At 41.3% G+C, this 61,779-nt stretch overlaps 4 protein-coding genes, 1 long non-coding RNA gene and 1 pseudogene across 10 annotated transcripts in view; 4 read left to right on the top strand and 2 right to left on the bottom strand.

Annotated features, from left to right (window-relative positions):
* Positions 1-2,721: 2,721 nt before the first annotated feature.
* On the bottom strand, positions 2,722-5,799 carry LOC145431505 (collagen alpha-1(VIII) chain-like). Its single transcript, XM_080307390.1, has 4 exons — positions 5,521-5,799; positions 5,282-5,365; positions 4,435-4,566; positions 2,722-4,346 (listed from the first exon to the last, which is right to left on the bottom strand). The coding sequence occupies exons 1-4, from the start codon at positions 5,723-5,725 to the stop codon at positions 4,063-4,065; spliced, it is 705 nt and encodes a 234-aa protein (XP_080163516.1). The 5' UTR covers positions 5,726-5,799; the 3' UTR covers positions 2,722-4,062.
* Positions 5,800-7,441: 1,642 nt separating this feature from the next.
* On the top strand, positions 7,442-10,531 carry LOC145431506 (uncharacterized). The gene is made up of 5 exons (XM_080307391.1): positions 7,442-7,774; positions 7,968-8,039; positions 8,172-8,243; positions 8,650-8,781; positions 9,056-10,531. The coding sequence occupies exons 1-5, from the start codon at positions 7,597-7,599 to the stop codon at positions 9,088-9,090; spliced, it is 489 nt and encodes a 162-aa protein (XP_080163517.1). The 5' UTR covers positions 7,442-7,596; the 3' UTR covers positions 9,091-10,531.
* An 11,398-nt stretch (positions 10,532-21,929) lies between these two features.
* Positions 21,930-22,950, top strand: ins (preproinsulin). Its single transcript, XM_026181322.2, has 3 exons — positions 21,930-22,028; positions 22,102-22,296; positions 22,602-22,950. Exons 2-3 carry the CDS (start codon positions 22,113-22,115, stop codon positions 22,757-22,759), a joined length of 342 nt encoding a protein of 113 aa, XP_026037107.1. The 5' UTR covers positions 21,930-22,028; positions 22,102-22,112; the 3' UTR covers positions 22,760-22,950.
* Positions 22,951-23,455: 505 nt separating this feature from the next.
* Positions 23,456-39,893, top strand: nipal4 (NIPA like domain containing 4). 5 transcript variants are annotated; one of them, XM_026181286.2, is made up of 11 exons: positions 23,456-23,889; positions 27,929-28,027; positions 30,290-30,427; positions 32,650-32,706; positions 33,582-33,672; positions 33,793-33,953; positions 34,540-34,707; positions 35,078-35,157; positions 35,783-35,995; positions 36,913-37,126; positions 37,617-39,893. In XM_026181286.2, exons 1-10 carry the CDS (start codon positions 23,850-23,852, stop codon positions 37,102-37,104), a joined length of 1,239 nt encoding a protein of 412 aa, XP_026037071.1. In that variant the 5' UTR covers positions 23,456-23,849; the 3' UTR covers positions 37,105-37,126; positions 37,617-39,893. The 5 variants fall into 5 exon arrangements, with proteins under 5 accessions (XP_026037071.1, XP_026037070.1, XP_026037072.1 ...); XM_026181285.2 differs by having other exon boundaries at positions 36,913-39,893; XM_026181287.2 differs by lacking the exon at positions 27,929-28,027 and having other exon boundaries at positions 36,913-39,893.
* A 2,892-nt stretch (positions 39,894-42,785) lies between these two features.
* The window catches only part of LOC145431510 (uncharacterized), a 171,318-nt gene continuing 152,324 nt past the window's right edge, over positions 42,786-61,779 (top strand). Inside the window, exon 1 of the long non-coding RNA XR_013911829.1 lies at positions 42,786-43,166. This is a non-coding gene — a long non-coding RNA (uncharacterized LOC145431510). The remainder of the gene's footprint in view (positions 43,167-61,779) is intronic.
* LOC113030115 (glutamate receptor 1-like) overlaps positions 57,833-61,779 on the bottom strand; it is a 109,155-nt pseudogene continuing 105,208 nt past the window's right edge. The window contains exon 18 of the transcript XR_013911826.1: positions 57,833-61,349. The product of XR_013911826.1 is annotated as a glutamate receptor 1-like (transcript). The remainder of the gene's footprint in view (positions 61,350-61,779) is intronic.

Genomic DNA, 61,779 nt, shown 5'->3' with positions numbered 1-61,779 from the left:
GATTTTGTTTTATTTCATTATATATTTTTTGTTTATCTGAACACATACGTGTGTGTGTGTATATCTACATATATATTCGTATCTGTAAATGAAAATATATGTAGTGTGTATATATTGTTTTTTGTTTTATATGTCTGAAACAAATAAAGATACAATACAATACAATACAATCCAAATACCTATATTCTTCATCTCTTTGTTAGCGTTTAAATCAATTACAGGTTCTTTTGAGTTTTGTCACGGTTTGCAAGCCGTGTGGAATTATTTAGGACCAGGACGCGGCAGCTCTGGTGCAGGTGAGTATTTATTAATGAAGGAAATACAAACAACAAAGGCACTGGGAACATGAAACTGGAACCTAAACTGGGTAAAACTAACAAAACAAACCAGAAACGAAGATGCAGGGAGGTCCGGGGAAATACACATGGAGAGCTGCAGGGAGACCGAGGGAAAACAACACAGACGAACCAGCAACGACTATGACAGAAGACACAACTTAAATACACTCAGAGAACACAGGGAGATTACACACAGGTGGGGGACACAGCTGGGAGTGATTAACGTGACGAGACTAGGGAGGCAACTGAAAACACTCACATAAGACGCAGACCTTCACAATAAAACAGGAACTTACACATGAAAGGACACAAACTAAGAAACGCGGACTAGATACAGGAACACATGGGCAGAACAGAGTAAACACTAACCAGAGGAAGAACAGAACCACAATCACAAGAAGAGAAAACACAAAACGCTGGGTCAAAAGGACCCAGGATCATGACAAGTTTTGTCCAAACCACACTCCTTCAGTCTTTTCCTGGTTTAACTTGGCACCGGAGGCTTGTTCATATTTTGTTAACAACTCCTTGAGTATTAATAGCTCCTTTTGGTCTTTAATAATTACTGAGACATCATCCGCATAAGCAAGGGCTGTCACCTTGCATAAGTCGTTTAGGACGTATCCAGTAAAACGGCTATCACAATTGATTATCTTGAGTAACGGATTTATTGCTAAAACATATAGAGCTGCACTTTTCACAATGATAAAGTCTCCCACGGCAAACCGTTACATAATATCATATTTCTAGTTTTCCTCCTCAGGTCCACTATAATGTGTTTACATACTACAGAGCCACTTATCTTTGTCTTATAACCTCTTTAGCCCTTCTTTTCCATATGTGTACATTTATAATGCACATCACCAACCAAGACTATCTTCTTTTATTTTCACTCATCTTTCTCTAAATATACCATATCTTACTGCTTTTATGCTGTTTTTTTTTTTATATCAAAACCTAATTTTTCCACATTCTGTCGTATTTCCACCGTTCTATAACAGTGTATTAGCAGGTGATCCAAGGTTTCACCATCCTCACACATATCCATAGGGCATTTCTTAGTCGTCACAAAACAACTCCACCTTATAACACCTCTTACAGGGAGACGCCGACCGAAATTAACTCCACTCTCTACATTTATTTGTTCAGTCAACCTTCCATTAACTTTGATCTGAACACATGATTTTTTGTATAATACTTTAATCCTGATCCTGCCGATACTACTCTACGGATCCGAAACGTGGACGGTGCTCAAAGCGGACCTCAACAAACTCAGTTTTCCAGATGTGCTGCCTTCGGCAGATAGTATCACTTCGAGACTGCCTTCGAAAAGAGGGCATCCGATGGAGATCCGACAACCAACCGCCAATCGAGGGGAAAATTCATAAATGCCGATTGCGATGGTTTGGCCATGTGTGTAGAATGGATGTGAGCAGACTACCACATCAACTCCTCTGGCGTAAACGACCCACCCAGTGGAGAATCCACCGAATGACACCGAAGAAAACATGGGTAAAACAGGTCAAAGATGACAGGGATCGCAGAATAAATCTCGACGAGGCCAGGACAATCGCCAACGATCGCTATGCATGGCAACGAGTTGTGAAGGAAATTTGACAACCATTGGCACCCACAGCAGCGTATGGGCTTAGGAGTCGATCCAGACCCAACGCCGGGTAGGGATCAAAGAAGAAGAAGAAAGAAGGAGCATTTGCTTTCATTTTGACATTCTTTTGCTTCTGGACCCAATCCTCCGCACTTCCAACACTTAAAGGTGGGGCAATCTCTCACTTGATGGTCTTGCGCTTGACAAATGAAACACCTATTTACTTGTCTGGGATATATAATTCGTCCATGGTAGGGTCCTAGTGAAATTGACCTAGGTATGACAACCATGTTGCCAGCTTCATCTCTCCTCATCTGCACCTTAAATTTCCTCACTCCATACCAAAGGCCAAACTTATCGACTGGTTTAACAGGTGGTTGTAGGATTTCACAATATCTTTGCAGATATAGTTCAATATCTTGGTCTGAGACTCTTCCTGTACCATCCTGTACCCCAATTTCTATGTATTTATGCCAAGTCGTCGTGTTTCAGGTTTCTCATGACAGGTTTCCATCTCCCTGTTCGTGTTCATGTTTTTTATGTTTTGCTTTAGTTCTCCCAGTTTAGGTTATTGCTTAGTTTCACACTTGCCCTTTTGATACTGTTTAAACCAGCCTTAATAAACGGCTCACATTCTGTTAAAATGAAGTTTTGTTTTCGTGTGTCTGCACTTGGGTCCACCTCATCACTCCACACAGTCTGCTTCTGCAGATTGTGACTGTTCAGTCATTAAAGAAGTTAAAGAACTATTTGTTGCAAAGCAGAAAAGATGAGAAACATGCCCAGCATTATTCCTCTTAATCACACAGAGGCAGTCCACTAAAGTAGTATTATTCAGTACAGACACTGTAAAATCATGTTGCCACGCCACTGACCTGTATATGAAGTAATAGTTTTTTTTATATTAAAGTTCCTGAATTCATACAAACACTTCCTTTATTATGCCGACTCAGCAAAGAGCATCATGTACCCCAATTTCACGAGTGGAGAATAGATTTGTAGTCAATCACATCAATATGGTGACATCCATCCTGTTGGAGGCATGTTTAGAGTGAATCCTGTAAAATGCTGCCATTCATGTCAATATGCTCTGTTTACAATGTCCACTGGCATATCTTTAAATGTGCTACTAGAAAATACACAAAGCATAAAATACATGAAAAACTACTTTATTTTCTGCTCCCTTCTTCTTCCTATTCTCTGTCTTCATCCTGCTCTCTCCCTTATTCTCTCTCAGTCTTTGTGCCGTCACCCCAAAAAAGAGAAATGTTACAGTGTATAGAAGACATAAACTGATCCAGTTAGCAACAATATTTAAACTGAATACTGGCTACTGCTGGACACTGACAGGTAACATCAGTTTGACTTCCTATCACCTGGATCTGGAGCTGTATTGTAAACAAACACTGAAGCCCAATTTGACCAGAATAGGAACAGAATTTTTTAACAAACTAAAATGATAAAGTATATCAGCTTCTTAACTGGCAACTCACAATATCCCAGCAAACTAGTGGATTAGAAGGTTCAAATTAGCCAATAATCTCTAGTGATTTCAGCTACATTAGTTAATATTTTTGATGCTATTTAGTGAACAAATACTAATTAGCAGACTCTTTATAAGTCACAGTAATGTTCCAGCATTCCATTTTGTCATTAATAAAAAAGTTGGGAAAATAATACATTTGAAGATAATTCCAGAAAATAATACAAAAATACACTCACTACTATTACTATTGTTATTTTTAGGGGTGCTGTGATGAAATTTGGGGTGGTTGATTTCTAAAAGGGTCTAAACTCAACTATGGTTAATAATGGTTAATAATCTGTGTACTACCAATATAACTGAAATAACTTCACCATCTGCTAGGCTAGGTAAGTTCAGGTTAAAGAAATTGACCAACACACGAAAGCAGGATACATAAAAGGACATAAAAGGAAGTTAAACATTATCTGTGTCAGCAGAGGAGTGGTAGAAATCTAAACTAAACACAAAATAGATCAAATAGCTGATGACTCCTTCTTAGAAGTTATTCTAAGACGTATTTAAGCATTGCTACTTAAAGCTTCACCCATACAGGAAAGCTGAAACAGAAAGTTGTTCTGGAGTTCTTACACATCTCACACGGTGAAAAGCAAGTGACCACTGAAGTTGGTGTCATGATTAACACCATCAAAAATCCTGGCATGAGCCCAGAGACGCAAAGACACCTGATCTCCAGGTTCTAGAAGCAGTGAGGTACCACAAGAAGTGCTCACAGTACCAGATGCCTGCAGTTCAAATGCAAGAAAAATGTGTTCTCCATTCCTGAACAACACACCAGCTATAGGATGAGATTTGTATGCATGTCCATGTAGGTGCCACTCAAAGTGGTAGGCTCCTCTCACTGGAGCAATGAAGATACCTGTTCAATAGAAAATGAACTGTTAGAGCATCTACAACAGATCAGATTGACATCAACACTTCAGGAACAAGATACACATTATTATTACCTGTTTGTGGGTTGTAGGCGTTTCCAATGTTTGTGATGACACGTCTGAAGACTAAAGTAATCTGTACATTAAAGGGTCCAGTATATCCATAGCCACCCTCCAACAGAGATGCTGAGAAAGCCACTTGTTTGACTGAGAGAGAAGGAAGGTGGATTGTTTTAAACTTTTGTTTTTGATTTAAACATTTTTCCTTCAATTGAGGATTTCTTTTTCATAGTTTAATGTTTTCTTTGTTAACACAGTGCAATGGGACTATTGTTTTTTTTTCTGAGAATCAAAAACAATTTGCTGACATAAATGTTTTTGTTATGCAGTGATGTCGTCATGTCATGGTTGGTGCCTATTCACCAGCTAAATTTAATTAGATTAAGTGTTGGATACTAAATATGATGTTGTACTTTAAAAGAAACCTATAAGCTCCACAAAGTGATAAGACGTACAATAATCCAATGTGTGGTGACCTCCTTTATAATATCATAAATGCTAAATATTCTTCCAGTTACACCCCCCACGTTAGTGACCTGGATTCATGTTCTGCTTCTTTTAGGCTTTTATTTTTTCCTGTTTTAAGGTCTATCAGCTTATTTGTTTTAGCTTTATTATTTGAGAGTTGCTGAGGTTGTACAGTGGGGCAAAAAAGCATTTCAGATAATAAAACTATGGATTTGATCACCAACTATACGATTGTGTTTAAAAGCAGCAAACAGCAGACTAAGATAGTTACATTCGGGTCAAAGGATTACACTGAGATATTTAGGGGTTGTTCCTCTTTAACAACTGGAAAATATTTATGATGTGGGCATTCATAAGTTCACTGAAACAATCATAACTTAATTGATTACATTACCTTTTGATTGCTGCTTCAGATGTTCAATCTCAGCCTTCTGCCTCTCCAACTCAGTCATCTGCCTCTCTAGTTTTGTTACATGCTCTAAAAAACAACTTTATTTAGATCTTTGTTTGACGATTGCCTTGAAAAGCGCTATATAAATCCAATCCATCATTATGTCATTTTTGTCATTGTGAATATTTATGAAATGACACTGTGACACAAACGTTGGTCATAGGAAACACACACTACTGTACCTTGATTATCTTGTTTTAATGTCCTGATCTCAATCTTCTGCTCAGCCAGTGAGACTGCCATCTCTCTGAGCACAGCATGGATGTCCTGTTGACAGGGTTGTTGGTTTGAAATCTGCTGGTCAACAATTTCATTATCTGCCTCTGTCTGATTTGTGGAAACAGAGCAGACCAGAAACAACAGCGAGAAAAACACCATGATCTCCATTCTGTCAGTGAAAACTCAACCGTATCTGTGTCATCTGCAAACCTGACTGACTTTTATATTACACAGTACAAAGATGACGTAGCCACCTTTCCTAAGATAACTGAGGACATTACTATGCCTTATAAATCACTGGCTATTGTAATGTTTATGAGTACCATTTAAAAGGCTACAAGGAAAACAAGTTACTGTGAACGATTGTCAGTCGGCAGTAAAATGGGTCAGTGCATGTGCTGTCTTTGGAAGTTTAATGTAAACAAGAAGAATATAAATGATTTCCATGAAATGACTTTCTACCAGTTTAGCCTCTTATTTCTCTATAATTTGCTTCCAAGCCAGACTATCTTTAAATGTTAGAAAATCATTTTGAGAAACAGTTCTCCACGTTTTCTGGAGGACTTCTCACAAGCTGTTGTTTTCAGTTCAGTATCTGTATCTGACCATTTTGAAGGGGGGGGACCTCTGCCCCCCAGAATTCCCAGTCAAAGTCTGCTTCTTTAATAATTCACCGCCACGTTCTCTGGGAACTCCCAGGCCCTCCAAAGTGTGGAGGCCTATCTCCCCTCACCACACTCCCTGCCGGTGACTGATGCCCTCAGGGGTCGGTGCATTGGTGGTTCTTGGTGTCTGGGGCTGGGCACTCAGGTATGTACCAGCTCACTCCCGGTGGCTACCTGGCGGGGCCTGGCGCCTGTTGCTCGGTCAGGCCTCTTCCGGGGTGCGGGGGGCCCTCGGGCCTCCGGCCTCTGGGCCTGCGGCTCGGTTCACTCTGGCACAGCTGGCTGCTGGCAGAGCCGGCGAGCACGCCGGTGCAGCCCCCTCTAGCTTCTGCTCGGTGGCCACTGGGTGACGCCTCGTCTGGGGATACTCAGCCCTTCCCATGAGGGTGGCACGGATGCCCCTCCGGTGGTCCTCCTTGGGCTCTCGTGCTCTGGGAGCCTCTGGATGTCTGGGGCCTGGATCTCCTCCATGCCTGCTTCATACCCTGGGGGCGGGGCTATGGCTCGCTACATCCTCTTGCAGACCATTACATGTGGAAACCATTTGAATACAAGCGCGCTGATCCACACAGGTGTGCACACGGGTGTTCACTGCTCGTAGACTTAAATTACACCTTTCTTGGCTGCTACTTCAAAGCACATTGTGCGCTGTCTGTCCTGCGTGCTGCACAACAACATTGAATATTTAGTATTTACTGCTGTCTACACTTAGCTAGATTAATGCGATGGTGTTGTGTTTAGTATGTTGCTTTGGTTTTTTTTGCTTGTTTTCTATTCTTCTTCTCTCAACAGGTGATCCAGGAGATTTTTTTTTCCTTTCTCACTGTCCCTCTCCCCTTCTGTTTTTCTTTTCCTTCCTCTTTCTCTCTCCCTTTCCTATCCCTCACTCATGTCTGTCCTGTCTGTAACATCTGAAAATAAAATAAAATAAATAATAAAAACGAAGGTCGATCAAATGGACCGATACGGCAATGCCACGATGATCCATTTGGCAAAGTAAATCCATTGGGTCTCCTTCTTGGTCTTCAGACAACAATTCTGACAGCTAAAGAACCAAATGGGACAGGCAGAAAAAAATAATAATAATAATAATAATTCACCGCCTGTAGGAGGTGTGGTCCTGTGGCTCTGCAGTGTGTGAGGTGGAGGCTGAGGGGACGTGGAGGAGACCACCGCTCAGTGTAGCATGAACAGAATGAGACTCACAGTTACTTACATACCTGTGCTGTACTGACACAAGCAGCTTTTACACATGATGTGTTGGGGGCAGTGTGGGTGTGTGTTTGAGAGGTGGTGCAGTAACCTCCTCATTTATGTTATAAAAAGCTTCACTTTGGAGACAGCACAGTTGCACAGCAGTTATCCAGCGACAGAATGGAGATCATCATGTTTTTCCTGCCGTTGCTTCTGGTCTGCTCTATTTCAGCAGATCAGCCTGAGACTCCACTCCAGCCACCCTGTCCACAGGACATCCATGCTGTGCTGAGAGAGATGACCGCCTCACTGACCGAACAGAAAGTGGAGATCAGAACCTTAAAAGAACATAACAAAGGTAAAATATTACCTTTGGGAATTACAGAAGTACCAGTATCACAGCATGTAGCTCCACGGATGGTCTTCCTGACACAACATCCAAAATATTTGCATCTCCTCCTGGGACACAGAATCTTTGTGTTTCTAAGGTGAATCACTACATCACGGGCCACTAAACTTAAATGTAAAGTTGTTTATAATTTGTTTTTCAGAACTTGTTGCAAAACTGAAAGAAGCAGAGAGTCAAAAGACTGAGATTGATAAGCTGAAGCAGCAGCTGCAAGGTAATCATCCCACACAGGCAAACACACCAGCTCCAAGCAACACCAACGACTCTCAGCTGGTTAATATTACACAAATATTAATGTTGTGTTTAGAGAAAATGATAAACTTTTTCCTTTACTCATTTTATTCAGATCATGCAGCAAAGCTGGAAGAGCTGGAGACTCACAAGTCTGAGGTTGTCGAGTTAAAGCAGGAGCTGAAAGGTACTGAAATCACCATGACTCTGACTGTTAATGTAAACATTTACAAGACACACTGACTGTGAAGTCTTCAATTGATTTATTTAGCAGATTGTTTCATGTTTTAAGTGCCTTCATATCTGCTAAATAAACCACAAACTGGCTTCGTGTCGACATGAAGATCTTCCTTTAATGCCTCTTAATGGCTCACAATGAGACAAGTGGTGGGTGGTCATGTACGTGTGACACATTTGGTTACAGCTCAAATGAATGCAAAGGTCTTTTCAGATATTTGGTCAGCACAACAATCATTTCCCATAAACACAGAAAACAGCTAATGTTTTTCTTTTTTGAGTCTATGACAATAAAAACTGTAAATTGTTATTTTACTGCAAGTTGTGAATATTAATGACATTTCTCTCTCTCTCAGTCACACAGGTGGCTTTCTCAGCCTCTCTGCTGGATCAAGGTGAAGGATATACTGGACCCTTTAACACTCAGAGTACTCTGGTCTTCAAACATGTTGTCACAAACATTGGAAATGCCTACAACAAACACACAGGTAATAACACTGAATGTCACTTTTCAGCTATGTTGATGTCAGGCTGATGTTCCAGATGTTCTAACAGCTGATTTTCCCTTTAACAAAAACAAATGTCCCACAGGTATTTTACCTGTGGGACTACCACTTTGAGTGGCACATAGGTGCACATGGAGATGCTTCACATGCTGTATATGCTCTGTTGTTTAAAAATGGAGAGCGTATATTCACAGCATATGAAGTCCAGCCGTCCCATTATGTAACCACCTCTAATGGAGCCTCTCTGCTGCTGCAGGTTGGAGATCAGGTGCTTTTGCATCTCGCTACTAACGCGAAAATCTACGACAATCAAAATCATCTTTCCACCTTCAGCGGTCATCTGATTTTCACCATGTGAGACCGAAGCACTTCCTCATGTTGTTTTTGCTCAGCTGTTTGAGAATTATGTGTTAAGTGCATTCATGTCATTGATGGTAAATGTAAACCACCTGTCTTCTGTTTTTAAACCATTCACATTTTTAGATAAAGGCGATGATACAGTGTAACAGTTTGCAGTCATATTTCTACCAAAATAATCTTTTTTTTTTCTTTTTTTGTTTGTGTCATGGTTCTGGGTCATTCGAACGCCATTCTGAGTTTATGATGTTTTGTTCTGGTTTCTTTGTAATCTTTTTCTTGTCTATCATTTAGTTTATAGTCATGTTTTTTCCTGCTAAGTTGATTATACTCCCGGCCCGTGTGTTCTTGTCCCTGTGTCGTGTAGTTGTGTCTCTATCCTGTTTACATGTTCCCATGCTTGTGCTTCATTCTGTGGCTCCTCCGTCTGTGTTGTGCTTTCATGTGTGTTCTCCCAAGCCCGTCATGTGCCCCTCTCCCTCTCTCTCTGTATCATCTCCGTTAACTGTTTCCACATTCCCCTCTCCTGGAAAACTACTCCCATTGTCTCCCAAGCCCAGCTCCTATGTCAAGTTGTGTGAATTAGTCTGGATCTAAGTGTTTCCTGTTTTACTTTGAAAGTGTCACGTCCTGTGTGCATTGTGTTTAGTTTTGCTTCCTGTGTGGTTAGGTATATTCGTCTCAGGTGTGTTCCCAGGTGTTCATTGTCAGGTCGTCTGATTGTCTCCCCGTGTTCCTGGTCTGAAGTTTTTTCCACGTTCTTTGTGTTTTGATCTTTGTTTATTTTCATCTGTCTCCTCTTTTGCCCTTTTTTTGAATGTTTTTTCCTGGCCTCAATAAACTGCTTGTTTTTCTGTTAAACCCGTTACCAGCCTCGAGCGGCTGTGTTTGGGTCCGCTTAATTAATGAGTTCTGCCCTTTGACACTCTGTTTGTATTTATTAAAGAATAATTGAAAGACATCTGTGGAGTTTTCCTGTTTGTATTTGTTTCAGATATGGACATCACCACAAAACGGTGATGTAACACATCCTACGTACAGATATTATACTCAGATCAAAGTAATGTAAACAGAGATCTTTGTTTCTGGGTGCAGATGTTTCCTCAGGACATGGACTATTTAAAACCTTTTTTTGTTTGTTAAACAATCCTTGGTCAGTCCTCTGTAGTCCCTGTAATCCCGTCAGTGATAAGGCCAACGATTGCTGAGTCAACAGAGAACTTTTGCATTAAGCAGTGTACTGTACTGCAGCGCAGCGTTGTAGAAGTCTGTGGTGTGTATGGTAAATATAAATGGAGCCAGGACTTTTCCCCATTGGGCGCCTGTACTGCAGACGACCCTGTCAGACACACAGTTCTGGATCCTTCCATGATCCACTCACACCTGTATACTCCAGGTTATCTCTCAGCATTGTGTGCGTGATAGCACTGAAAGCACTTTCAAGATGAGCGAGGGATCGATGTAGGAGGTGGATCACAGCGTCATTAAAGCAGACAGCCATGTAGCTCGTTTCACAAAGGGACCACAGAACTCTGATATAATGTTTAATTTAGACCGTTTCAGGGTCTGTATTATTTTGCTGACAGTGTCTTAATGTAGTGTGTGACAAGAACAAGTGAAGCCAGATCTGAACATGCTAGTATTTGTCTTGTTATGGTAACAAGCACTTACAGCAGGTGAGGTGAGGACAAAGATGTCTTTCCAAATTCTCCTCAAAGTAAAAAGTGTTATCAGGTTGTACTTTGGTTAATTGCACAAGTGGGAAAACCCCAAACATTTGCTCTGTGAAGAGAGCAGTGAATCAGTCAGTCTGACAAAGCTCAAGAAGTATGAGGAAACAGTTCTTGTCACCCCGTCACAAACAAATATCATGCACGTGTTTTCTGGACACAAAACTGGACTTTGGATCTAAACGGCACAATTAGCCATGGGCAAAAATCCAACACCCTCAGAGCTGCACAACATGCTGATCAGCACATCAAGATAAAAACGTCAATATCTTTATTTCAAACATGTTCCAACAGTTTAAAACGTGCACAGAAAGCAGTGAGATAACCATGTTGGTAAAATGGTCCATTAAACAGCCATCCTCTCCGTCTGGATCCATTAAACCTTCAACCTGGAAGGTTCAGTCACAAGGACTTTGTTTTCATTCCATTCATACACGCGCATAGGGCAGACTTTTACTATAACTAGTACTAATATAATTTGGTTGAGCCTGTTTACATTTGATTAAGGTGTATTATTTATTGTGGGTTTCTGTGAGCAGGGGTGAGTGTGAGGTGTATCATCTGTTTCAGAGTCTGGTTGTTAGAAAGAAAATTTGAGGAGTTGCTTTTCAGCCTTCCAGTTAATATTTTTAAGTCTGATTTTTCACCAGGAGAGCCAGTATCCTCAACATTCATGAGGGAAGGTCTGGATCGTTTCAGAGATTCAGATCTTTTGGCTGGGCTCCTTTACAAGAGTCAGCTGTTACGGCCTCCAAATGATTCTTCATTTGGATCCTTCTATTTGATCCTAATTTAGGAATTATGAATGGTTTGTGTGTTAGGAAGCATTTTTTTCAGTGTGCTGATAAAAACGTTTATTTTTATGCATTTATTTGTCCTCCACATTGGTATCATTTCAACCAGCTCTTCTTTTTACAAAATTCTGTGCTTAGCTTTGCTTTGTCTCCAAAATCATTGAAATCCAGACGCTGCTCATTTCCCATTTTTGCTCGTTTCCTCAGTTTTGCATTTAACCCTTTAAAACTGCTCCCACTCAATCTCATCTCAAATGTCCGATTAAATACAGTGGGGCAAAAAAGTATTTAGTCAGCCACCGATTGTGCAAGTTCTTGCACAATCGGTGGCTGACTAAATACTTTTTTGCCCCACTGTAAAATAAAATATTTTTTGTGTTTACACTCAGTCTTTCAAATAGATGCAAGTAAAACACAGCAGAAAATAGATAAAATCAAAGACTTGGCAGTCCTGTTTATTTTCACCTGTATAGCAGGAGTGGGGCAGGCGGAGGTTTGCCCTGGTGCAGGTGTGTCGCAGTGGTCATGGGGAGGTCTGGGAGTTTCTCTGTGAATGTCACATTCCCGTGGCCGCGTACACTCGGTGCTTGCTCGGAAGTTTAGGTTTTTTTTCGCTGTAAAAAGAAGTTTTCTTCCCACGCACGATGGACGCAAATGTTTTTGTCACTTTTTATGGACTCAAACTCAAAGTAAGGTCAGTACTTCCACGCTTTAAACGCTGCACGCTCATACTCTCTCCTGCACTCGACATATGATGGTAAATGGCCTGCATTTGTATAGCGCTTTTCTAGTCCATAGGACCCCAAAGCGCTTTACACTACATTCAGTCATCCACCCATTCACACACACATTCACACAATGGCGATAGCAAGCTACATTGTAGCCACAGCTGCCCTGGGGCGCACTGACAGAGGCGAGGCTGCCGGACACAGGCGCCACCGGGCCCTCTGACCACCACCAGATCCATTGTTGATCTGCACACAGCTGTTGTCACAAATGTTGCACTCGCTTACGTCACTGTCGTGAGACATTCTCGCAAAAAAATCACAATTTTAATAACGCAGTAACGCAGCGTGCTTACGGGAAAGTAACAGTAATCTATTTACCTTTTTTGTAATAGTAATCCCTTACTTTACTCATTACTTGAAAATCCGATTACTTGAAAAGGGTAATCAGATTACACTAACGCGTTACTTGTAACGCATTACTGCCCATCTCTGGCTGTCAAACACTTCTTTCATTGGAGATAATGATGACTCTTTTGGGAAGAGTCTAACTGGAAAACAGTTTCAAATAATGACATTTCTCTCTCTCTCAGTCAAACACGTGGCTTTCTCAGCGTCTCTGCTGGATCAAGGTGAAGGATATACTGGACCCTTTAACAGAAAGAACAGATCATGATCCAGAGTACTCTGATCTTCAAACATGTTGTCACAAACATTGGAAATGCCTACAACAAACACACAGGTAATAACACTGAATGTTGCTTCTCAGCTATGTTGATGTCAGGCTGATGTTCCAGATGTTCTAACAGCTGATTTTCCATTTAACAAAAAAATGTTCCACAGGTATTTTCACTGCACCAGTGAGAGGAGCCTACCACTTTGAGTGGAAAATATATGGATATGGAGGCATTGAGAATGGTGCTGTGTTGTTCAGCACATTTTTATTGCATATGAAGTTCAGCCATCTGATGCTGCAAGTTCCTCTAATTTTGTCTCACTGCTTTTGGAGGTTGGGGATCAGGTCTTTTTACGTCTCTGGACTAATTCAAAGATTTATGATAACCAAGTTCACCATAATACCTAAAGTGGTCATCTGCTTTTCACCATGTGAGAAGCGTGACAGCTTCAGAACCTCCTGTTTGTTTCCAGTTGGTGACCCTTAAGACTTTATGTAATTAAAACAAAAATTGAACATGTTTTATTTTTTTCATCTGTCTGTGAATCCAGATCCAGATGCACATTATGATGTCAAAATTGTAAACTAAAATATTAATAATGATAAACAAAGAAATTGTCTTTTTATTGAACAATAAACAATCACTGAAATAACAATGTTAGTTTTTTATCCATTTCAAATATATAAATATTTTCATACTGGGAGCTGCCATCATGGTGGCAGCTTTGTGAGGCTGTACTATGATCTAAATGCTTAAACTGGCAGGGTGGCAGTCTTTTAAAGATATGGCTGTTATGGATTCTTATATCGTGCTTTCCTCCTCTCCTGGAGCATTCAAAGTGCTTTATACAACATGCCACATTCACCCAAGCAGTGTTTTCTATGCTTTTTAAGTCTTTTCTACAACTACATTCACACTCCGATGGATGCATCGGAGAGCAACTTGGGGTTATTAACTTGCCCAAGGATATTTGGCATGCAGCCGGGGGGAGCCAGGGATCAAACCACCAACCTTCCAACCAGCAGATGAGCTGCTCTACCTCCTGAGCTACAGCCATAGGGATCCCATAGCATAGGGTTGAGTCTGATCCTATGCTATGGGATCCGACTTGCATTAATAAGAACTTCAAACTAAGCAGGAAAGCCAATCCTACAGCAGGTTTCAGCATCACAGCAACAACACCTCTGAGTCTTCTCTCCTGAACTTTTATTGCAATATCAGCAAAACAACAATTCCAGACAACAAATTACATCTAACTCATTGTCATCCAGCTTTTACATAAAGAACAATTTGAGGCATCCTATAACAGTCCAAGATCATCAGGTTTACCTCAACACTTATTAAATCCACTTGTTCAATACAAAAACACACAACACACGCAAACAGGCTACAACAGTAGCTGTACACCGACTGTTATGAAAACCATATTTATAAAGTCTAATAATGATAAGTGCATCTACTACTGACACATTAAGCATTTACAGTCAAAGCAAAGATTTCACACCATTATCAGCTGTACTTTGCATCATTAAAATCAGAGACACGTATTTCCTCCATGCCTCTTTTTACTGTGCAATATAAAGCTCAGGTGGTGTGAGGGTGCACGTGGATAATCTTCACATGGTACGAGTGTTGTGGTGTTCAGGAAAGTAGAGCAAACTTTGTCTGCACTGGTACCAAAACAAATGTAGTGACTGAAAGTGTGAACTGTTTTCTCTCATTCTTTTCAATTTGGTTAAAGAAAATTTATAATCATGTTTCAAAGTATGTTTTTACAGTATGAAGTAACTCAGCAGGAGACCTGAAACGGATTCAAATGTGGCTCCAAAACATTTTTACAAAACTCAGTTCTTAACAGCGCCCCTCAGTGAAAAACAGCTCCAGAGAAATGATTCCACTGTTGCTTAAACTCCTGTTTTTGTTGGTATTGGGAATCTCTATTTGAAAACTGTGAAAACTCAGAATTGCATCATTCAGCTGCAAACAAACAATACACCAGCAAAGCATCAAAAATATACTAAATTATTAATGTGGATCTCTGATTAATAATTAAATTAATAACTGCAAAATGTACAGAGTCAGCAACATTGAAGGATGTGAAAGTTCTAAACAAAGGTCGGCAGGATTCACACATGGAAAAGGTAATTACTCCATTACATCTGTGTTTCCAGACTAATTACCTTTTTGAATTAGTAGAAAACTTCATGAGAGTCATTTAAACTGCTCTTATTTGCTATGAACTAAACCAGCACATGTCCCGACACAATTTACTGTCAGCAGACAATCACTGATAGTCACGCGTTTGTGTCCTTCTGACTGAAAGTCATAATGATTAATGATTCATTCACTAAGATTACTTATGCCTTCAGTTATCAAAGAATCTCTGAAACCAATGAAATCATTACTACATAACCATAACTGTGTAATATAAAAGTCAGTCAGGTTTGCAGATGACACAGATACCGTTGAGTTTTCACTGACAGAATGGAGATCATGGTGTTTTTCTCGCTGCTGCTTCTGGTCTGCTCCGTTTCCACAAATCCGACTGAGGCAGATAATGAAATTGTTGACCAGCAGATTTCAAACCAACAACCCTGTCAACAGGACATCCATGCTGTGCTCAGAGAGATGGCAGTCTCACTGGCTGTGCAGAAAGCACAGATCATGATCCTACAGAAAGAAAATCAAGGTACAGTATCATGTCAGGTAGTGAGAGAAGTAACAGGAAACCTTCCATATGCTTTCATTTTTCTATATTCACTGTTGTCTTATAAAAGTGCCAATGTCACTACGAAAATGTCCAGTTAGAAAGAAAAAACCCTGAAATAATCAGCATACTTTCTTTTATGTTATGGACAATGCTCTAAAATTAGCTGTGCAGTGAAGTGAAACTCGTAAAATTATTTTTTACACTTTTAGATCATTCAACAAAGCTGGACAGGCAGACAACTGAGATTGACCAGTTGAAGCAACAGTTACAAGGTAATGTGTACAAGTCATGAGTCTGATCGTTTCTATGAAAAGGTAACTGTGGATGTTTGTGACACGTTTAATTACAAAGCATAAAGTTAAAAAACAAACAAAAAAAAGACATTTCTCTCTCTCTCAGATAAACAGGTGGCTTTCTCGACTTCTTTGTTGGATAGAGGCACTCTAGACATTGGACCCTTTAACACAGATACTACTCTGATATTTAAACAGGTTTTCACGAACATTGGAAATGCCTACAACCCACACACAGGTAATAACACTGAATGTCACTTCTCGGCTATGTTGATGTCAGGCTGATGTTCCAGATGTTCTAACAGCTGATTTAACATGACAAAAACAAATGTCCCACAGGTATTTTCACTGCACCAGTGAGAGGAGTCTACCACTTTGAGTGCCATGCATATGGATATGCAGACATTATGACTCGGGTTGAGTTGTTCAAGAATGGAGAGAAAATTTTTATTATACTTGAACTTCAACCATCCCATTTTTGGACTTCCTCTAATGGAGCCTCACTGCTTCTAGAAGCTGGAGATCATGTTTTTTTACGTCTCTCTGCTAATGCAAGGGTACGTGATAGTCAAGGTCATCACACCACCTTCAGTGGTCACCTACTTTTCACCATGTGACCAGTGGGACAGCTCTATAACGTCCTGTTTGGAGCTCACACTTCAGAAGTAAAACAGATTGGATTGGTTCAAGGTTTTGTTTGTGTGTGTGTGTGTGTGTGTGTGTGTGTGTGTGTGTGTGTGTGTGTGTGTGTGTGTGTGTGTGTGTGTGTGTTTCTAAAACTGCTGACTTACAATGTTGAAATGTTTTTATATTTGCATCTATATCTGGATTACATACATGTGATAATAGACAGTAATAAAAATGGGTTTGAGTTAGTTTCTCTTTCCAAAGTTAATCTAATAAAAAATATTTTAGACATTTTCCTGCTCCAACTCACATGTTTAAATATTGACTGCAGGTTTCCCAAACATATGGTTTTATACAACCACAGCAAGGCCAGTACAGTGGGGGTGTTTTGCACCATCGCCCCACTACAAGAATGTCTTTAATACATCTACTTTTCTTGTTCGTCCTGATCAAGTAGAGAATGGTTTCTTTGAAAATATGTTTGAATGTCATGTATCATTAAACCCAGATCTGTATCACCACAATGATCGTGTTTGATTACTTTGCTGGCAAACAATCCATTCAGATCATATCACATGAACATTAATAACAACGACCAATGACTAATTTTAAAGATGAATAATAAAGTATCAGCTACCTCTTATATACAATGGAAAAATCACTTATATTCAGGTATAAAAATATAGTTTTCTTTAGTTATAAAAACATGAATCCATTCAAATGTTAATATTACATATGTCCATGTACATGGATCAACAAGAGAAAAAATATGAATCAAATCTGTGCAGGAAAAGTAAACAAACAATAGACAGCTTTTATCTCCTGCTGATAATTATCAGTTTTACAGTATAAGATCGAGTTAGTTCATCTTTTATGAATGATTAATAAAAACCTGTCACGTAGGAATTTTCTAGGCATTTAGAAATTGTTTGGTTCACTTAAAATAACTAAAACACTCCTTTTAAATCCAAATTCAAATAAAATCTTAAGACACAGTAGTGATCAGTAAATGGAAGAGCCTGAAAGTTATGTGTTATGTGTGGAATTAGTATTGCAGAGACTTGTAAGCAGAGCTCTCAGCTCTTTATTGATGTCAGTCTCCTGTTCTGGTTTTCTTTTACAATGTCATTCCTGACACTTTACTTACTTTCTCCATTCTCTTCAGCTTCTACTTTCCAGTAGATTCACATTAGGCACTTTAAAATATCTCTTTTCTCTCCATCTTTTTCCAGTTCACAGCCATACTCTGTACTTACAGTACGATGGGACAATGGCACCATCATGTGGTCAGTTATCAAGTAGGAAAAAAAGAAAGAATAAAAGAGCAAACCATTTGACTCCAAATTTAACATATTCTCATCATTTTTACTTGTGTAGCTGAAAGCTTGGTGTAAACAGCCCCTCTTTGGACACATAATCAACACACTGAAACCAGGTAATAATAACGCCAACATGTGGAGTGGAAAAGTTGTGTTATTTTTAGTGCACATATCATAAACATATTCAGATGTGCAACCATACTGGACCAGTGTCTATACTTATACATACTTATAGATATCTATGACTTACTTAGTAATAGTGATGGTAGATTAATTACATTTATTTCTTGCATATTTCCACAACCCTGTATCCATAATCACATTCTGCGTTTGCTGCCATTGTATGTAGTGTATTATCTTATTTGTTTTGTATTTTTTGTATTTTCCGTCTGCTATCTCTACCTGAGCTGAGGTAAATGGTAAATGGCCTGTATTTGTATAGCGCTGTACTTAGTCCCTAAGGACCCCAAAGCGCTTTACATATCCAGTCATCCACCCATTCACACACACATTCACACACTGGTGATGGCAGCTACATTGTAGCTACAGCCATCCTGGGGCGCACTGACAGAGGCGAGGCTGCCGGACACTGGCGCCACCGGGCCCTCTGACCACCACCAGTAGGCAACGGGTGAAGTGTCTTGTCCAAGGACACAACGAGCCAGACTGTAACACACACATTTCCCCACAGTGGGATCAATAAAGTCTTATCTTATCAAATCACTGACCACAGAAGTAATATTAAAATCATCTGTCAGACACACAACAATGGAGCTTTATCTGAAATTAGAATCTGAAATCTACAGTTTATAGCTGTAACAAAAAAACCAAAAAAAAAAAAAAACACCATGAAGATGCTTTAACACAATTATATTTCCAACAAAACTGAAACAAAGTGAAAAAAATATCTATGTCAAATCATTTACAGAGTACTGCAGAAAAAGACGACATGTAAAATACTGAAAAATGTTTCATTTAGAGCAGAATCAAGACGTTCCCTGCAGCGCATGTTGTTCCTAAACTTTCAGATACATTTGCCCCGCCCCCACAGCACTGAAGGGGGGAGGGAAGCCCTCCTCAGCTGATTATGACACCCCGCCATGTTAGCTATGAGATGTTCCAGTACTGTATAATACTTTTATTTAGTATTATAAATTTATCAGTCTTTTGTTGCCATTTTTATGAAGTTACCACAATCAAAATAAAATAGAATATGTTTCTAAAAACATTTAATATGTTGTCTTTGTTTCACTATATCAAAGACAACATATTAAACTCATATTCACTTTAAATATAATATTTAATTTAAAAAAATGCACTTCATGTGATATATTTGGTAATTTGTATGTTTTGCTGAATGCAAAACATGAGAAGTTTACATTAAAAAAGCACAACAGTGATTAAAAGAATCAATATTTTATTACAATTAAATATGCCTAATTTCTCCGAGATTCCTTACCTTTCACTATGACCAAAATAAACCACCTTGCATTTTCGATTTGTATTTCTCTTGAGTCTCACTTTTAGAAATGTTAAATTAATATAAGAAATCATTAATGGATATGTTTCTTGACTATAGGATACCAGGTTTCAGTTTATAAAGGGAAATTGTACGCTTAATTAAACTAAAAACTATCAGGGATGTGTGTGGATGAGAGGAAGAGATGAGCCAAACGCAGGACTCATGGTGAGAGTTGGAGTTTATTATAATGAGGGGACGAGCAGAACTTAAGCTGGCTGAACCGAGATCACACATGCAGAGTAGACAACATCAATGACAAGACGCTGGACCGAGCGAAACTGAGGGTTTAAGTACAGGCTGGGTGATGAGTAATTAGAAACCGGTGAGTGAACAGCTGAACTTAATCTGAGTAAAGACACATGGAAGTAACTGGAACAGCAAAACAGGAAATGAGAACGAGTGACAAAATAAACTGAACATGAAGAAAACTGAAAACACTGGGTGAACCACCCAGGAACCCTGACAAAAACACGAGTTTTGAAAGAAATGTTAAATATTTTTCCTGGTTTCAGTGATAAAAATGTATAAGAAACAGTCCAAAAATTCTTATTTGATTTACATTTTACACATGATGCCATTGTTATTTTTGTTTAATCTATCACAATCTACTACAGAAAACATTACAATAGAAAATAATGAAACAGGTCTACAATAATCATCTGACATATATCAGCTAAAACTGCACTTTATCATAAATATAATGCATCTTCTTGACACCTATTCCTAGTATCTCTAATGAATGCAAAATATGAATTAAAAGAAAATTAGAAAAAGAAAATCAAGAGCAGAAATGATAAAAGTTGAGCTGTAGTATTTAGTGTTTAATGGAGTGAATTTCCATCCATTGTGCAGAAAATGTTTTTATGGTTTGGTTGTGGGGTGACAGCGGCTCTGGTTTCTGGTTCATTTGTAGATGCAGATGAAAAACACTTTGAGAAGTTGTCCGAAACACGCGTCCTCCTTCGTCACGGACAGCTCGTCATGGTAACGCTCTTTCTCGGTCAGTTGAGCTTCTTCTTTAAGTGACTAACAAGCTGGAACAAGAGCTCTGTCAGCACACCTCTGACACCCATTAAGCACTCTTTGCATGGCAGATGGTTTGATGAGGCTCTGGCTCTTTCTCACTGCGTGACTGAAAACAGCTGAAGTCATCTCAGACCCATAACTACAATAAAATATTTGGAACATCAGGACAGTCAAGCTTTTGTCTTTGTGTTTCATGCTGTCTGCGTAGTTCAGGGTTGTCAAACATAAGGCACGGGGGCCAGAATTGGCCCACCAAAGTCTCTAAGCCACCTCACTGAATGACTTTGAACAATGTGATGGAGGGCACGAGTTTTCACTTCATATTCATGAGTTTTACAGTTTTTCCAGCTGATAAAGAACTCGGCCGCTATTAAGTAATAAAACAAACTGCTATAATATGCTATAGAAAGGTAGTTTTATACCATTTGTCCACATTAAAAATAAAGAAATCTCAAATTTTCTTTGTAATTAACAAAAATTTCAGTTTTATAACTACAGGACTTTTTAGCAAAGTTTTTTTATTTTTTGAACAAAAAACTGAGACTTACTATTGAAATTGCTTTTTCCCCGATATTAAGCTCTGTCACGGGTTAAATGTGTAATTAAACTTCTTCACAGTTATACGACTGAGTTTGAAATACTTTTAAATCTGCTGACATGTTTCACTTCACTCTGAGCTCTGCTGCACATCCTGATTTCTTTTTACAAACGTTCAGTCCTCACATTTGATCAGAAATATCAGCTCTTTGACATAAAGACAGCTTGGACTTATTTTCAGTTTTCATGCCTGTTAACGTCAGATGTGATGGAGGATAGGAGATGCTGCATGATGTGAACACATCTTGTAAAAAACCTAAATAGAAGTGATTTCTACGACTGTTATCTGCTTTAAACTAACAAGCTGAGCAGATGGAGCAGAAGGTTAATAGCTGATCAGATCATGTCGGCTCATTAGCTTTAGTTTGTTTTACTAAGTGCTGTAACCAGTCAATCAGAAACACACTGTCACTTAATATGTGCTGATGGCAGCACATCTGTTTGTACACACACACACACACACACACACACACACACACACACACACACACACACACATACACGCACACACACACACACACACACACACACACACGCACGCACGCACGCGCGCACGCACGCACACACACAGAGACGCACGCACACACACACACGCCATCTCTTCACAGGGCTGTTCATTTCCTGAAACTTCAACCAAATCTTTCACCTCAGGTTTAATAAATCATATTAATGGTTTGCAGAGTCCCCATAATCCGTAATCATACACAAGTCCCCACAATGTGGGTGAAATAGCAGGGGGTGTGTCCAGGTGGTGCTGGTGGAGTATAAATGGCGAGAAGGCTCTTGGTTCTGCCTCACACAGCTGCTCCTGCCCTACATCTCAGAGTTACCTCCTCCTCTCTGCCTGTGCAGGTGAGTGCTGGCTGTAGGTTTGGTTGTGAGGACAGTGACTGTGATGCTAACGTGAATGTGCTTTTGTGTTCAGCTCTCTCCAGCATGGCAGCGCTCTGGCTCCAGACCTTCTCCCTGCTCGTCTTAATGATGGTTTCGTGGCCGGGCTCCCAGGCCGTCGGTGGGCCACAGCACCTGTGCGGCTCTCACCTGGTGGACGCCCTGTATCTGGTCTGTGGGGACAGAGGCTTCTTCTACAACCCCAGGAGAGATGTGGACCCTCTGCTTGGTGAGACCGCCAACCATGAACAGAAACACTAGACAAGAATTTGAGGGCAGCTTTTCTTTCTCTCAGTTCACTTTAAATCAGCTTTCATGTTGGAAACTGTAATTTTCCATATCTTTATGGACCCTACATGATTAATTTACATCTATTGTCATTTGTCTCAACACCTGCATCATATAATGGCGCTGATTTTGTAACACTTTGTGTTAGAATTAGTAATTTATGTTCTAATATGTTTAAAATGTATTATTTAATATAAATTCCCATAATTTTAGACCTGAACATTCACCTGCTCTTCATCCCATCAGGTTTCCTCCCTCCAAAGGCAGGTGGCGCTGTGGTGCAAGGTGGCGAGAATGAAGTGACCTTCAAAGACCAGATGGAAATGATGGTGAAGCGAGGCATTGTGGAGGAATGCTGCCACAAACCCTGTACCATCTTTGACCTGCAGAACTACTGCAACTGAACACTGCTCTGCTGGACTTTGTTTAGTCGAGCCAGGCTCGGCTAATCAGGTCTGAGTCCCAACCCCACCTCCCCCCCCTGCTTCAGAGGAGAGCCACAGCTGTCCTCTCTCTGAAAACCAACTGCTGTCAAATGAAGTGCTGAGAAATGGATAAAATTAATTTTCCAAGAAAATAAAAATGCAAAATGTGACGACGTGAGGCAAAAAAGTGTGTTCTTTTGTTGTGATGAATTCAGTTAATTGATTACATTGAAAACTCAAGCATGTTAGGTACCTGCTGCTATCCAGCACAAACTGCTGAGCTTTCACTTTTCAAATATTTGTGTTTAGCTTATAGTGTCACTTCTCTGAACAGGATATAAACACATCATGCACTCGGACATGATGTCCTTTTTTCAACAATCCCTTGTCATCTTTATTTCAGCAGCTCAGTGTCAGTGTTTTTTATTCAGGTCCTCATGATTATACAGTGGGGATGCAAACTACAATGCTCTATTTAGAATTCCCATATACCAGTATTATTTCCTAAATGTTGCCAATAAAAAACTAAATCAGAAGAATTTTAAGCAGTTTTAATTTTAAGTTAACCTCATTTGAAGAAGAGGTCAGAGGTCCAAGTATGGGAATATTTAGAATTCCCATGTTGTCAATTCAAATAATGCCAATAATAGTTTGAAATATTTAGCATTATTGTCACTTGACTGTCAGCTCAATCTATTGACTTTGAAGGAATTAAATAAGTTTCAAAATACTACTTAATACTTAAATCAATTGAAAATCATAGAAACTGGGGCCCCACGGCGCATTTTTGCCCCGGGCCTCTGCTGAGTTTGCTCCGCCTGTGTAGGGCGGGACCGGCTCGTGCCGGCAGGGCGGGGTCAGGTGTTCACCTGCCCCGCTGCTTTCAGTCGTTGTTCCGCTGATTCCGTGACAGGGCTGTGGTGTGAGTGAGCCGGGCTCCGGGTTCCATGCTGGCTGCGACGCTGTTGCTCGCTTTCTGAACATCTCCGGACAATTAACTTGAGTTCTGTGGATGCGCAGAGTCCGCAGGCTACTTCCGGTTCTGTGAAAGCCTCAACAAAGCAGCACGATGCGAGATGTTCACCTGAGCAATGAGACGTGCACAAACGGTAAGAAGTCAGAAAGGTGTGTGTGTGTGTGTGTCCGGAAAACTGCTCCTTCTCCTCAGCCTGATGGACAGGGGCGTTTCCACGAGTGTTTGCTCTGTGTGTGAGAGAGACAGCGGGAGAGAGAGTGACAAATAGTGGATCAAAAATAAATCCAGCGTGTAAACTTGCTGTGGAGCTCAGTTGTAGTTTAGCTGTCATCATCTCTGGTGTTCTGTCACAATTCTGAGGAGCTTGAGAAGAACAGCCACAGATATATTGAAGTTTCTTGAAGATTGTTCTCCTCTCCTCTGAGGAGCTTCTTCACTTACACTGGGACAGCACTATCATCTGTTATGTAGCAGGTTAATCAGAGAAACTCAGTGTTCTCCAAACACGACATCCCAGTGTACCTCAGACCCAGCCACACCCTCAGACCAGAACTGGTGGTGTATCCTGTAGGGCTGCCACGATTTGTCGACTAGTCACGATTACATCGACTATCAAAATCGTCGACGACTGGTTTAATAGTCGACGCGTCGTTTGAAGCTTTGTAAGATCCCAAAAGACGCAGGAATAAGTAGCAGGATTTAAGAGTGTAATAACGGACTGAAACAGAAGATGGCAGCACTGCATGTACAAGGATGCCAGCTGCTGTTAAACCCCGAATAAGAAGAAGCTGTGTCCCAGAATTCATAGCGCGGCCCAGCTCAGTTTCCAACAATGGCGGCAGCTAGTTAGTTTGAATATTACTCTTATTATTCTTTCTGGGTCACAAAATAAACGTTTAACGTGTTTTCAGGCCAGAATGTAGCTGTGTAAACCTCAAATATCTGCTCAGTTTATCAGGACACCGCATATTTTCAAAAGCGCTCCGACGTTTTCGGAGACGTCTGTTACCCACTAGCTCGATAGCGAGCCGGGGGCGAGGCTCACTAGAGCCGTGAGAACACCGGACTCCCGGCAAATCGTTTTCAAACCCACCGCCGTCTTTCACTACTCAGGTTAAACATGATATATGAGTCACTTAGATAACTTAAAAATGTTATTGTTTGGCTTTTTTAGTATTTTATTTGTTCCTGAGTAAACCGGTTTGGCTGAGATTAAAGTTATAGTTTTTACACAGCTGAATAAACGTCAAGCAGACAGCTGATCATCAGAAGTGTGAGATGCTCGAGAATTTACTCCGGTGTCCTGTTATATTTTAGATAGCAAGGAGTTTATTAAACTTCACCGAAACAATCTGCAGATTTAATTAAAATTTAATAAACTATCATCTTGTCTTTATTTTTAGTTAGCACAGACCTGAAACACTTAAAGCTGTAAGCTAGTGATGGTTATATAAGAGCAGATACATGCTGGTGCAATAAGCTGTACGTTTTAAGTACAATGGATGATGATCTGATTAGTCGACTATCAAAATAATCGTTTGTGGCAGCAATAGTATCCTGTGCAGCGCAGCAAGGAGCGCTCAGACCTCTACAGAAACCCAGCACTTCATAAACACATGGGAGAACCTAGAAGAGCCACCTCGGCTGTACATCTAAAGGTCAAAGGTCACTCTACGAGGATGTTCACATTTTGGACAGAGAAGACAGGTGGTTTTGAGATGCCTCCCAGACGCCTTAACGCCCACTCACATCCTGGCTCAAGTGTTCTCAATAAGTCACATGACAGAGTGAGGCAAGGTCTCACAATAGTTTCACCTGAAACCTCTGCTGACAATGACCCACACCCATTTTCACACATTGAATCATTTGATGAATCACTCTTAAGGGTCAACTCCCACTCAGGCTTAAGTCCCTGGGACTCTGCTCCATTTGGTTTCAGAACTGAAGAAGCTTCTGGGATGAAGCATCTCCAACAAACTTAAAGAATCTGATCGCTTTTCTTTCCCGGCTCCTTGGATTAGTGACCTGTAGATACTCGGTCACAGATATATTTGAAGGCAATAACTGACATTAACAACACTGCAGGAACACACTTTGTGTGTTAGCTGAGTAATAATCAGCACAGAAACAAGCAGCAGTTGTACTTCTGTTTGTTTTCTATGCTTCAGCTCAGCTTAGTTCCCATCATCATGTTCAGCTTGAGTCATGGAGGCTGCTGTTAATGATTTCCAGCCCGTGCTGAGCTTTTATGATGCAAATCTCAGAAATATGATGGAAGACTGAGCGCACCTGCTCTGATGAACATGAAATTTATGTTCTCGTATTTCCTGATGAAACTCTTTGATTATATCTCACAGCAGCTCGGTTTGATCTCGCTGTTTTCACACATTTTTCTGGGCTCTATTCAGATGGATATTATCTTATGATAGATTTTAGATAGTAGATGTTTCCCACTGTGTGGTCTTTTAACATCAGCCCATAAACAGCTGTAGCTGAGGAGAGCAGCTGCTGGACTTTTATGAGTAAATGTTGTCCCGTTCCTGTGTGGTGGAGGAGTCTAGCAGTCCCGGCTCATCGTTGTTACATTTTGGGTTTCGTCATGCTCCAGATGTTGGCGAAAGCGCTGAGCCGTAGGCAGCCCGGTCCAACATCTGGACTCTTCTACTGTGAAGCCATGGGGCTGACAGAGAATCCACACAGCTTCGCAGTAGAAGAGTCCGGACCTTAAAATCCAAGCAGCCGGCTGCTGTTCAGGGATGCTGGCCTGCTCCTGTAATTCAGGCCAAATTAGATAAAAGTTGCTGTTTTGAGGAAGCGCCATAGAAACAGACAGCTTGGCATCATGTAAAAGCATCGTAAGATGGACAATTATTTTGTTTAATTCATGGCCAATAGGGAAATGTGAATGTTCGTGTGGCTTTTAGCTAAATTTCTGCCTTTTTTTTTTTTCTTTCTTTCCTGAAAATCAGTTCCGTTTTTCCATAATTTGGCCCGAGTGTGTTGTGAGGATTTGACCTTGACGTCCGTGTTTCTCCCTCTCAGTATTTTTGATTTTGTTGTATTTAATTGTCTCTTAATTACATCCTGAGTCTAAAATCCAAACACTGTTTTTCTGCACTTGCTGTTAATCTGTCATAAAGCTTGGACTTAAAACACACCCCACACTGCTGTGGGGTGTGTTTTATGGTGGCCCGCGTGTACGAGCGCTCACTGTTGACTGTGTAAATATTAAACTGCTCTGCCTGGTTTTACTCGTCCTCTCCGCTGCGTGTTGTTACTGCAGCAGCACAACGGTCGGGTCAGTGTTACACGCCTGCAGCTGCGTCTTCGAACCATACGCCCCGGAGACGCTTCCTGATGTGAATGCTGTTTAAAACAGAGCTCCTGTTGTCCTGTAAGGAGTGCCCGATTATTCACACTATCCATCTGTTTTCTTCTGCTGCTGAAAAATCCCCCTGTTTGGTTTTTGCCTTTAAAATGTAATTCATTTAATTTATTAAATTTATTTATGATGAAAACTAATCGATCCAGTGATAGAAACACCCAGGGTCATGTGCAGTCACAGTCTTTCTTTGGGGAGTCATACATTTCTCCACAGCTTCCTGAACACTTCAGCTCAGACACAGCAGCGTCCTCTCTCTGCTGTGTTTTGTCCACCGTCTTGTTTTGTTTGAAACATGCTTTGAGGAGTTCATGTGGAAAATTGAAGTTCAGAGCACACTGCTCTGTATTTATGAGACTCTGTATTTATCCAAGAATTTTACTTTGAAAGTTCAGTCACAGCCGACTAGCTGGTGCTGGAGCAGACTGTCTCATACTGTCCCACCGCTGACCGCTGACGTCTCCGCTGAGTCTTTCACGCAGACAGAGTCAAGCTCCGCCATCTTGGACTGGTGAAAGTCACGCCTGTGTTTTACCCCAGAGTCGTGCAGCTCCCAGAGCTTTGGGAAAGTTGTTTTCAATGTTTGTTAGCAGTGTTTAAATCTTCAAAATAAAACGCATTTGAGTGTCTTTTTAATGATGTCACTGTTGCTAAATTCAACAGGACGCTCCTGCTTCAACTACCTTTGGTTAACGAGAGTGCTTCCATGGACGCGGCTGTAATCAGTAAAAAATAAATAATTAGCTGAAACATAAAGGATGTAAAATGTGTCGCGTTTGTGTCTCTGCAGGGTCGGCGGTGAGGTTGTGGTGTGGCTCTCAGTTCACAGTGTGTTTGGTCACTGGAGAAACGCTGATTAACACACACCTGAGCAATGGCACACAGACAGGTATCCCCCCCCCCCCCACACACACACACACATTCCTGTGTAAGTGGGCACGAGGAGTTTGTTTAGGGTTAAATATCAGTGTGTTTAAAGATTCGTTGTTGTGTGTTGATGATTGTCAGGGCTCACGTCAGTCTCATCCATCGAGTCTTTCCTCAGAATAATAATCTGATATCTGACACTTTCACATAGTTCTTAGTTGCCCATGACTACAGTGTTGCTGAGTCAGCAGTGCTGTGCCGGAAACCTGAGACAACAGGTAAACAACAGCTGCAGGTTAAATTAGCCGAATGAGGCGCTGATGAGTGGATTTTCCACTCATCAGCCAGTGTTTAAGGGGGGGAGGGGGTCCACAAATAATCTGTTTTGTTAACACACTCTGTGTCGTCGGCCTTTTTCTTTGTGAGAAAAATAAAAATGCACTATTTTCTCATTGTAGCGTTTCCACCTCAGCACTCAGTCTTTTATACGACACGCCTCCTTCACCCAGTCACACTCTGACGAGCACATCGGAGAGAAACTCGGGGTTCACCAGCTTGCTCAAGGATACTTTAGCACGTACAGGACCGAACCACCAACCCAATGATTGGTAGAGCTGCGCCCACCACGGAAATATTATCATTGTCTAGAGTGAATCAGAATCTGTTTAAAAAGGGTAAAGCCTCCATGTTTAGTCATGTTATGTATTTAGCTGTAACGCTGTTAGTTTATGAGTATTAGCAAACATGATAAACTAACAAGCCCAAATAAGTTCAGGTATGAGAATCCTGATTACTGCTGACAGACTTCAGGTTACACACAGACTCGAAGGATGCAGTGGCCAATGCTTGTGCTAATGTTTATATGCACAAGTGTTTCCAAGATGAAAAACCTTTATTGGGAAAGAAAAAAATCATTCTTTATTTGTTGACATTGTGGATGATGTCATTAGAAGTTTCCCCTACAGGAAGCTAATGAGCTGCAACTTTAATGACTGTTTGATTGTGTTGTTGTCTCCATTGTTCTCCGTGTCTCTGGAGACGAGTTCCTGAAACTGTCTTTCCAGGAAGTGATCGGTTCCTCGCACTATCAGGGTTAACTGTGTAGCAGATCAGATGTAACACGAGGAACAAGGAAATGAACTCCACAGGACGTGTGTAACTGTATCTGTCACGTCAGTGTTGGCATCGTGGTAGCCTGACAGGCAGGATGTGTCCAAGCACACCGAAGCACAGTTGAAGATGATGAGCAGACCAAACATGGAGTAGATCAAATAGCAAGAGAGAAGCAGAGAGAGGAAGGTTACTCCACACTTCCTCAGTACAGACAATGGAGGAGGAAGTCAGACGCAGCACAGACTCGTTCAGGTGAACTAAAGCGTGACCATCACCGCTGTGAGCGAGATCAGGTGCACAAGCAGAGGCCACATATGCATATCGGTGGGTGGGGGGTGGGGTGTCTTTCTGTATGTGTGTGTGCGCGGTACAGGTTATTTTTCTAAATGAAACAATAGCATCAGTGTCAGCTCTTCATCTTTGAACATTCAGTCACCTCACAGCTGAAATAGCAACAGCTTTTAGTGACGGTGACCTCCAACAGAGCCAGGCTCAGTAAGCGGGGGGAATGAAGAGCACAGAGATGCAAAACTTACTGACAGAGCGAAGCGCCGTAAAAACACCTGGGGACAAAGAGACAGGAGCGTAGAAGAAATTCCCAGTGCATCATGGGAGGTCCCTTAGCACTCTAAGCCCGCTGCAGCATAACTGGTTTAGGGTTCACGGTCACCTGATTCAGCCCTGCCTATAAAACAATGAAGCCTCAGAGAGTGGAGGGGGTGTCGCCTGAATCCAGACTGGTTCCATGCGAGGGGCCTGACGGCTGAAGGCTCTGCCTCCGTTTCTATAGAAACTTCAGGAACTGTGAGTAAGCGCTGCTCTCTCAGACGGCGGGCTCTGCTCGGATAATATGACTCTGCCAGTCTTAGGAGCTCGTCACATGAGCTAAGGTGTCCTGTTGTGCTCACATGATGGAGTGGGGCAGTGTGTCACAGAGGTCTGATGGGTAAAGTGGGTTAATGACCCCAGGGCCACTTCTTATTGGACAGCCACCACTAGTTTATTAGCTGGAAATTCAAGAGGCTTCCCCACCAGCTGTGGTGCCAGTTTACCTCAGACCTGTATGTGTGGGGCAGCATTTGCGTGGTGTGGTAACGCTGATAAACACACAGTCTGAGGTTCACACACACCCTGATAAACACACACTCAGTGACGTCGTGTTTGTCTCCAGATGTACAGTCAAACAGCACCTACAACCTGTGGCTGGGCCTGACCCTCGCCCTGCTGTCGGCCTTCTTGATTGGTGGGAGTGTCATTCTCAAGAAGAAAGCCCTCCTCCGATTGGCCAACAACGGACACACCAGAGCAGGTGAGCAGAGTCAGGTGTTTCTGATGTTTGACTTATGAGGTTTATCTGGGCTCAGCTCTGATGCTATCAGTATTCATGGCAAGACCACATGTGGATTCATCCAAAATTGAAAATAGTTCCCAGTAAATGCATCGGTCGAGGAGGGAGGGGCAGCTTTGTCTGTTTAATCTTCGAGGTCAATATTATATTTGGAGTGTTTATTGATATTTTAGATGAGACCGTTGACCTTTACCACCACTACAGGAACTCACTCACCTCCCACTCTGAGTCGCTGTTGCTTCCAGTGCTCTTCTCCCTCCTATGTAATGACTTTCTGACTTTCCAGGAAGTGATATCAGTTTCAGGTGCTCTCGGGGTGGATACTACTACTACTACTACTACTACTACTACTACTACTACTACTACTACTACTACTACTACTACTAATAATAATAATAATAATAATAATAATAATAATAAGGGCTGTGCGATATGACCGCTTTTTTCTTTGTGAGTATTTATTACACGGCGTGCTGCGGGGAAAAGCCTGTTCTAACGTTTGAGTCTAATGTTTACTTTTTAGCACCTGACGGCTCTTTTTTGCTTCTCCTCTGTAAACTCTCTGCATGCTCTTTCACGTGATTATTTTTATTTTGAAAAGTCTCAACAGGATCTTGAGCATTATTGTGAAAGGTTCATGGGGAAAATAAACAAGTGGACACGCGGTAAAACCATCGCGTGTGAAAAAATATTGCCGTAAACAGTTTATTTTGTGACACCACGAAACAAACGATAGCATAAAATGAAACGATAAATGTTTTTATATCGTCATCCGATATATATCGTTATATCAAACAGCCATAATAATAATAATAATAATAATAATAATAATGACGATGATGATGATGATAATAATGGATTGGATTTATATAGCGCTTTTCAAGGCCACTATTCATTCACTCCCACATTCACACACTGGTGGAGGCAGCTACAGGTGTAGCCACAGCTGCCCTGGGGCAGACTGACAGAGGCGAGGCTGCCATATCGCGCCATCGGCCCCTCTGGCCAACACCAGTAGGCGGCAGGTGAAGTGTCTTGCCCAAGGACTGTGCAACGACTCATGTATAGCGTGACAGACGAGCTCATGAGTATCACAGATCATGTCTGAATCATCACTCTCAGAGTTTCTGTTATTCCCTCGCTGCTATCTGTGTCACACTGTGGTTGTTTCAGGTCTGCTCGCCGCCACAGTGTTTTAAAAAACACAGAAGGTTCAGGTTCTGTGACTCTGAAAATTCACAAAGTACATGTAGAGTAAATCTGCCAGTAAATTAAATTTTATATACTGGAAAAAAAACGCGTTAAAAGCAAACATGAAGTCTGAGAACGGCATCTGACATCTGCAGGTCTGAGTTTTGGGAACTAAACTCATTTTGGAAGAATCGATGTTCATTAGAATAATTAAGACTGTGGGTTTGGTGGGTTTTCTCTTCTATGAAGAGCTTGCTGATGTTTGTCTCTGAGAGTGAATGAATGTTTGGAGGATGGATCAGGCTAAGGTTTTAAAGCCGCACATTTGTCCTTGAATTTGTTCCATAGCCTGTAAAGGAGGCTCGCTGTGTGGCAGATGGGATTTTTAACAGACTTCCTGTTTACAGCCTCTGGTTTATGGACGTGCTGATGCTTCCTCCCTGAACTGGTTCCAAGATTTTTATATTGCTCCTTACACTGCACCTGCTCTTTTATATGGCATATATAACTTGTACATATCTGTGTAGATACTTGCGTCATTACACACATTCGCTGTTTAGGTATGTATGTACCTACAGACTGAACTTTAAGTTTATTTTTTGGTTTCTCTTATTCTAAAGGAATTTTACTGTAAAAAATCTACATGCTGCTTACGGAGAGATGCCAAACTGTTTCGTTGTTCTTGTGACAATAAAGATCTATTCTATAATTTAGTGATGAAATGTGTTAAAGGTGGAAAAAAAGGAGGAAAACAAAGATTTCCTGACTTGGATGAGCCAGTTTCAGATGTTTCTATGTTTAATATATTTATAGGAAGGTGTGGGGGGACAGATTGTCGACATATTTTTATAGTTTGTAAATTTACTTTAGGACTGGTATCCTAGTCTCTCTCTAAATGCGGATATAATGGTCTCTAAATACAAAGACAAGTTTCGGTTTTCAGGTAAATGAGGTGGAGCATCGTGCTGATTGTGCTGTGTGTGTTTCTGTAGGTGACGGAGGCCATGGTTACCTGAAGGACTGGCTGTGGTGGGGAGGCCTGTTAACCAGTAAGAGTTTCAGTTCCATCTAATTTTCTGATCCACAGTTCTGTGGCTGGAGTACAAGCACAGCCAACAGCTGTTAGTTTAGGATGTGACATGTATACAAATCTGTCACGAAAGTAAACGGCTACGATATAAATCACAAAAATGTAACATTTTCTGTAAATTCTGTGAATCTCAGGCAACTCGACTTGCATGTTTTTTTTTTTTCCAGCTGGGCGTCGTGTAGCTGCAGTCGAGTGTTTTAACTGATGCATGAAATGATACAGTTTTAGACATAAGTTGTAACGGCCGCCGTTTCCTTTCAAAGTTTGAGTCTAAGCTTTATTTTTTAGCACCTGACGGCTCTTTTCTCCTCTGTAAACTCTCTGCATCCTCTTTCACGTGACTCAGTTTATTTTGAAAAGTCTCAACAGGATCTTGAGCTTTATTGTGAAAGGTTTACATGGAAAACAAACAAGCGGACACGCGGAGCAACGCAATGGTTTTACCGTCGTTGTTGCTAACGACGACACGTAAAAGCAGGCGCTTGTCCGTCCGTAGTGTGGTTATTAAATTAAGAGAAAGAGAGAAATGAATATAACCACTACAGTGACCATCAAAACGGTGAAAACATTGCTGTAAACAGTTTATTTTGCGACACCACGAAACAAACGACAGCGTGATAGGAAACGATAAATGTTTTTATATCGTCATCCGATATATATCGTTATATCGAACAGCTTTACTCTGTTCTGTATTTTTCTCTCGTGTGATGGAGCTAAACAGCAGTTCCCTTCAGCTAAACTCATCCTGGATCTTATTCAAATTTCGGTTTATGTTCGAGTGATTAAAAATAGTTCCTATGTTGCTGTCAGCAGTGATTTTCTTTTCCTCTGCAGTGGGAGCAGGAGAAGTCTGCAACTTCGCTGCCTACATGTTTGCTCCGGCCACGCTGGTGACTCCGCTGGGCGCCCTGAGTGTCCTCATCAGGTAGCTCTAGTTTGTAAATTTAAATTCCGTTATGTTTGTGTTTTAAAGCAGCATGTTTGTCCTTGAATTTCCTTCTGTGGCCCGTATCAAGGCTAACGTGAAGTCCTGTGTGCTCTGCAGTGCAGTTCTGTCCTCCTACCTGCTGGGGGAGGTGTTGAACATTGTGGGGAAGCTTGGCTGTCTGCTGTGTGTGCTAGGAAGCATCCTGTTGGTTATCCACGCCCCACAGGAACAGGAAGTGACATCACTACGGGAGATGACCAACAAGCTGCTGGAGCCTGGTGAGAGGGGTCGCTCTACTATCTCAAACTCAGAGCGTTCGGTCGTCGAGCTTCAGTTAGTTCGTTTTTTTTAAGGAAACTTTGGTTTAAATCATTGTTTTCAGTTCAGCACTTGACCCCCACAAAGACTCATATGAGGACTGAATTACTTCAGGATGCTGCCTCAAGTGGACATTAGAGAAACTGCAGTTTTTGTATTTTGACGTCTTGGTCAGCCCCAGAGGTCACTGCGTAGCCTTCTGTAAGGCCACAGAGGCGAGCTGGAAGGTTGGACGGCTGAAAATGACAGCCCGGTGATGTCATTTTACCATGATGTCAGCAGTGTTATCTCACTGATCCAGAGTCTAGATGCAGGCACACTGATACAGATGTGAGGCTGGCTTATCGTCATAGTAACACCTGAGCCTCAGCTTTGGTGCAGAGCAACTTTTTATCAGTTCAGATGTGAAGTGAGGAGCAGAAATCGATGTTTCTGTGTCAGAATCTGTTTTCTTATCATCCGTCGTGTGTGTGTGTGTGTGTGCGTGTGTGTGTGTGTGCGTGCGTGTGCGTGTGTGCGTGCGTGTGCGTGTGTGCGCGTGTGCAGGTTTTCTGGTGTATGTGGCGTTGGTGTTGGTGCTGTGTGCGGTGCTCGTGCTGTATTGCTGTCCTCGCTTCGGTCAGTCCAACATCCTCGTCTACATCGGCATCTGCTCGCTGCTCGGCACGTTCACTGTCTCCTCGGTGAAAGGCCTCGCCATCGCCATCAACACAGGTAAGTGAGAGAGAAGCGGGCGTGCCCGTGCTGCAGAGAAAAGCGTTTTTCCTGCTCTGTGAAAGACAATGCTGGTGTTCTGATATTCTGCTTCTTTTCTTTGCATTTTATTTGTTTCCTTTGAGTCACATGGCTCATTCTCAGGAAAATCAATTCAACTTTTTAAAAACCCTCCCTCATCACTGTCTTAAAGATGAATACACAGTATCACGCCTCATACACACATGAACAAGGATGTCTCCAAATTCAGACTTTTTGTTTTTTTCTGGATCTGTGTTTGATAGAAAAATATCACTGTTTAAATAAAATGTCTCCTTTGTAAGGCTGCTGCTGTTATTAAATCACGTGTGCGTTCTCTCTTTATCTTCAGTGTTTTATGATCTTTCCGTCCTTGCTAATCCTCTCACCTGGATCCTGTTGGCAACGCTTATCGTCTCCATAGTAACACAGGTAAGTTTCACAGGTCTGTTTGTCCGGCCCTTATCTCTGTTTCTCAGCTGTATTATTGTTTAATGGTAAAGCACGCAGTGATGAATGGCTGGGCCGGAGATGTTTGGGCTTCAGCTGCGTCCTCCCTTTAGATGGATCCCTGTTAATCTGTGTTTCCACAAAACAAACTGTTCATCTGAAAGGACTCTTCAGCATTTGGGCAGAAATCTGTAACTTTTTGGATGAATACACATGAAGTAACTTTCCATCAGATATCAGCTCACATCCAAGGCACAATGCAGGATTTCTAGTGTTTGCATAATGAAAGTGAGTAACAGCTGACAGCGTCATCTCCATAGAAATGTATACATAAAGAAACACCAGCAGAGAAAATGACCCTGAAGTGATCAAACACCCACTGAAGGACACCAAATAACTACACACACAACATAAACACAAGTGAAAAGAACCTAAACATCCACACACACACCCTGTCCATGATATATTGAAAAACAGAAATTTCCCACCCTTCAGTGTGTTCTCAGAGGCATCGCTGACATGTATGGATCCCAGGACAAACACAAACATGCTTTATGTTTCTGCCACAGGACTTGTGTGACTTCCCTGTCCTTGTGCCTGTCTCCAGGTAAACTACCTGAACAAGTCTCTGGATATCTTCAACACCCTGCTGGTTTATCCCATCTACTACGTCCTCTTCACCTCCGTGGTTCTATCCACCTCCATCATCCTCTTCCAGGAGTGGAGAAGCATGTCGACCATCGACATCGTTACAACTCTGGGATCCTTTGTGGTCATCGTGGTGGGCGTGGCCATGCTGCACCTTTTCAGAGAGCTGCAGGTCGGTGGTCCGTCTGCATTATTGTTAAAATTCCGATCATCTCAGTGAGATTTTGAACAGCTCCTTCTTCAGAGGACCTGTCACACATTGAATACATCCTGCAGCTCTGCTCTGCTTTGACGGCGATGTTCTCACTTTGGAACTGTAATAAAATGTGCATAAAAAGGACTGCAGTGTTGAGTTTGTCAGTGTCAGAAACCTGGCAAACATGGATGGCATACATATATGTGTGCCATATGTTGCATCAACTGAAAAAACATGAAATGGGACCAACTGATTGTTCAGTACATGAAAAACTAACACAGACCCCTCAGTCTGAGTCTTACATCATTAGCCTTCTGTAGCAAATGTTTCGATGCTAAGACTACAAGACATATGACAAGTGTACAAGACATACAGCTGCAGATCAAGTCCACCCCTGACCTTTGACCTAAGCTGATACCTGCTTCCCTTACAGCCACCTTATTGTCGAGCAGCTAATCTGTGATGACACAAAGCCAATAAACACAACCAGTTCTGGTTTAGTTTGAGCAGGGCACTCCTCCAGTTCTATCCATCGTCACCCACATCAGTGTTAAAGTCTCCTCAGAGATGGAGACCCCAGCATCACACCCAGTGGCTCCAAGAAGACTATCAACATCCCAGAAACAGTTCTAGCCAGTTTGCCACTAATTAGTGAGGTTCTCCAGATCTTTTTCAGACCCTTCTTTTAGCCAGCAGCTCAGCAAGGCTCATTCTGGGCAGCTACATGAGCACGCCTATGAAACAGGAAGTTGGGGTTCCTGAGTATTCAGATATTTTCTGTTGGTAAACACGTTAGCGAGGCTGATGTTAGCATTTAGATGCAGTAACACTTTTACATGTTTCAGCCTCAAAGGGTTGTTGAGGTCACTCAAATACTTTGTCTTTTGATGCAGATGACGATGAAGGAGCTGACCATTCAGCTCTCACAGCCAGTGGAGAGGGAGGAGCTTAACCAGCAGGTTGTAACCAATGGAGGAGGAGGAAGGAGTAAAAAAGAAGACAAGTACGGGCTGATGGACAACATGGTGATCGAGAGCCTTCCCCCAATGAGAGAGGAGGGACCGAGAGTCTTCATCATCAGCTAAGGAAGAGGAGGAGGAGACTCAGGTTCAGACTTCGCTCTGACTGTTACTGTAATGATCTGCACTTTAAAGAACGTTCTAAAACGGCCTCCAGTCTGACGGCAATCCAGCTCACACTAAACTCACTGTTACTCTTCAGATTATCACAAACTTAACGTTTAGATAAATATGAAAGATCATTACTGAAAACAGAAGCTGACTTTTAGTCCATTCCATTCTCTTTGCATTAGCAGAGTCACTTTAAATACAAAGAGCCACAAAATGCAAAAAGATGCAAAACAGCGGCTGAGATACAAAAAGCAGTATAAATACTGCAGACTGCCCACAGACATGTGAAAAGTACTCTGAGCAGCTGTTCTCTGCTGCTTAGTGTTGAGTAAATGAAGGTCAATCAATGAAGTTACTGCATATCAGAAACAATATTTTTCTGAATTTACAGTCAAATTCAGCGTCTGAAAACTTGAATGGTGCCTTTGTGCAGGCGTTACGGTGGGTGTTGTTGTGGTTTTTTGCAGACAAATCCATGAAAAGAGGAAAACCGGCCATCTGTGAGACGCTCCTCGTTTTAAAGCTCAGCGCCCGAGCTGGTCATCGCTTCTCAGGTGTTTATGTTGTGGACGTGTGATCTGACACCGAGCTCTGAATAAGTGATGACACACACAGAGCAGGCTGAAGTGTGGCGTGTGAGAGAATCTGTTTTTATTAAATATGAAACGTTGGGCGTGTCTTCATCAGAAATTATTTACTTGGAGATCAACACACTCAAGGAGATTCTCAGAATCAGAGCTGCTGTTCTGGGAGTTCTGGCCTCTGAGTCTAATCATTTACATTCTGTATTCACAGGAAATTTCTAAATTTGATCCTGATGTCAGATGTTTGTGTGTTTCTGAGTTTCTGTTGCTCCCAAACAAAAAACCTCTTATTGCATCAAGTAAATCATGAGAAACATTTCATCAGAAGCACATAATCCATGTTGTTCACCCGTCTGTGGCTGTGATGCTGCACAAACCACCGTCTCCCCCTCCTGGCTCTGACAGTAATTGCACAAACACTGTTTCTACTTTTTTTTTTTTTTTTTTTTTTCCCCTTCTGAGTACCTGGAACTCCGCCCACACACTGTTCAGAGAAATATTTTAAAGGGTGAGTAACCGTGGCAATAATACGTCCACATCATTTTATTCACTCTTTTAAAAACTCCATTTTAGACAGTTAAAAATTACACATTTAAAATGTAATGATGATTAAACATCTGCTCACATGTTAAAGCTGTCTGAATGTTTCCACCACTTTTATTTTTTTCTTTTTATCTCCCGTTGTCATCCGGTTGTTCAGTCTGACGTCACTAGCCGTGTCTGGGCCTAAACTCCGCTGCAGGTCCATATATCAAACGATCACTGTGGCATTACTGAGAGTTGAAAAACTGTCTAAAGTCTTTCATCTTTAATAAAATGATCAGCGTTCTGCTCTACCAGGTGTAACAATTGAGTTTAACATCCAGGCATCCATGAAAACGGAATTTATGACATTTAACGGAGTTAGAAGTTAGCAGGAAGTTAGCTCGCTAGCTTCTATCTAAATACAATATAGCATGTCCTGACTGCGGGGTTTTGGAAACAAATTAAAACGTACAGCTCTGTTATCACTTCCAACATAAATGAAGACAGAAAACTAAACAGCAGTGACGTTTGTAGGGTTACTGAAGTTGGGCTAGCTGGTATATAATGATTTGCTACGTGACCGCTAGCGACACAGCTATGTTAGCATAATATAAACAAGCTAACTTTTTTTCCACTCGATAAAAGTTAACGTGAGTGTTCTCGGTGGTCAGGAACAAATGTAATCGCATGGCAGGATGCTGTAAAAGGACCAAACTTCAGCCAGGAGAACAACTGAGATAATCCATCCACAATACGAGGTTAGTCATTCATATACTGCTGCATGGGCTGGGCTGTAGCTACATCCTAAGGTTTTAAAAACTGAGCTTAAATAAATGGTTAGCGATAATAAAAGCCGAGGGAGGTCAGCAGTGATCACTGACTGTTTTAGGAGCTTTTTGAGATTAAATAGAAGAAAATACAAAACATTAAACATGTTAACAACACAAAAGCCATATTAAACGCAGACTACTTTAGACCCGGAAGTAGGATTCGTCGCGTCATCACTGAACAACCGGATTGTTAGTGAGCGGAAGGGTTTCGCTCTTTTGTTTGATGGAAAATTTTCTGACTGAGTGCTGGATCCTGTCAGACTAAAGGCCTCTGAAACCAGAGAGACTTTTGTTGTTTTGTATAAATGTCTTTTTTTAAATATTGAAGTAGAAACAACTCCTAATGTTAGCCGGGTCGCTCCTCTGCAGGGCGACATGTGCTCTCTGGTTTTGAACTCCTCTCTGCTGACGGCTGATGTCAATGAAGCAAACAAACAAGGTGTTTGCGACTGTCACTCAGTGTGTGCTTTAACTTTAACATAGCGCGCTGTCATTCAGTACCCCAGCGTTTAGTTCTCCTCCTGTGGGTTAAACTTCTGAGGTGTCCTTGAATGCCTCGTCACAGGCGTTATGCACACACTGCCTGATGATCCGTGAAGCCCTTGCTGCTGAAGACGTTTCAGCTCGTGATGCTCAGAAGAACAAATATCCAAACGCTCTGAGTGTTCAGGTATATGAACTCTGATAAAGGGACACACCACTGCTTTTATAATCAGGTTTTATTGTTTGTATTTATTGATTGTTTTACTATGAATACACTGTTTTTGTGTTCTCTGAACATTTCAATAAAGAACTGACCAAAGGATCGCTTTTTTTTTTGTTGTTTTTTTTTTCCTTCACCATGATGTTAATTTATCATCCAGACTCAGGGTGGGTGAGTTGGTCCTCATGTTGGATCAGAGCTTCAGATTGTGTAAATATAAAAGGAAACGATGCCATTCATGCTCGATGGGCGTGTTTGAGTCCAGCGACCTGCCGTGACATTGTCTCACCAACCACTGGTCATGTTTTGGAGAGTAGATGTGAAGACTGAGACTACTCTCATGTCTGCAGTCTCCCGTTAATAAATGAGCGTCATGTTGGATTAAAGTGAAACTATAGATCGAGGCCGTGAACTCATCATCAAAGGGTTTAACGAGTAAAACATGGCTCAGCTGTACAAAAGTAGATTTAGCATTTGATTAAGTTAGTTTCTGTAACTGTGTCACTTTGGAGAAGCACATGTGGATCCTCTGAAGCTGCAGTCCAATGTTTTTGGACCTGTTATTCAGGAATACAGAGTTTGGAGTGCTGCGTCACTCCTGAGACCACCGTGGACCACCGAAGCTTCAGTGCCATCGCTGAACATCACATGAGCAGGGAACGGATTTCATTTTGTTTTCCTGTGATGTGTCATTAATAACTGTTAAAATTTAAAAATTGCATTTCAGGTCATTTTTTTAACTAAACTGCAAAAGTTGTTTAACTCAAACCTTTTCCCTACGAAGGCCTGGTTCTCTGAGCAGCAGCACAGTCACCAACACTCACGAGAGATATTCGTGAGTGTTGGATCCCTTTCCATGCCTGTAAATGAAACAGGCCCAGCTTTACTTTAGAATGATTTCTAAAGGACTTTTTTACATTTTCAGTTTGGTTTTACGGGTTAAAACATGTCACATCATTTAATTGTAAAGATCTGCGACACAAAGTTTGTCTTTCAGAAGATAGTTTCCAGATAAGGGGGGCAGCCGTGTTTCAGTGCATGAAGCTAAATCCAGGAGTCGCTGCTAAATGTTACACTGTGTAACTATAACCAGAGAAAACAGCTGAGAGGCTGTTTTTACTTCTTTGAGTGTGATGTGGGGAAAATGTCTTAGACAGTTCGTGGTTAGTGTTGTGCTTTTAAGGTGAAACCATCTACAGCTGCTCTGTAAACTGTGGCAATGGATTTGAAATGAGACGTTGAGTCATTATGAGCACAGAGGGAAGGTAAAGCCTGCTGAGGAAATCTGGGAGGAACCGAGGACAGCAGTACATACACTGGTAAAACATTGCCCCCTAGTGGTGACAGTTATGCAGTGGGTTATAAAAGCATCTTAAGTTCAGCCTCTAAACTCATTTATTTAAATTCATAATATCAGTTCACATGAAGACAAAGTGCCCCTGTGTGTTTTATACTCATCCTTTAATCGCATGATCGATGCTGAATCCATCACCTGGTGTGTAAACAGGCCTCCTCCACATGATGCTGCTCCTGTGGGAAACCCTCAGCGAGGGCGCGGCGGCCAATTATCCCACACCAGGAGGACCACACAGGAAGCCAGCCACCTGCAGTCAGAGGGCTCCTCGCTCGTCCTCGCTGAAGCTGCACAGGAATTTAAATTGCAAAGCATAAGCTCAGATGGTTTATGATGCTGATAGATCAACGTGTGCATGTTTATACTGACAAGAATTTATTATTTAGCAGGATTTCCAAAAATGGATTTTTATTTATAATTTTTTTTTTTGATGGTGCATCAGCAATGCATACAGCTCTGTTAAAAAAGGTAACGGCACTGAGGCAGGGAAAAGCATGAAATCCCATTAAATAATAATAATGATGAAATATCTCTGCTGGTTCCTGCTGGGAGATCCACGTGCAACAGGACCAGGACAGCAGAGCGTCCAGAACTCTGGAATGTTTACAAGTCATAAAGTCCTGGCTTCTTTCTGTATTTATTTATTTATTAAATATCATCATGTTAATGTGTCTCAGGGTAGGATTGTGAGGATTTTTTTTTTTTGCCTTTTTTCCATCCATTCCAACCACGTCCACTTGGTGTCGCTGTGGTACAAACTATGAGCCTTAGGCAGGCGGCTGGGAAGAACACAGCAGTGTTTGAGCATTCAAATGAGTTTTAATCACTAAGCCTTTCTGAAATTTCTCTCTCATTCTTACACACACGCACACACACACACACACACCTGAGCTGCAGCACTGTTAGAAACACACACTTTAGATTAGTGAGAGCTTGTTTTATCTCCTGCTGCTGCTCGCGGCTAATTAGTATTCAGAAATTGAATAAAGGGAAAATGTGTTTTACCTGGATTCACCTCATCACTGAACGCTGACCTGAATATTCAGGAGCCTCCCCGAGAAGCCTTTTGTCTGCTCCACAGTAAATGTTGGAAATGTTTTGTGGCTCTGAATTCATCACATCTGCATGAAGAGTTGGCGGGAACTGTACATCACTGATGATCACGACACAAACTATTACAGTTTTTTCTGAATGCTTAAACCCTAACTGTGATTCCTGTAGCACAATCTCTAAAACTATTCAGACTTATAGCAAAACCACTCACTGAGTTTGCAAAACTAAAAGCACAAAAACTGCTTTGCACTCAGTTTGCAATTTTGTAACACACACTTTGCAAAACTGTAGGCACAATTCACTGCACAACACTCAATTTCCAAATTTCCAACACACTCCTAGCAAAAGTATACACATGTATGGCTATCATTAACACTAATTTGCCAACTGTCTGGCACACTTTCACATGTGAAAACTTTTTTAGATAATTAGTTCACTTTGCAATCAGCCTAAGCACTATAATACAGGTAAGCTGTGTGTGCGGAGTACAATGGAGGGAGCAGAAAGAGTGAGAAGTAGAGGAGGCTGAGGAAGAGGACGTGGAGGTGAAGAAGTAGGATGAAGAGGACGACAAGGAGGAGCAAGAGGAAGATGAGGAGGGGGGAGAGGAAGATGAGGAGGGGGGAGAGGAAGGGTAGGAAGAGTAAGAAATAGAATTGCTGATGACATCAGAGCTACAATAGTGGACCATGTCATCAACCGTGGAATGACCCTGAGGGTAGCTGGCCAACGGGTCCAGCCTAACTCAAGCCGCTACACTGTAGCAAGCACCATAAGGACATCTTGAAATGAGAATCGGTGAGTACAGTCACTTCGCACAAAGATTTGTAGCACTGCCATATGCCAATGAGAAACACACCAATACCATTGATGTAAAAATACTGAAATTGTTACTTTACAGAATTGCTAGATGACCAGATGCTGGGGGCAGAGGAAGCATGTTCACTGCAGACCAAGTAACCCATATAGTCATTATGGCGATTGCAAATAATCCTATACTTGGAAATAAACACTTGTGTTTGTTTTGATGTGTTTGAATAAACACCAGTACTTGAAGTTTGGATCCCTCTATGCTTATGGATCTATGACAGAAGTATGAGCTCACACTGACATAGCCTACCTTGTGCACAGAGAAAGCAAAAGCCAGATGTGTTTTGTATTCATACCATCAGTGTGCAGTTGGCGCATTGTGTGCTTAGTAGATGATGGCTTGTGTGTACTGTTTGATACGGAAACACCATTTTTACGAAGGTGTGAAGAGTTAATCTAGCTGTGTTTGCTTTTGCAAGAGAACTACAATGTTTTGATGATTGGGTGACAGGTTTTCTTATTTGTGTGAAGAGTTTTGCAAAATTAGCCAATAGTTACAAAAAATGTGCTTAAGCAATCAGAAAAAACTGTAAAGCACATCAGAGAGCTGCTGCGGGCCTGACGTGCTCCTTCATCGCCACAACCACACACACTGACAAAGACTCACCGCAGCACCTAATGTGGATAAATCCACCTCTGAAAATAGTTCCAAAGAAAAACGGTGGCCAGTACTCATCAGCCTGTGGACGTTTCTGAGTCCTGATTTTTACTGTAGAATGTAAACATCTTTGCGTTGTGTCGTGGTTTGATGTTATAAGACGATAAGAAGATTCATAAAGGACTCAGAATCAGAAGCTCTCCGGAAGATTTTTAAAAGAGTGAATCATAGCAGGAAACCCATCACATTAGAAAGCTTGCACAACCATCAGTAAAACCCTGTTTAAAGTGGTGACGGTGCTTAGTGCTGTGGTTTAGAACTGCACTGAGAGATGCTGGGCGCCAGGACAGCTAGCCATCACTGGTGGAGCATTGAATTCAGAACATTTGTCACTGGACGAAAATGTGAGTCATGCAACAAGAAAATGATGCAAAGCACAAAAGGAGTTCTGCCAAAAACTCTGATTAAAGAAGAATAAAGTCCATGTTTGGAGTCTGGACCTGAATCCAACAGAAATGCTGTAAAACGGCCCGAAGCGAGCGGTCTGTGGGAGAAAAACCACCCACATCCTGGAGTGGAAGCTTTTCAGGGTTTGGAGGTGTGGAGCGAGGAGTGGATCTAACTGAGAAACGCCGCCTGTTCATACTTGACAGAGGATAAACATTGTGCTGTTTGACATAAATGAGCACAATGTTGTTTTATCTAAGACTGAGACCAGAGACAGCAAAGTGTTTACTGAGCACATAAAAAGAACTTTAAACTTTGTCACTGGCGTGTAAACAGTCAGACTTTTGGGGACCAGATGAGTCAATCCCTACTGGCCACTAGACAGAGTTTGTCTTTACTTTTTGGACCCCGACTGCCTCCATCAGGTTTTCTTCATTGCTTATTGTATGTGTACGTTCTATATACTCATATAGGTAAAAACAACGTACGTTTTATCATTTTAACAATATTAGACTGATAATTTCAGCAATTCAGGCAGTTATGAAGTGAAAAAAATCTCCTGCATCCCTCCGCGAATCGCTACCTTATCATGGTGGAGGGGTTTGTGTGTCCCAGGGATCCCATGTTGTCTGGGGGTTTTTTCCCCTTGGTAGGGTCTCCCTTGGCAAATTGGTCCTGGGTGAGGGACCAGACAAAGAGCGATTCAGAAGACCTCTATGGGCATGTCCCACTGGGAGGAGGCCTTGGCTTTCCCCTGGATAAGCTGGAGGAGGTGGCTGGGGAGAGGGAGGTCTGGGCTTTTCTGCTTGGGCTGCTGCCCCCGCAACCTGGCCCCGGATAAGCGGAAGAAAATGAATGGATGGATGGAAAAAATCTCCTGCATGGATAAATAATGGGGGCATTTACTGAGAATGTGGGGTAAAAATATGCTTCAGACTACACAAGAAGAGAAGATCAGATGCCTGATTTCTAGCGTCCTCTGATCACACTGCTCTTCCATCATCTCTGCAGCGCAGTAATTACTTATTCAGCACACGGCGATAAGAGTAATAATCACAGCTCTATCTGCTGCAGCTGATAAAATTTCCCACTGTAACAAACTCTGTAAACCCAGAGCCATAACTACATCATCCACACTTTGACTGTCTTTTTGTTAATTCCCTGACAACCAATCAGCTCGCCTCCTCTGTCTGAGTTGTTAAACTTCCGTCCATGTTTTATGTTTGATGGTCATTTTAAAGCCACATAATCCTCTCTGAGAGTGTGAACCAGCTGCCTTGCAGATGCAGCCGTCAGCCGTGCGACAGCTTCATCTTTGCTTCTGCACTTTTCTTCTTATCTGACAGACTTCAGCAGCTGTTCGTCGGTAATTCCTCCATAAATCGTCCATCTGCTTCCATCACTTTTCCTTACGTTGAGTCGTGTGTGATTTTCTGGATCCGTCAACACGAAGCAGAGCGTCATCACTGAGCTGTTGTGTCCATCCGCCGGATACGGATGAGTGCTTTTGTGCTCCATACTGAAGAACATGGACTCAGTTGGAGAACCTCGTCTTATTATTTTAACCCTGTCCTAAAATCCTCACATGCTCATATTAAATTTCCGTAACCAGTTATTCTTCCTCAAAAGGGCTTTAACTGTAGAAAGCCAACGCTATCGTCTTTAGGGCCTGCTGTTAATAATTGCACAAACTAGTGGGTTACACATAGAAAAATCCCAGATTAATCCTGGTTGTGTGATGAAGGGCCGCTGATATAAAACAGTATAATCTGATACTACAGATCACAATGTTGTGTGCAAACATCAGGTCCACAGAGACTCCAGCCTGAGCCCATCTGTCAGCCGCGCACCTCACCACTGCCTCGCTGTTCTCGTGCAATGAAAAAACACTCTACAGCAAATAATCAGAGCAAAATATACTTAAAGTGGAAGCAAAAGTATTTATAAATAAGTGATTAATAAACACGGAGCTCAGATAATTAAAATCTGACAGGTAAAAGCACAATGCTTCATACTGAATAATATAATTACTGCCTTTAGACTCCTGTTTCTTTGGTCTTATTTCTGATATCTCTATTGTCTCCCATTGTGTCAGGCTGTGTTTCCTCATTGTGTGCAGACCAATGAGAGTAAAAGTGAACCTCCCGTCACGCCACCGAAACGCTGCCCTCTTAGTGTCTCCTGTGATTTCACACTGTCTGCAAAATGAAAGGTAGGAGGATCCTGGTTTGGCTCCACTTATAACAGCATATCCACCCATTTAAACCCCATAGGGGGGCCGGGTTGTTTTGATTCGAGCGCAGCCACTATTTCCCCAGAAGGCAGACCGTGACAGAAGTTACTAGAAACTGACAGAGATCCTGGATTGAGGGGGTGTAATGTGTGTAAGCTTCCTAAAAATGCCCGGCTTCGTGCAGACAGAGACGCCCAAGGAGGCAGACGATGGGAATCAGTTTCTGCAGGGCATGCTTTTTTAATTTGAATTTAAACCCACCAAACGTTAATCATATTCCTTCAGATCTTCCTCCTACAGTCCTGGGCTGTAAACCTAGAGAGAGTTTGAGAAAGGAGACATGAATATAATTTATTATTATCATCATTCATTGTTATTTAGTCTATTTGTCAATGAGCGCTATGAGAGCATTGACATTCTCTGCAAGAAGTTAACAGATGTGGTCTCACAGAGAGTTACACCCACTCTTATTCTGTAAATTCAAACTCATCATCAACAATTTAGTGCGTTACTTTCTAATTTCTCTGATTCTCTGAGCCTGTCAGCTCCAACCACAGTGGAGAAGAATTACGACAAAGCTCTCAAATAACAGGGACTATTTTCAGTGGTGGATTAATACAGCTTTGATGCTGTAGTGTGGATGGTGTATGTGGGACTAACTGAGAGTTTACTACAGTTGGACATCACAGTGGTTGAGCGGTTAGCACTTTTATTTAAAATACATCAAAAGTCACCAACAAAAAGGTAGAAAATTCCAATTCTGGGACTTGAATCCACAGTTAACTGACAGCTGTTAACAGTTACTGGTCGTTTTCTGGTTTACATCCACAAACATTTCTCAGAGCTATAATATCTCAGCATGTGCACTAAGTTTTAAGTGCTGCTGTGTGAATCTTGTAACCTGCTGAACTGGGTAAGTTCAGGCTCACACATCCTGATAATGATTGCCAAATTTGGATAAATATTTCTGGTGACTGGATTTACATCAGTGAGGACTGAAAATTGAGGAATCTCACCAACTACAAGTGAGATTCCTACAAAAAACATTCCTAAAAAAAAAAAAGAGAGAGAGAAGCTGTCCTGGTTCAGTTTAAGCCAGTAACTCAGGCTAATTCTGGACTTAGCTCATAAAAAGTGCTCCACAGACACCAAAAGCACGAACACAGACCATTTCAGTGACACCAATTGGTGGAGAGAGCAGACTAGTAGGAGCCACCTGTTAATTAAACTAGATGCTAATTTTAAGCATTTACAAAATCCAAACTGTAACAAATATATAAACTTGTCATGGTGAAATTAAGCTATTGCTTTCTTTGTAACCTTATTTCTTCCTACATTTCTGTAGCAGGTGTCAGGGTGTTGGGTCAGACCCAACGCCATGAGTTTATTGTTTTTTTGTGACTTTGTTATTTTAAAGATAGTTTAACCCTCATAATGTTCTCCCGATTTCCATACACCTGTGGTCCTCAGGGGTCAAAAATGTCCCCATCAGGTTTGATACTTAATTAATATGAAGTGGATTTTCCCCCCACTTTTAATTAAAACTTAATTCAAACATTTTGACACTATTTCTTTATTCCATTTCAAATTTAAGTCTGATAAAACCTCATTTACACGAAATGTTTCTTTGTTTTCGGGTAAAAAATAAATTGAATCATCAGTTATTGTGATTATCGTTACACAACCAGAGTCGGTTACTTTAATAGATGATCACAGACGGGTATATGTCAAAGTTAATTTAGGAAACTGTTTTTAAGATTTTTACTGGCAGCAAATAATCACATCTGTTGTCCTCTGTGCTCAAAAATGACCCCGTCTGCTTTGACTGTTTATAAAGCAACAAGTATAAAATATCATCCATCTCTGTGTTTCAAGGTTTTATTCAACTTTATTCCAACTCATTGCCTGACAGTTTTCTATATTTTGGCATGGTAGGAACACCAGGGTATGAGTCTGAGTGAAGGCAAACTTTCATGAGGACAAAGGCGTGTCCATATTTGACACAAGGGCAGGAGGAAGCTCAGGTTTATTCCTCTGCACTGGTCCCATCATGGACAGCTTTCTTTCTGCAGTTGCAGGCCAAGGGGCATATACAGTAAACAAGCTGTTACAGGTGATTGTTTTCTTTTGGAAACCTGCAATGTTAGGGACAACTCGTGTCCTGACTGCAGGACAGACGGTTTGCCATTGTACACGATGATCATCTATTGTGTCTTTATCAAGAAATTATAACCTTTTTGGGATTCTGTGGTTAATCTTGTGTCAGCATGAAAACTTCTCTACCAGACTCAGGATGTCATAAACTGGCCGTAGCGACTCTACTGGATGCACGGCAGTAAGAATCAACACACCCACATATGCCTACAGCTGCATTCGGTCCATTTTTCTTCCTCTCTTGTTGTCCCTCCTTGTTCGTCATTGAGTTGGCTGTAGAGCAGGTCATCTGCTAATTGGATGGTTGTTGGTTCAATCTCTGTGTGCTCTAGTCTGGAGTTCTTACCAAGGTGTCCTTGGGCAAGTTACTGAACCCCAACTTGGTCTCTGATGCATCCATTGGCATGTGAACGTTAAAAAGCAGAATACAAGCAGAATACACTGTGTATAATGCTTTCAGTACTCGAGTAGAAAAGCCACTGAAGGAGTATGGGACCTGGCACATGTGCTTGGACTGTGGTAGATCATCTTTCTCTGAGGCACATGAGAGAGTCAGGCATCGTCTGTCACTGGGAAGGTTAGAAGACCAGATCAGTGTTTCCTCACGTTACTGCAAATATTCCTCTGTCTCAGCTGATTCCTCTTTCCTGCTTGATTCTTTGTCTTCATCATCATTGAAATGGATGATGTGTAGTCCTCTGACACATCTTCTATTTCAGTTTCACATTCTGAAAATTCAAGAAACTTCAAGAAGCCCAGTCACTTTCTCTCCAAGCTCCTCAGACTACCATGTCCTGGATGCCTGAGAACCTACTTGAACATAGTTCAGATTCTTCATCACTTTTCTTCACTTCATAGCCTTCTTCCACTTCTGCAGGTGGCTGATGTGCTTTTTCAGAGAAAGGGTAGCATGTGCTCTAAATATTGACAATATTTTCTATATCTTCTAACCCTGGATCTTCCTGAACATTGATTCTCCCTCCTCATTATACTAGAGGACAATATCTGCTTTGTCCTACTGGTCATGGTAAAAAAAAAAGTAGCTCACAAGCCTCCAGTGCAGTGGAGGCCTGTGAGCTACTTTCTGTGTATGTATTATTGTAGGGTCGACCTTACAATATGAAGCACCTTGATGCGACTGTTGTTGTGATTTGGAGCTGAGTAAATAAAATTTCATTGAATATAGAGCACCTGCCTCCTCATTGTGCTGCCTGTTGTGGTTGTTATGACCAGTGCTTGACCCCACACATCAGTGATCCAAGATCAAAGATGTTTGAAAACAGTATGGTGTGAAAATACGGCTCTTTGCAACACTTTGTACTTTGGGGTCATTTTTGTCCACGAGGGCCATCAACGTTATAAAATTCAATAAAAACCCCATAAATAAATCAAATTACTTAAAACTTATTCCAATCATGTGTAGCATAGTAATGAATAACTTCTGTTATTTTCAGACCATTTGAGGAATAAAAAACACATTTTTGATTTTTCTTTACAGGACAAAAATTGCCCAAGGACAACACAAGGGTTAAGTTCTACAGTTAGACTCCAGTTTATGTCCATGTTTCTGAGTTTTCTGTGTCCCCAGTTTATGGTTTCTTGTCTGTTCGGCTCCTGTTGTGTCTCTGTCTCACCCCTGTGCGTCTCTCACCCCTCCATGTGTCTTGACTCCATGTTTGTATCTCTCAAGCACTCTTCTTAGTTGTGTCACTGTGTTTTTTCTTCCTTACCTGTTTCTGTCCTTGCATCTCATCTTTTGCCTCCCTGCTCGTTTATCCCATTGCTATGTCAATCCCGTGTGTCTTAGGTCTGCATCTCAGTGTTTCCTGTTTTATTTTGAGGGCCTTGTGTCCAATGTCGAGTGTGTTCAGTTTTGCTTCCTCCTGTCCCATTAGGTCTAATTCATTCCAGCTGTTTTCCAAAGTGTTTCCACTTCCATGATTCCCTACTTGTGTGTGTATATATTGTGTAAGTTTCCACTTGTCCTTCATTGGTGCGTCTGTAAATCTCCTGATAGTCCTTCCTTGTGTTTTTACAAGGAAGTCCAAGTCATTCTAAGTTTCCTAGTTTTCCAGGTTTTTTGTTAATTCTAGTTTTCCCAAGTTAAGTGTTTCATGTTTTTGTTTTTGTTGTTGTTTTGGATTTCTTGTTTCAGCTCATGTTTTCTGTAATCTGCCTTAAAGATTGGCACGCCCTTATTTAAATACAGTTGTGTAGAGTTGTGTTCTCCAGCCAGCACAGCATGCTCTGGGCTGCTATTATGTTGTTGTTTATTTTTCCCTTTTCGCTCAGGCACAGCAACACTGCTTGTGCCTATCGTCAAAAGCACTACATACAGCACTCTCAAAGCACTCACACACACAACACAAGTGGAGATCAAACGATCACCGGTGTCACGGCTGCACAGCTGTTTTATACGTGAGCTGTAGGGCGTGGCCAGGCGAGCTGGAGTGTCTTAAAGAAGTATCCACACGCCACGACCAAGGGGGGGCGTACCCCGTACATATGGAATATGTAACGGTGTGGAGAGATAGTCTCGATATGCTAGAGAACTATAGTTTTTAACAGCTTCAGTTTCCACCTCAGAGGTTGTTAACTTGGTTTTCAACCTGTGCCCAACAATCAAAACAAAGATTGTCTGTCGGGTTCTCAGCCCTGCGAGCTGTTTAAACTGTGCCTCTGTTTCTGAGGAAAATCTGGTGCTTATGAGAAAACTTCTAAATGAGGCTGAAAGCACTTTCATCACATTTCTATTAAGACACTCGAGTCCCCATGATACAGACCCATAAAAGCCTCTCCTTGCTCCTGTACTTGTTCAATATCTTTCGTGGTCTCTTTTTGGTCGTTTTGCGTCCCGTGGTTATTGAGCAGCCGTTCTTTTTGTGGTTTAGCATCTGTTTATAGTCGTCTTGGGTCTCTTTGCCGACGTGTTTCTTTTCTTGCTCATATATTGTCTGTTTGTAGACTTTTTGAAAATCTTTGTATTTTGCATCTTTGCATACTCATTTTGATTATGATCATATCACGAAGAGCCATATGCGCTGGTGGGTTTTGCCACTTCAGTGTAAATTCGATGACTTAAGCTGTAGTTGTTTCAACTAAATGTCAGAACGGTTAAAGCGTGCAGAACATTAAAGACAGTATGTCCTTATCAGCGCGCTGCAGGCTGTCTCATATTGGGAACAATTGACGACGACTGCATTACTGCCAGGCTTTAAGATGATGATGATGGACTATTGTCTGTTTTTAATATTCATGCTGGACTGTTAGCTTCTGAATGGAGCTGAATCTCACACTAATAAAGAAAATATATTTGTAGCTGCAGTGTCTGTATTTCTAAATGACGACAGCCTGTGTTCACAAACGCAGAGTCCTTCCTCATGAATCAATAATTTGATCAATAACAGCAGCAGGATTTATTGAAGCACAGATTTTTGCCCACATAAATGCAACAGAACACAAATATAAATCAAGCATAATTGTTTTGTTTTCACAGCCAGCGAAGATGTATAATAGGACCCATTAGTTTATTGAATTAAGTATAACAATAAAAGCAAAGCAAACTGTTCTCCATAAGGAACGCAGTGTCTTTTTTTTCTACCCACATAGAGTTTAAAGAGCATCGCCACAAAAAGCATTTAAATCCTCAGTATTTATTTATTATTTAGTTTTGCCGTTACAGTTACAAACCACCCCAAACAACAAGCACAAAATATGATGAATGATATTACATTTAAAGATAAATATAACTGTGGTAAAGGGATGGAGATGGATAAGAACACCACACCAGGCAGTGGCACTTAAATTCTGGGCCAAGAATATATTTCTCACATCATTCATTCCCCCAGCAGTCTGAACCATGGTTACAGTGAGATGGAGCCTTTCTTCCATGTTTACTTGAGACTCTGTCCCGACCATCCAAATGTTTGAATAGAAATCACATATTTTACTCTCTTCTATTTTCCAGTTTTCATGCGCCTGTGTGAATTGTAGCCTCAGTTTCCTGCTCTTAGCTGACAGGAGTTTTTGCCTCTCTGTGTTTATGCACCAGTTTGGATTTGATCATTATGATTAATATCTTTCGCTCTTCCACAGTGTGTCTTTTGTCCCGTCGTTTTCCTCCTCTCATCCCCAACCAGTCACAGCAGATGGCCACTCCTCCCTGAGCCTGGCTCTAAAGGTTTCTTCCTGTTGCAAAGTGCTTGCTCAAAGTTTGATTGTGCATGATTTATGGTTTCCTTCCTATTAGCTCAAAGGAGTCTCCTTTGACCTTTGGTATTATAACCCAGAGAACTGCCATTCACCGGATATTTTCTCTGTAAGTCCTAGAGATGGTTGTGTGAAGAAATCCCAAGAAATCAGCAGTTTCTGAAACGTGGGAGGTGGCTGTAGCTCAGGAGGGCGAGCAGGTCACCTACTGATCGGAAGGTTAGTGGTTCAATCCCTGGCTCCTCCAGTCTGCATGTCAAGTATCTGTGGCAAGATACTAACCCCGAGTTACTCTCTGATGCATCCATCAGAGTGTGAAGGTGTATGAATGTAGTTAGGAAGTGCTCAGTTGAACGAAAGTTCTTGTGTGACTGGGTGAATGTGGCATATTGTATAGAGTGATTTGAATACTCTGGGAGAGTAGAAAAGCACCTCCACAGCTGCTCTTTGCGCAGTGCTTTGTGACTGACAGTTAGTTGCTGGTAGATGTTTCAGGTTTTGGTTGCTTATGTAACCCTATAATGTATTTACCACCACCTCATGTGTCAATCAGCTGTATACTTTTTACTTTTAGCAAGCTAAAATGCTAAGAACAATGTCAACTTCTGAATTTCAAATGTCTCACTATTGGAGCGTGTTAGCATTCTACCATTAACACTGACTTCTAAGCACCTCTATGCAAACACTTGTAGATAGCAAAGTCAACCTCCCAGCTGTGCTCCAGCCTGGACAAGGTTACTAGATCTGGCTAGCTTTCTGTTGTGTTCATCTAGTTTGGTTTGAGAACTGGGAATTCACCTAAGGGTGGCTGTAGCTCAGGTGGCAGAGCAGGTCAGCCACTAATCAGAAGGTCGGTGGTTTGATCCCATGCCGAATATTTTTGGGCAAGATACTAAGCCCATGTTTTGCCTACTGGTGGTGGTCAGAGGGCCCGGTGGCGCCAGTGTCCGGCAGCCTCGCCTCTGTCAGTGCGCCCCAGGGTGGCTGTGGCTACAATAGCTTGCCATTGCCTATGGGTAAATGACTGAATGTAGTGTAAAGCGCTTTGGGGTCCTTAGGGACTGAATCAAGCACTATACAAATGCAGGCCATTTATCTGTGGACCATGTATAGGTTAAGTAAATTTTGGTTTATTTTGAGCCAGTGCACTTGGGCCAGCTCCGGGCTGTCATTAATGCTATCCTTCATCAGAATGGGATTCGGCTCTAAAAGAATCCTGAATCTAAATCTTTGGAGAATTTTAGCAAAGGTGACAGTAATCAGCAAAAATTTTCACCATTTTTTAAAAATCAGATTTGATGGTTTAAAATTATATATAGTTACAGTGTTTTGCTCCAGTGACCACCACAACTAATGTAGATGGTGGTTCAAAATAACTCTGTATGTAATGAGATTTACTTCTAAAGGGATTTTGGTATCACAAGAGTTTGCTAGCCATTGGAAAAGTTATTTTTGTTTCAGACTGTACCCTACATACACTTGATAGTATTGCTAGAGTATTGTAGTTCCGTCATTCTGTGTAAAAAGGGGTTAAAACACAGCAAATATAAACAGCTTTTGTTGCATTTTCATTCAGAGGACTCCTTTTCTTCTTCTTCAGCTCATTTGCACTTGTGTTGTTTTATTTCAAACTCGTTTATTTGTCTCCAGTGAAGGATGTGCAGTTTTGCCAGCAGCCCCTCAGGGAACCAGTCCTCCTCCGCCTCGCAGGTCTTCCAGAAGTTTCCACAAGGGTGCACAGTGAAAGGTAATAGGCCACAAACTCCTAATCATGGGTCTTTCTGGGGCTAATTGTCGGCTCCTTCTGTCTCATCCTCCCTTGCAGCAGGGAGAGTAATGAGGTGTTACGTGATATGATGTACCCCTCAGGACAACAAACCATTCATTGAGAAGTCCTCAGAGATCAGAAAAGAGCTAATGGAGAGAAAACAAGGACAAGAGATAAAATCATAGGAAGAACAATGGGATAGAAAAACAGAGGTTAGAGATAGTAGTGGGTGTTTGTACAGGAAAGGCAAAGAAAAGTTACACTTACAGAGAGAAGAGGAAATTAAGACACTGCACCAAGAGACGATCGATAGAGCAAAGAAATAAAAAAATAATCCAGAGAGAAGAAAAGGTGAAAGAACCAAAGGGGACTGACTCTGCAGGACACCAAGAGAACCAGAGGAAAAGATAAACGCACTCCATTTACTGAAGTTTCTTGTATGAACCACTTAATTTTAAGCAGCCTGAGGTTTGCCTCCAACTTTAAAAACTCCACAAAGAAATTCTCCTGCAGCCTCGTTTTCTCCTATAAACTCAAGAAACATTTCAGCAATTAAACACCTTTTGTTTTCCACATCTTCTGTCATCTTTTATAGTGTGCAAATGTGAGATTCATTCCGAGTGAGTGTCTGAAGGCGAACGTCTGCCATCGGACCTTTTCTTTGTGCAGATGGGAATATTATTGTCAAAGCAGCATTTAGAAAGGTGACTTCTTGGAATAAAATCAGTTCATTTTATGGCTTTGAAGTTTGATCTGCCAAATGTTGTGTTGATCGATCTTAGCTTAAATCAAAGATAAATTAGTTGTCCTGTTTGTTTCAAGACGATGTTCTTTGATTAGTTTCTGTCAGGTATTTACAGGCTGCAATAATTATGTTTAGATTTGAGTTTCTGATAACGTAATGCTTTGAAGAACCTACACACAATCATATCCCTTCATTGATAAGGTTTAAGGTTTGTGAGAAAAACACAGTGTAAAACTCTACTGTATGAAATGATTTCTTATCACTTCTGCCACCATAATAGTTTTTGGGATATTTGTCTTGTATTGATTTACTTTATCATAGTTTTAGGTTTTACTTTGAGTTCATTTTCAAGTTTATGCCTATGTGGATATGTAGTATTCCGATATTCCTGGTGTGGAAGCTATGGTAGCACGAACATCCTGGTTCCTGCATATTGTCTGAGCCAGTGATATCTGTTATTTCAGTAACTGATCATCTTAAGATTTGAATGGCAGGTGGGTGGGGCTTCTATGCATGAGAATACCATATTGGAAATCCCTTTTTTCTACATCACAAAAGGGTGAGAGAAAAAAAATTCTGTTGTCTGATGTCTTTAGCTTACAAGGGTTACTTGTACATATACTGACCTCATTATTAGAAACTTTGGCCATGTCTAATATGAAAATCCACCACTGCAAGACTTTTTATGAGACAGGAAATAAAAGCATACAATGTTCCCTTTGATAGACATCGGCTTCAGGTAGCTTATAATGAGTCTGGTATGTTTGTAAAATGGATTGTTCAGATGCCTCGTGCATCGAGCAGAGGGCCTGCTGTTCTCGTTTCCCGAGTTGCTGTCAAATCTTTGAAAACAAGCTTTCCGTGTCTCACATTTAGTATTGATTGTGCTGGTGAGTCGTGCTTCCTGCAGGGTGATTTTCCTCAGAAATGTCTGCTGAAGTGACGCCTTATTGAGCCTCTCTGGTCACATTATCAGAGTGACATTCCTCTGATCTGCCTCTGCTGTCAGCCAGCTCTACAGTGGATTTTGGAGTGTTGGTCATCAGAGTATCTCCTGCTGTCTAATTTCATCACAAAATGTTTTTTAGCCTGATGTCTTTACAGCGGCTCAGTTACCACATTACAACATTACAGCTGCGTGTGGATATTTCTGCAGAACGCATACAACTGTCATTTCTACCAATTGGTCATGCCAGATAATGGGAGATAATTAAAGTGAAGAGAGGCTTGATATCACATTCCTTCATCTAACAGACACATACCCGCCTATAGAAAGAATACATACTATAAAAAGACACAAGATTAAGAGTTTCAAAGAGCCTCATGTCGAGCGGGAAATAGGACTCTCGATCTGATTTAACCTCCCTTCTGGCATTGCCCTGTGGCTTCAGAGTATCAACAAATCATTTCATAATGTTCTATAACATGATAGATGAGGAAAATAGTCCCCACTCAAGCCGCAAAAAATCGTTTTTTTCTTTAGCGGCAAAACTCTGCTGGGTGTAAGTCAGGTCTTAATTTTAGCACCATCACCAAACAACACAGTTTCAGCAGAAAACCAAACACAGACACGCTCAATAAAATACATTAACCATATATATATACATACATGAGAATATTACAGTTTATGTTGGCTGAATGATGCTAATGATAATAAGAGCTAGTTGAATTCTGTAAATAGAAAGAAAGGATGCTTCAGCCCTTCCTTTATTACCTCCTTCAACAAAGGATACAACCAAAGATCCTTTTTAAAAAGAAAGGAGATGATGTGTTCACATATTACACAGGACATGTCAACAGGGTGGGAAAAACCAAAGGTCTGAGAGAAAACCTGCCCAAGCACCTAAAGAACATACAAACTCGTCACACTCAATGCAAGCCACTGTGAACCCACAGTATTAACCACTCAGCTTCTCCCACAATTGACTCAGTCAACCATCTAAACAAAGATGCTCTGATCTGCCTCTCTCACTTTTAAAAACCAACATTCAGTGCTAATTGACCAAGTTCTTGAACTTGTCTGTAAGGCTGAGCTCAAAAACTCTTTGGAGAAAGCTCATTTCTGCTGTTTGTCTCCTCAGTCTTAGTTTTTCAGTCACCACCCACAGCTCATAGCCACAGGTGAGGGCAGGAATATAGATTGACCAGTAAATCAATAGCTTCACCTTCAAGCCCTCTCTTCACCACATACAGGTATAACATCTACGTCACTGCAGATGATGCATCAATCCATCATGAAAACCAAACTGAGATACTCAAACTCCCCCACTACAGGGAACAACTCCTCAAATCAGAGTGGGCATTCCACACTTAATACCATGGAGGTGTCAAGGGTGGTTTTCAAATCAAAGTCATTAAAGAATCTTAGAAAATTGAAACGACTTGATGATGAACAAGCTGTTTAAAATCATGCAATGTAGTTTTAAGCAAGCACTTTGACATTCAGTAAAAATCTCTAATCAAGCGTGAACCCATGGATTTAATTGATTTGCCAAGCCCTAAATGAAAAAGTGTAAAGTGCCAGAACAAGCAGGCAAATTAGTCCTGCAGAGACTTGGATCTGTTATCATTTCAACTCAAAAGCGGGAAAAAAAAGGAAAACTTCAACAGTCAAGCTTATAATGTAAGTTTTTATTAAATAGTATTAGTGACAAAAATCAAAAGATTATAAATTCCAAAATAAATGAAAAAGATTATGCAGACAAACAGGCGAAGCTCGGCACAGTATCATTCATATACAACTGTGAACACCTGATTTTTCAGTTTCAGAGTATAAAACATTTTGCTGCGGTGCTGCTTGATTGCTCGTGTAGTCCAGAAAACACTGGGGAGGAAATCCAGGAGTAATGTGAGGAAACAACCTCCAAATCAAACCGAGTTGTCCTCTTTCTCAGGATTCCTGATCAGAGAGAAATGTTGAGCAAACTGAAGGAAAACTCAGCTTCTTTATAACACAGAACACACTGAACACCTTTCACATGACCCTAACACCGATCAACATCAAGTCCTGAAATTATATGAGTATATGAGATTATTGACATTTATGGGAGAGTTTAGTGGATACTTAAAGTAACTGTAAGATCCAGTATTATAACTCACAGCATGCTGGTCACAGTCTTGTTTCTCTTGTATTTAATTTCGAGAGCTGAATGACTTTTGGTTTGTGTGTCCAATAGTCCAGTGGATACAGGTGATGTTGTTCATTTCCACTAGTTAGAAATTTTGTTCTGATTGGTCCCTTTGATGGTGCCTGTTTCCACATGATTGACTACACCAGACGTAGGAGTGTAGCTAAAGCCCAGCAGAAACTTCCATGTGTACAGGAGAAGCAGCTGGTTGTGTTGACTGAAGGTGGTGCTGTCAGGAGGCTACTGCTACAAACTCTCTGCTGTGTGTGAGTGAAATCAAAATGGTGACTCTAATACTCACAGAAAAGTATTTTACTGCATTCCTAACCTGTAAAAAATGAGCTACATCTATTCTTTCGATGGCTTCTATCTATAACAGAACGTTTTATCCAGAAAATGGTAATTCTGGTTGACCTTAAAAAAAGATCTTCCATAGCTGATCAGATGGTTCACGGTGTCTGCTGGTTTGGGACACATGTTACAGTTTGCATACTGGAGTTACTGTCTGAGACAATTCTAGGTCATATCTTGACTTATGGCATCATATTTTTGGATCTTAGATGTTGTTTTTTCCTGTAGCACATATTACTGGCACCTGATTTAACCCCTTGACATCCTCCAGGTCACCAGTGAAGCCCTTGGAATTATGGCTGCACTTTAGCCACATTCTAAATGTGGATAGTTGTTACCTTTCAAATTAACTGTGTTAAAAGCATGTTGGCCTTTCAGTTCCTCTGTTATATTAGTTCCATTTGGATATGACACACAGGTGAAAATTCTGTATAAAGGGGTAGACTCGAACTCAAAATGGATTACTGGTGACTTGCTGGATGTTAAGAGGGTAAATTTATATTTGAGTATATTAAAAGACTCGAAAGGGGGGAAAATCTTTTAAACCAAAGGTCAAATATTGGAAAAAAAACACTCACTTAAAAATTTTATGTGTGTCACATCAAGAAAGATTCAGTGTAAATTTACCACAAAACACATTTTCAGTGAGTGTGCTTACATGGCTATGTAGCGTCCTGCTATTAATGATATGGAAACTATGATAATACGAGCATCCTGGCTTCTGCATATTGTTCAAGCTGGTGATATCTGACATTTCAATAACTGATCGTCATCAATTCCACCGTTGACCAATTTGCTGCAGGTGGGGTTTTTGACAGTAAGGGAGTTTGGAAATTGCTTTGGAAGTTCAGGGCAATGATTGTTTGTGGACATTTTTAGGCAGCAAACAGAACGGATTAGAAACTTGTCATCCTTGCATCCTAGTCAGGTGCTTGAAAAAACTCAACTGCCTCCTTTCGATGTGGAGCTCCTCACCTTGTCGCTAAGGTTGAGGCCAGCTACCCTTCATAAAAAGCTTATTTCTACTGCCTACTGTCCACTAGCCAGAGTTTGTGACGTCTTTATACATTTTCTGGAACCCTAAACGAATGCAAGTAAATTCCTGTGACATTGCGGCGCACCATTAGTGCTGCTGCAACTAGAAATCAGGACTTCTTTCACTGGTAGCAGTTATGTATGATGAGGTTTGTTTGTGTCACCTTCATAGCAGAAAAAAACACTCTTTAATAAGCTTGAAATAATTTGCTGACTGATTAAGCCTGCTTCATATTGAAGACGCTCTGAATTTTTGAAATGTAGGTGTCAATAGCAGGACACTTAAACATAACCAGTAAACATATCTCCACATAAACACGCTCACAATTTCAAAGCATATGACACATCAGTCTGTATTCCTAAACTGCATTAATATGAATATAACTCTTGGGGCAGATCACAGATCAGAGCGCTGTCAGCTGTTCTTCCGCACATCCATCCGCTTCCGCTTGTCCTTTTCAGGGTCGCGGGGGGCACTGGGGCCTATCCCAGCTGTCATATGGCGAGAGGCGGGGTTCACCCTGGAGAGGTCACCAGTCTGTCGCAGGGCTAACACACAGGGACAGACAACCATTCGCGCTCACATTCACTCCTAGTGACAATTTGGATTATCCAATTAACCTATCCCCACTAACTGCATGTCTTTGGACGGCGGGAGGAAGCCGGAGTACCCGGAGAGAACCCACGCAAACACGGGGAGAACATGCAAACTCCACACAGAAAGACCCCGGCCTGATGGTGGAATTGAACTCAGGACCTTCTTGCTGTGCGGCAACAGTGCTAACCACCGTGCTCCTGCTCTTCAGCACGTTCCTGAAAAAGGTCTTCATGCTCAAACTTCTGAGCCCTCTCTGATCTGGACATGGTGTTCTGTGTGAATGTGACGAAGCACAAAGGAAGAGGAGGGGACTGGAGTGAAGGTCAAGAAGAGGTTTAAAAAAGTTATCCCCCCCAACCAAAACGCTGGTCAACCCCCTCTGCTGCTTCAGTTTAAGACAGTGCTCATAGAAAAAGTAATTCCAGTTCATTTAGTTAGAGTTTGTTAAGCCCCGCTGCTTGTCTTGATTTCTCTCAGGTGTTTTGTTCAGGTGCTCTCTGTTCAGAGTTCTACAGTATTCAGTCATTCACGGTGAACATGAACACTTCTCCTTCTGCCTGCCAAATCCCTCTTAATCTTTTTCTTTTCTCTTCTGAATTCAACACTTTTCCCATTCATCCATTTTCATAGTTCTTCCTCCCCTTTTTTCACTTCCCTTGCCACCCGACATTTCATCCTTATTCTTCTTTTATGCTTCCCTTTTTCTCTTTACTTTGTACCTTCTATTTCTCTCCTCACCAACAGACTGACAAACAGGTAGATGGATAGAAGCGTCTTGTCCAATAATGAGTCTTGGCTAGGATCACATGCCTGTGGAGGAGAGTCCCAGGCCGGCTGCTTTGCTCATGCAGGGTAAACCCTGAGCTCCGGCTTTTGGGAAATCGTGGGCCACCACGCGGCCATTCTCCCCTCCAAGTCCTGACGGTCCAACTCCTAACCCACCAGCAACCGCTCCTCCTCCTGCCACCGCTATCCCGCCAAGGCTGGTGCTCATCATGGCGGCATCAATAAGCTCCTGCAAGACAGGGAGAGATGAGACAAAAGTTATTTAAGCACACAGACTCACACAAAGACAAGTCTTTATTAAATTCAGTTTAAATAGTTAAATTGTTTGGCAAAGAGGAAAAATATCTCAAAACTTTCATTTAGCAGATGAAAATCCTTCTAATAGTTTCAACAGTGAGTTTTTCTCTTGACCTCAGTTTCCAGTTAACAGAATTAATATTACCTTTTTAAGGCCAGAATTAATCAACCACATTTCACGTGAATTTACCTTGGATATCCATAATGTAGATATTTTTATTTCCATCCATAACCAGATAGCAAAAAGTCTATTTGGATCTTATCGACAAATTCTTCGAGTCCATGTTGTTTCTTTTATTTATTCAGTTTTTATATTTCATATGTTGAAAATTTTACTTTTTGCCAGTGTACTTTCCAGACTC

Source organism: Astatotilapia calliptera, chromosome 10 (genome assembly GCF_964374335.1).
Source record: "Astatotilapia calliptera chromosome 10, fAstCal68.1, whole genome shotgun sequence".
Classification (NCBI taxonomy): Eukaryota; Metazoa; Chordata; class Actinopteri; order Cichliformes; family Cichlidae; genus Astatotilapia; species Astatotilapia calliptera.
Note: the sequence above shows the minus strand (reverse complement) of the source record. Positions and strands in the feature narration are given on the sequence as shown.

Excerpts from the sequence above, each read along its gene's own strand:
- LOC145431505 (XM_080307390.1), bottom strand. The coding sequence starts at position 5,725 with ATGGAGATCATGGTGTTTTTCTCGCTGTTGTTTCTGGTCTGCTCTGTT. Across the intron at positions 5,366-5,520 it reads ATTAAAACAAGATAATCAAG|AGCATGTAACAAAACTAGAG; the intron begins GTACAGTAGTGT and ends GTTGTTTTTTAG. Across the intron at positions 4,567-5,281 it reads TCTGAAGCAGCAATCAAAAG|TCAAACAAGTGGCTTTCTCA; the intron begins GTAATGTAATCA and ends CTTCTCTCTCAG.
- LOC145431506 (XM_080307391.1), top strand. The coding sequence starts at position 7,597 with ATGGAGATCATCATGTTTTTCCTGCCGTTGCTTCTGGTCTGCTCTATT. Across the intron at positions 7,775-7,967 it reads CTTAAAAGAACATAACAAAG|AACTTGTTGCAAAACTGAAA; the intron begins GTAAAATATTAC and ends TTTGTTTTTCAG. Across the intron at positions 8,782-9,055 it reads TGCCTACAACAAACACACAG|GTTGGAGATCAGGTGCTTTT; the intron begins GTAATAACACTG and ends CTGCTGCTGCAG.
- ins (XM_026181322.2), top strand. The coding sequence starts at position 22,113 with ATGGCAGCGCTCTGGCTCCAGACCTTCTCCCTGCTCGTCTTAATGATG. Across the intron at positions 22,297-22,601 it reads AGATGTGGACCCTCTGCTTG|GTTTCCTCCCTCCAAAGGCA; the intron begins GTGAGACCGCCA and ends TCATCCCATCAG.
- nipal4 (XM_026181286.2), top strand. The coding sequence starts at position 23,850 with ATGCGAGATGTTCACCTGAGCAATGAGACGTGCACAAACG. Across the intron at positions 32,707-33,581 it reads GTGGGGAGGCCTGTTAACCA|TGGGAGCAGGAGAAGTCTGC; the intron begins GTAAGAGTTTCA and ends TTTCCTCTGCAG. Across the intron at positions 35,996-36,912 it reads ACCTTTTCAGAGAGCTGCAG|ATGACGATGAAGGAGCTGAC; the intron begins GTCGGTGGTCCG and ends CTTTTGATGCAG.